Here is a 66,496-nt window from a genome sequence, read left to right on the forward strand (position 1 = left end):
GTATCACAAGGTCAAAATGTAGTGGCAATATATCTCACAAGGTTAACACACAAATACAAAATGTACCACAAGGTCAAAATGTAGTGACAATATGTCTCACAAGGTAAACACACACAGTCAAGATGTACCAGATGTGGTACATGTTGCAGATCTAGGATGTATAATAACGTCAACACTCATTAACAAACTATACTGAATTCAACATACAAAGACAAAATGTACAACGACGTCAACGCACAAGGGCAAACACATTACAAGATTTACACACAGAGACAAAATACCAGAATGTCAGCTAACTACATTGATACGTCATGTCAACGAACAATGATACATTGTAAATCAACCTTTCTATTTAAAAACAATGTACTCATTAATATAAGTAAAAGAAGGTATAATATGACACTACTTACATCTCCTTTAAGCGGTTCCATCACTTGTATTATCAAATAATGCAACTTTGTTCAGAAACATCTACTGACAAAACTAAGTGTAATAATCAGAAACTAGGCCTATTTCATGTTTTAATTCAAAATTATGTCTACATCAATAACATAAATATAGAAAAAGATGAAAACACCACCAGAATGCCTTAGCGACTTGGCATAAAATAGGTTTTCTTGTAAAATCTCAAAGCTATCATTCCTAGTATGGCTGAACTTTTGGGGAGGAGGATTCTGTCTTTGTCAAATAAAAAACAGAATTATTGTAAATTCCTTGTAAGTTGTAAATTACTGTCGGTCAGAATCCACAAAGAGTCGATCGCAAGGAATGTCTAGAAGAAACGAAGCCTGAACCAAGCTTGTTTTTTGCACTAATTAGAAAATTCTCCATCATACCCATCGTTTGCCTCCTATTAACTATCCAATCCGTGTATTCTATAAGGGGCTTCAGAACACTCGATCATCTAATTCCCGATCAATTCACATCTCATTTCAGCTTTGATTTGGCTTATAACTTAATCATGATAGGAGCTTCGATAGATTTTCATTTTCTTAAGGATGTAAACTGCGTTTGATGAATTATACTGAAGTACCCTCAGAGCTTGATCCTCATAATTATGATCTTGGTAAAACCATAAACAACAAAACAAAGTAAGAGAGAATACTTTACCGAGAACTGAAAACTAATCTGCTTAGGGAATGCTCGGCCCCTTGTGTCATATACAAATAAGGTTTCATCTATTTAGGAGATTAGTTTGTTTTCAAAAAGTGACTAGAGGATTTGAGATGTCATAAAGAGTTTATTTCCATTCCTGACTGAAATAGAGGGATATTAACAAATAATGGTTTGATCGCTGATAGGAGAGATCCTGACCAGGGGATTATCGTGTGTTCTCGCTCATGTTTTATAAAGTAATAGAACACATTTTTTCACAGTGATTCAAATCATTAACGATATAATTACATACTATCTAATTATAATTTTTATGTTTGGCAAATGCAAGATTACTTATTTAGTGAAAAAAAAATACGAAAACTTCAAATTGAATACCCGGAATCACTTTCGCAGAAATTAAAGGAAATATGAGACAAAATGCGAAAAGCCGATTAGAAAAAGAAATGATAACCGTTTTATAAAAGCATCACTGTAAAATTATATTTCATATTTAATGAGTTTTGATGTAATTTGGATTGTTTTAAAACATTCATTGTTCATTCATGAAGCATAAACCTTCCTTAGTGCAGGGTAATAAATGTGCAATATACATGGTTAATTCGGTAATGGCATTGAAGTGCAGTTACAGACGTGACTAACATAGCTATAGCGATATGAAAATGGCAGATCTTCGCCTCCTCCACAAGAGAGCTCCAATCCGTCTGAAGAGTCTTTCCAGGCATAAGAAATGGGTTATTAACTTGAGATGCAACACGAAGAAAAAGCAAACTGTCAATTCGAATTTTTATCGCCTTACATACAAAATAATTCAATTAGGCTTTATCAGATAATGCCATCAAAAGACAAACGATCAATGTTCCGCACAGCTTGTGAAGCTACATGAAAGAGCGCAGGCAATAAGGAATAAGTTCCGTAAATAACCATTACAACGACTAAAGAACTTCAATTATGCAGGATAGTATTTTTATTGCATAGTGCTTTATCTTAATGCTCCATTTGAAAATACGATCTTTTGTTCAAGAAATATATAACATGGCATTTTCTTTTATTTTAAAATATATTTCTAATGAATATGATAATATGATACAAAAATCCCTTTTGATTAGAATAGAGTGTTGCTAGTCTACAATGTATAAAATAATTCTCCCATTTTGGCAATTTTCTATTTCGAAGGCTTGCTTCAAATAACGATTGCGTTTGTACATTTCTCTGAGCTTTCTAAAATAATCATTTTAGCGGTGCTTCGATTAATGATGATCTTATTAAAGCGGTTATCAAATATAGCCGATATATTATTTAGGTGATTATCTTTATTTTGCGGCGATCTCATACATCGATAATCTCATAAAACGGTTTCTTATTTTTTCATATTCACATTGGTGAAAGCCGGTGTATTTTCAAGATAAGTTTGACAGCAAGAAATTTAAGGCTTATTTTCAAGACCGACCTAATTTCGAATCAGACTTACATGTATTATTGAGATTTCATGGATCTTGTTCAATCATTACCATCTTATTTAAACGATAAACTTACTTCAGCTATAATCATATTTCATTGATGACCATATTTAGCGATAATCGTATTAAAGCATTCACTTATGTCAACGATGATCACATGAAAGCGATATTCTTCTTCAAACAACGATTATATTTAAGCGATGATCTTCTTTTAACGGTGATCAAATAAAGCAGTGATCCTATCTTCATTCGTGATCACATTAGATTTTATAACATTTTGTTGTGATCTTCCATTTTTACAACTTCCGTATCTTAAAACCTTCTGTTAAAATTTTATTGCACTAACATCTCTGTTTTACATGTCGAATATATGAGATACTGTAACAGTGTCAGCATTATATCATGTCATCGTGCCAACTTTTAGCAGTATATAAAATGTGCATGAGCTCAATTATTTGCATTTATATTATTCCAATACAGTTTCACAATTTTATATGATGTCTGTACTTTTATTTAACGTCTGTATTCAGGAAGCATATATTCTAGTGTACAATAGGGTTTACTCCTCATTCTCAACCCTCAAAACTTATCCCGTATTTGTAATCAAATTTAAAAATCAATACAAAAACTAAACTCGATTACAATTACAAATACATGGAGGTGCGAAGACTCAATTAATCATTTTATATTTAATTAGTTATATTAATCAGGGAATTGATCACCTTAATCCGAGCAATGTAATTACGTCATGTGTTAAGGATTTAAATCCATTTTACTTTATTGTAATTATTTCTATCTTATTTGATAAAGAGTTGATGTTGTAGTACGGATGTGTACAGTAGGATACATGGTATAGCAAGAAGATAATTAAAACTGAAAGAACAAGTGATGTCTTTTTTGATTAAACTGTAGTTACAAAATGTTGAAATGAAACATGTGTATCCATGTCTGTTCAAGACATCATTGACCTAGCATGTGCTGTAAGACCTTTCCTCGCATTAAAGAAATACTTTCAAAGAGTATCATTATAGTAAAATAGGAAAAGTCTTCAAATACGTCTCCACACTATATGTCCATTCAAATCGGGTATTTCATGATGGAATTCAACATAACAATTACCACTGGGTCCAGATAGTGAAGCTTCATTAAACATCTTCAGTGATAACAACAACAAACTCATATCTGATGGGTTATTTTATAGTCTTAACTTATTATTTTAAATATAGACAACCATTATCTCGATAACACAATGAAAAAATAAAGTCAAGAAATATTGATGTTGCCATGGCTTTGACAAAGTCATTCTCATATGAATATATGAATATGCTTGTGAAGTGAAAAAGCCATAATCCGTAACAATGAATTACATAAAACAATACGCCATGACAACATATAACAAAGGTCAAACAACAATGTCAAACTACGTGACAACTTATCATTAAGGTGAAAAAAATACTTATAATGTAGATGCAAATATATATTTAAAAAAAAGGAAAATAAAAAGCAAGAAACGTCATTATCCAAGTCAACATTTTTTATTATCGCTTTATAGTTTGTATCGTATACTTTTGTTGTGATAAACCATTCTGGCAGCTTTTGAGAATAGGCAATATAGCAAAACACAGAATAACGTAATACAACTACATACAGGGAAATGCTAATTATGTTTCTGACTGGATATCTTGAATCATTTTTACCACTAAAAAATCATTATATTTAGCTAACATCCGGCCAACAAAACAATTGCTTTCAGAAATGGGATAGTAAATACATAAACAATTCCAATTCACATTATGAAAAATTATTCTTTCTTTACATCAAAATAATTTAGTTTTACACGTGAGCGAATCCGTAACCATAGTAATTACAAAAGCTGCACGTCTATTTGTTAAGCTCTATAATTGAGTCTCGGTTGGTAGATGAGTTTTCGTATTGTTTGACGAACCAAAAACCTTATGACGAATGTGCAATATAATTATTATGTGGTCATTTTAACAGGAATTAAACGTTATTGAAGAATCACGATTATATCATAACGTCACTGCAATATTGTTTTGTAATCTCTTGGAACAATAGTATTACATTTGTATTGCTTACAAATAATCGATAACTCCCAAATATCATGATTATTAATACTTCTTTATGTTTGATGTATATACATTTCCCAACGACGCAAATTTCGATAGTCAGTGGTAATTGCATTATTATGCTTGCAGACAAAACTTGAACCTAACTAGTATAGATGCCATCCAATGAGTTGATTTTAATTGTTTTGCTTTACACCCCAACAACTGTAATCATTTAAGGATATTCCTTGTTTTGACGGTGGAAAATCGGGGTACCCGGAGAAGAAATAACAAGTATATGGGTTAGTATCCTACTATTTTATTTATTTTTAAGGATTTTACGTACATGTTAAGCATTATCTTTTCAACGAAGGTTTTTTATATTACATATTCCACAAATACTGCAGGTATAATGTCCTAAAATTTCAACAATTTAGCAACCCCTACACTGAACAATACATTCTTGGAAGTTTTATCTGATTTGATTTTATTATTTGAATCTGATATCCATATAATATTTTGTTCATATCAACAGTCAGATAATACAGAAAATTAGTAGAAATAGTGATGGAGTATCGCTTTTTCGAAAAATTCTTTATGATATATTATTGGTACGAATCATAGTTCACGTAAGGTGAATAGACATAACATAATTATTATTGTAATAAAACGCCTTAAAAGGCCTTATAAATTATCAGTAAACACGATATCTATAACGTTTTCAACTTTAGCATGTTTTATTGTCACGAATGTTCCGACAACAGGATTGAATATCGAGCTGCCTGGTTGAGCTGATTTATAAACACCATTCCCTTTTTTTACATACTTCATCTATACGTTTATTTAACTTTTAATGTTAAAAATGTGTGCACGCGTTGTTAAGCTTATGGTTAAATTGGGAGTTAGTTTATGGCACATTAAAGATGTGAATAATTTAATAGTGAAAGTCCGGTTAAAAAAATATGATTTTAATTATTATAACAGGCACTTGACAATAGCATTTGAATTATAATTAACTCACCAGATTTTTAAATAAGTTTCTCTTGATTGCCTTATACATTCAAAATGAATATTTATGTGACTTAATCGATTAGGTCGCTGATTTGTTGTAAAAGTGATGTCTCGTTAGCTATAACTGCATTTTTGTAGTTATTCACAATTGGTGTGTGTGTTTGTTTCGCATGGTATGCAGTTAGATGATATATGCGATGAGTCTCATAAAATATAGCCATAAATTATATTATGAATGTGTCGATACCCAAAAGAGTCAATTCATGTCCAGTTATTGTAACTGTGTTTTATAAATCATTTATAAATGCCTCATTTACTCGTCAGTTCATTGGAAAATTATTTTCCTATTGCAATGTAGATTTAAGAAAGGTTTCGTTGAAGTTAAATTGTAGACGTGTGTTCGTTATGCTTAATTGAGTCCACAAAACCAAAACCATGCGTTACAAATTAACAGATAAACACCCTGGTCAAATCTGGTTTCTTTATATTTAAAGAGCAATTGTAACTGAAACTTTAATATTCTTCCCGAGAAAGTAGCCTGTTCATGTGTATAGAGAAAGTCCACGTATACACAATTTTAAGTATTATACAATCGAGAGTATGATAATATACAATTATAAAACTGAGTCAGCTTGTACGACTAAATTCGTTAGAATGATAAATTCAGAATGAAATAAAACTCTGAGGAAATACATTCAAATAGCATTAAAGTACTGCTTCTGTTACCATATTAGGCGCGATTGTAGTTTAAATGTTCCATAACGTTTAAGCAGGCAAGATATGAATTTTATATCAAATCTTTCAAGTCACATTTGGGATTTATATCTATTTGTAGTGATACTTTCCTCAAGCAACAGACGTGTTTTTAGGTATTCATTCTCTTTACTTTGCACATATTTTACAAATTTTATGTTTGCTGCAAAGGTCGCTTTTCCATAGGTTTCAGGTCATTGCGAAATTTCTTACTTACTACATCAGAAAGATCCCAGGAAATCAGATTATGAATGAATAATAGCCAATATAAGTCTGTCTGTCAGAGCTTTCCGTGGAATTATTCCACAGGCATCGCTATTCTTATTATATCCCAAACCAGCAAGTCGCTACGAATTTCTGCACTTTGTCACTTAGATTAAATTATAGCGGAGAAGGGGATAAATAATTTATCCTCCATCTTTGTTTCATATTTATAATGTTATAATGCTGCTCGCATCATGAATAATTACATTACAGCGTTTAGGATATTATCCGATTAGATAGGGATTTATTGATATGTTTGTGACTCGGATTAGACGTTTCTGCGTGTTATGGTAGAGCACAGACCCTCCATCCGCCGCGCGCGCTCGCCCATTACACCGGCAGACCAACGTTATATTGTATAGTAATCTTATTATAAATATACTTAAAATCAGATTTTCTTTAAAAGCAAGTTGTTCGCGTGTCAAATTTATTTAGTTACAACCACAGAAAAACCATGCGGACCAAAGTGGGTCTTCACAACCCTGCCATCTGGTGAAGGAGATGGTCACGGCGTCCATTAGGGGAACAAATGATGCCTTTGAAAGAGAGCCTAATCTCTTCTCGCGAATTGCTATTGATATTCACGTTAACGAAAATGTACTACACCATAAAAACAAAAAACCCTTCCTGAATGACCATTGTCAAATTGGAAATCCACACTTTTTAAAAGCTCTTGCGGAAAAGATTAATTTGTTCATCAAAACGCATTTTTCAATAAATAATAACACATTTTAGGTGTGCCGTGCACTAAGCTGTAGATCGCCTGATTTAGAGATGTATCCTGTCTGAATATTGATTGTTAAACTACATGATAATGTCCATTGTAACGTCGACCATCCACTAGACGTTTTAACCACTATCCCCAGTAATGTTCTACAGTATCGCTAAGTGAGGAGAGAATTATAATGTCCATCGGAAGATTAATTTTTATCTTAAGGAGAGTATGTCGGTTATCCTAAGTTATGTCCTAACTCACACATAAATCTACATTTAACCATTCATTATGATGTATACGTGCATATGACAAAATCTTATAATAGGAAATGCTCGCTGTTGGATTTAAATTTGAAGTTATATTGCTGGAGTGCAACACATCAAATATAAAACTATATCCTATCATAGTGGTTTGAATTTATGATCAACTACTAAATCGGGTACGGTATCAAAACCTACTTACATAACTAGAACATGATTAGATATTGTGATTTTCAAGTGATTTTTAGGTGGAATACTACCCAAATAAGTAAAGATCGAATTATGATAGTGAACACCAGATTAAAATTCAGTGAAATAATCGTCAACCATCTCCAGGGAATTTATTTCTCATACCTTTACATTAATAAGAGTATTTTCCTAAAATCTCTACAAACGATACCTTGATCACACTTTAGAACGCCCAACATTTAAATAGTGTCTCCAAAAGCGATAAACAGCCATCTGAAACTGTCCAACGTAAGGCGACAGGACTTCTACAATTTGATCTGATTAGTTTAATGTCCTAATGTTTAAGGATGTGTGAGGATCAAATGGTGCGGAACAAAATCAAAGTTCTGGAGAAAAATCAGTGACCATCGGTCAGTGCATGGGAATTGTCCCAAATGGCGTTCGAAAACGCGATCCAGGTGGTAATATATCGGGACATCTTAACCACAAAGGCACCGTGACCGAGTTCTACAAATACACATCAGTTATATTTTATTTAGGCGTTACTCCCCTATTTTGGGCCTTCTCACATTTAGGTTCAACTCAAGAGCATTGTCATTGTTGATTATTATGGACAAGCTTAAGCTTTCAATATCGTATGGTATTGTGTGAAACGTGTTTGTGAATATATTTCAAACAATAAGTACTGTATTAACTTTTACTCTCAAATCTGTTATAAATAATCACTGTACTGTTATTACCTTATTAGCAATATATATATATATATATAGGTGTGTGACGGTTCATAAATATAAAATACTGATAAGACCTACCACTACAAAAGAGCAAGCGTCGCTGCCTCTTAGACGATACCCTCCACACAAATGTAGGTCAAACTATTTTACGGTCACAATCAACATTAGAGTATCATCACAAGGGGACTACATGTAGGTATATTTCCAAATGATAACAGTGTTATGATATCGAATGTAAAGGCTTTCCTGTGCTGTTCGTTGACTTTTATTTCTGGAAACTCACACATCTATATATACTATATTATAAGATTCTTTCATGTGTGGATATGGGGGATAGGGATATGCTACCCGAGGGTCACAAACTGCTGTAAAACCCGAGGCTTACTAGGGTTTTACAACATTTTGTAATTCCAAGGGACATATCATTTCACTGGAGATTTCAAACATACTATCCGTGTTATATTAAAATATTGGCCATGATTTATCATTTGTTTCGATATAAGTAGAACGAATCTTTCTGTCATGAAATATAAATAAAAAAAACTTATTTTATTTCATATAATAGGATAATTGAAATTGATTAAAAACATGTGAACAGAGTGAATGAATCTGCAGGATTGACTTGTAATATTTATAAGACGTGGGACATATGTACTAGATTTGTTTATACAAATCTTTCTAGATATGGCAATATATCAACTTTGATTTATTTTTCATTTTGAGATAAAATTATCAAATATTTGTGTACTTTATCCCTATCAACAGTATGTAAACCGATATTGTGATGTTAAGAGTTATTTGGGTGGCCTCGAGTATGTGAAGACAATTGATTGCATCCACCTTTATGCATATTTTGTCTAAAATGTATTGTATTGCGTTACATATTTTAGATTTATAATGCATGTATATAAAATAAACCTGGTGAGGTATATATTGTAAATAATTTTCCTAGCTATCCTAACTTGTCAAAGTTGCTGTGCATTTACACAACACACAGAACATGGTTAGGGAGGGTGATATCCCCAATTATAGGATTAAGGCGCAGTCTCTTTATATTACACACTAATTTAACCAATTAAATAGGAAAATACTATGGAAGATTATCGAATTAAAGGAAATCACGAAATAAAAATGCGAATGAAAAACTTAACCGTATCACAACCCGTATATGTATAGATCCCTTTGGGCATCTGGCTAGAAAAGTGCAAACGTTATGAGCAGTCTTTTTATTGTTGTTGAGTAATACAATTAGGGACGTAAAATGCACACAGACAAAGTAACACAAAATGGTCTTTACAATTGTATACAATTTATCTTCTATTGCAACTATGTACCAGTTAAAGTAATCATTGAGACTTCGTGGAATAATGACATAACATGGTTATTAGGATATGTTTAAACATCGTATATATCTAGGACGTTACAGAGAGCAACCAACTAAATGATTTTACATAGACCACAGTGTTAAACTTTGTTCAAGTTTTGTACTTTATTATTAAAACAAAGGAATATCAGTTAGCTGTTGTGTTCTATAATTAAAGTCTAGGTTCTCATATAACACTAAATAGAAAAAAAAGTTTGGGTCCTTCTGCTCAAACTCCAACCAGGGTAGCTTTATTGAAATCAGGCGCATTTTGCACTAAAAAATCCTGAAATTCTAATGCTTTTAACTATTCATTATCAAAGTTGATATTTTGAACCTAAATCTCAATATGAATTTCCAAATTCATATCATGGTTATCTAGGAATAATTACCTGTCAGAAAACATTTTTACTTTTGAAATTCATAATTAGCCAGCCAATCAGCGGCCGGGTTAAAATTCTATCCTGGGCTCAATCTTGTATACACAGGGGCCATTTCGAAGGTCTTTTTTTATTTAGTTGGTTGATCCCTACAGTGAACACGTGAAGTGATTAAAAAATCATAGATGGTGCTGAGGCCTATACTAACACCGTGTAATACTAAATTAATATACTGATTAAATATTTTACAATAAACATTGTATAATATATACATGTACTTATAAAGTAGATAAAATGATTTAATACTCAAAATAACTCTTTTACAATGTATTACAAACCCTTATTAATAACTAGAAACTATGAATTGATAAGTAAAATTTTTGCACGCACATAAAAAAGTAAATAACTAGAAAACTTGTATTTGTACGTTAACTTTAATTCTCTACAACATTCATTAATTACAAAAAATATAATCACTGTAATACTGAATAAAACTTCATGATCAAATACTCGAGCTCTAACATCCTACAATATGTAGTTTTTGTACCACCACCGCCACTACTTCCATCGTCATCACTGCCACCACTACCACCACCGCAACTACTACTTTTTTTCCTTGCAAAAAAAAAAATATATTGAAAAATGTCATATTTGTAATACTTTGGTTGATAAAATATTTTCAAACCCGAAATTGAATACAATTGTATTATTACTAGTAAAAAAGCTATCATTTTCTTTGATATTGAAGCAACAATCGGCAAAATTCGACCTATGGTGTCACTTGTGGGTCATAACCCGGACTGGTCATGCTGCGGAGCCGTGCCAAATGGACATGCTACTTCCTGTATACCACATCCCAAGAGACAGATGCACTGCGGCAGAAATAAAAAATGTGTTTTTTGAAAAATGTCTATACTAGTTTTAGGCTCCATGTTTTACTAAGGAGAAATGCCTTTTTCATACCAAAGGTGTTTTGAACTAATTTGATATCTTGTAAGACAGAAATTGCATCCATATACAACATAAGGATATCATTTAACATTCGAATATACGTGTTGGTTCGGCCCCTCCCAGACACGCGATATTGGATATTTTTGACATTTCCCATAAATTTACTTTAGAAATGTGCCAGTATTATGATCAATTATTCAACAATCCATTTCCAAATATTATCTTATAAATGGACATAACTTTGTGGAAACAACGAACGGCTTTCTCGTAGTATCAACATTTATCTTGGAATGGTATTTTGTTATATATAACCTTATAATGTGCGCTGCAATCCAGATATGTTTGAGCGAAATCTGGCTTACATCGCATTGGATGTGAGATAAGGAAAACTGGAAAATAGATTAACTTGAATAACATTCTACAGTATATGTTAAAGACTTTGAGGCAATTTCAGCAAATCTGATAATAAAACAGTATACGTTTTCTTTCTGTTTTGTTGAAAAATACTTCCCATTTGATGTTATTTCATGCGTGGACTCGCTTAAAAAGTGAAACATTTCATAGACATTCCACCAATTAGTTAGATATAAAACAATGTCACTGTGAAATATCACAATGAAGCGCCTTTGTAGTCTGATCTTAAACATCTTTGTTTCGTCTGATTAACAGATGAAATTTAGTTACATGAACATTTTCACCATCGCTCTTCTCTTTCTGACGAATATTTATTATAACAAATTAATTCATAAACTACGGCATCTGATTTAGGCAGGCCATAAACGTGTTTATACGGCCTTGTTAACACCTGGACTCTATTGTTCTTATCTTTATAATTTGAGATAAAAATAAAAGATAAGAATTATTAACTAAGAATTTTCTCTGGAAACATAAGAAATGGTTTTCTTTTTAAAATTTTGATTACCTAAGAATAGCTGAAAATACTTTTATAATTAATTGCCAACAATTTTCACATTTGTTATTATTAGATTTAAGAGATCGTATCCAACATTTTACCATAGTGTCTAGTAAAACAGTCAATAAAAAACAACATTTTAACTGAAAAGGACAACACATAACATATGTGCATTGTTTGAATTCAGCTTTTCATCTTAATGTTTCGCATGTTATAGCTTCGACTCTAGGCCTCTCAAAATTGTTTTCACTTTTTCACTTCGATAATCTGATCATGGTGGTACAGAAGACGAAATGAATGATAATTGTGTGAGGGTAACAGATCTACGTTAGAGCATACCTAAAACAAAGGAGATAACTAACGTCATCATGTGGTCCTCAATTAACTTATAAATCTGCTGCAGCAAGGTCAGGCTTAGTTGAATGATCTACCCAAATACACAATCAGGCCTGCAGCGGCCAACATAGGAAATAATGAAATCCCAATATAGCTGGCTGGCCTAATAGAATCACCTTTAGCCAGATAATATGACAAAGCGGATGAAATGGAATACACAGGTAATAGCTCGGAGTCCAATAACAATTAGGAAAGTGTTTATAATTGGATTGGCGAGTCCGATAGTACACCATGGAGAGTATTACGGCCAGACAAATCAATTTGTAATTATCTTATATTAATGTATTTGGGATAAATTAGATTAAATATGAAGTAAGATTGATATTGTATCTAATTACGCGCCTTTTAGTCCTCTGTCAACAGATCATTGGTGACATCACACCCAAGCCTTCACACACACATCCCGCCATGTGGAGGCACGTGGCTGCACGAGACACGCACTCTTCATATTATTCCATTTACCCGAATTAAGAGAAATAAACTTCCTATTCCGTTCTTATTATGGCAAACGCCATTGTTGTATAATTCAATAATGTTATTATCGTTCAGGTGGTGCTGCCAAAAGATTCAAAGTGACGATGAGGATTCTGAGGATGTCGGTGAAGGATGTTGTGGAGCGGACGTGACGGTGACGTCGCCTGCGTCGGCTCGGCTGCGTCAGTGACAACGGTAATGGTGGTAATATTGGGATTGGTGCCGACGCTAGTGGGGAATGTTAGAGGCGGTGGCAGCGGTGATGATGGTAGTAGTGGGGTGGTATTAGATGCGGTGGCAGCGGTGATGATGGTAGTAGTAGGGTGGTGTTAGAGGCGATGGCAGCGGTGATGATGGTAGTAGTGGGGTGGTGTTAGAGGCGGTGGCAGCGGTGATGATGGTAGTAGTGGGGTGGTGTTAGAGGCGGTGGCAGCGGTGATGATGGTAGTAGTGGGGTGGTGTTAGAGGCGGTGGCAGCGGTGATGATGGTAGTAGTGGGGTGGTGTTAGAGGCGGTGGCAGCGGTGATGATGGTAGTAGTGGGGTGGTGTATGGGGCGGTGGCAGCGATGATGATGGTAGTAGTGGGGTGGTGTTAGGGGCGGTTGCAGCGGTGATGATGGTAGTAGTGGGGTGGTGTTAGGGGCGGTGGCAGCGGTGATGATGGTAGTAGTGGGGTGGTGTTAGAGGCGGTGGCAGCGGTGATGATGGTAGTAGTGGGGTGGTGTTAGGGGCGGTGGCAGCGGTGATGATGGTAGTAGTGGGGTGGTGTTAGAGGCGGTGGCAGCGGTGATGATGGTAGTAGTGGGGTGGTGTTAGAGGCGATGGCAGCGTTGATGATGGTAGTAGTGGGGTGGTGTTAGAGACGGTGGCAACAGTGGCGTGGTGACGGTGGTAGTTGTGGCGATGACGGTGGTGGTGGTAGTGGCGTGGTGAAGGACGTAGAAGTGGTGGTAATGGAAGTATTGACGGCGGTGGTGACGACGATAGTAGTTATGGTGATGACGATGGTTGTGGTGGTAGCAGCAATGGCGGTGGTGACGATGGTATTTGTGGTGGTGATGACGGTGGTGGTGGTAGTGACGTGGTTACGGCGGTAGTAGTGGCGGTGGTTGTAGTAGCGACGGTGGTGGTAATAGTGGCGGTGGTGGTAGTAGTGGCGGTGGTGTTAGAAGTGGCGGTGGTGGTAATATTGGCGGTGGTGGTAGTAGTGGTGGTGGTGATGATGGTGATGGTGATAGTTGCTTGGTGACGGTGGTAGTAGTGGCATTGGTGGTAGTAGTGGCGTTGGTGGTAGTACTGGTGATGGTGGTGGTGGTGGTGGTGGTGGTGGTGGTGGTGGTGGTGGTGGTAGTGGCGGTGATGACGATGATGGTGGTAGTTGCTTGGTAACGGTGGTAGTAGTTGCGTTGGTGGTAGTGCTGGTGGTGGTGGTAGTAGTGGCGGTGGTGGTAGTAGTGGCGGTTGTGGTAGTAGTGGCGTTGGTGGTAGTACTGGTGGTGGCAGTTGTAGTGGCGGTGATGACGGTGATGGTGGTAGTTGCTTGGTGACGGTGGTAGTAGTGGCGTTGGTGGTAACAGTGGCGGTGGTGACGGTAGTGATAGTAGCAGTGCGATGGTGACGATGTTACTTTTGGTGGTGAAAGTGGCGGTGGTTTGTACAATGTAATTGTGGCGATACTGATTTCTTTATCGGTGGCAGCAGCGTTTGCGGATGCAATAGTGGGGGACGAGATCCAAGATAGTTTCTTATCAGCCATGTTGTTTCTTAATCGTCTACAAAATGCAACTTAGAGAAACATGCAGCTGAGAGGAGCCAATAATTTTCAATACTTGAAAACTGATTGGTCCCAAATAGCAATATGCATACTGTGATTCAACAATGGAAAATGCAGATGGAACAATCCATTAAGTAGAAAATGATCGTCAAAATCCAACCCGGCCGCCTTTCGGTCAACCTGTTTTATAAACAACCGCAATGTGCAATATGACAGGCAAATTATATTTGAAATAAAAACTAGTGAAATAGCACACGAACTCATAACTGTATATGACTGCGTACTGTAAACAGATATAAATTATTATACATGCTGTTTGATAATTTCTGTATAGATGGTCCTAAGTGGTATGTGGTGTAAATCACTAGATGAACATAAGCTATTCACTTCATCAATGAATTTTCTTTTTTAAATCCGAAAGACCCACAAGTCACCCCTTACATATGTTTTGGCATTATATGTCCCATCATTGGTGATAAGGCCCAAGGTACGGATGACTGTTACTGATACTTGAATTAAATTAAATGTCATCATGAAGATATTTCAGGTGTTCATATACAATATACCAATGTTTATCAGTCTGGTAATCGGTATTTTTGTCATCGCTTTAACACATATCTATAATTATAAATCCCTGCCACTGGCTACAGCAATTGTCGTTAATTGTGTCTTGGTTCTGTATACAACCGTCATCTACTACTGTTATCAGTTCATTCACTAGCATATGATAAACTAGATTATTTTGACGCATTCGTATTTTAAGGCTTATTTGTAATAAATTAACGCAATCGTGAATAGTACAATTAATGCAAATATATATAAGTAAAATTCCTGATCGAAAAAAATTAAATTAAAATATCTATACTGATATTAAGTATGTTAATTGAAAGTAAAATAAACAAAAATATAACAATGCTCGCAAAAATTTGATTTCTATGGTGAAAATAGTGAAGCAGGTAGCATGTAAAAGTCTATTAAAACTCGTAAGAACGTCGACCTACTAAGTCCAAGGCATGTATGCAAATAAACATCCCCGCATGTGAAAAGCATCTTCTCAACGTGGTAAGGTCCACAAGAAGAATTATACCAGCTATAAAATCGATATGAATTAATTCCCAGCATCTCATTTAGAAAAATAATTCTAATAAGACAAAGGAACAAATGTTAACTCGCCTCATGGACTATCGGCAGACCCACAAGACGGCGCTGGTACACCTACCTAGAATGAAAATAGCTATGTAATCATTCCATTTGGTTTACAAAAAATAATGCACATAAAAATAATGTGATGTCTATCCTAATATAGTATCGGTGGTAAAACACCTCCCTAGATAGTTAACACCGCGGCAAACAAGCCGGCCATAGCATCATTAACGTGCTTCCGATTGCCCCTATAATGGGAGTGATTGTTCATGGGGATGGGGTCCCGTAATCCTCCGAAGATCACTGACAAAGCAGTATCGGATTACTAAAGATGTTGAGCTAATAGGCTCCCCTACTCCTATACAAATTAGCGAGCCGTAATGTAATTTACCATCTTTACATTTAATAAATTAATATGTACACCGTTTGGTAGCTGGAGACACCAAGGGAATTCTCCGGTAAAGCAAGATGGGCGATTTTATCATGAGATGTTTAGCTGTACCGTGATGCGGAATCAGAAAGTCATTAAAATGATGTGACTTGAGTATTAGATTAGGGACAATGGATAGATTTACAAACAGACAAATCCTTAATAATCTATATCTTTCATTACTTGGGTATAATGGGAAATAAGTCAGAATCTATTTAAGGTGAGCCGTGCTTGGGATCACTTGGCATCCCCTAACAAGATGCCGATGAATGTGATCCACGCCATAGTCAGTTAACCCACCCGGGAGTAACATCAGGCTTTCCCGTAGTCGTATGACGGAGCTCACACCGAGTCACTAATCTCGGACATTTTTTTAGTCAAATTAGACAAAATTTCTATACAAATCAAAGTTAAGACGTTTGAATACGTTCGTGAGGTCTTGTATGCGAAATTGTAGATTTAAGTTCGGAAATAACCTGGCGAAATCCTAATTCCAGGTATAAGAGGATTAACTTTTAATGTATTATAGTGTGATAGTAATACTGGGATCACACAACATTACAAATAGAAAAACCTAGCTTATCACCTGTGTCTCCATATATCCAGATACAGAAAAATTCATCTACATTTAATGATTTTATCACGAATACACATTTGGCTAAATTATTATTTTTAAGTAATATTTTATTTGCTATTCGGTATTGTTTTAGTGACATGATGACCTAATATTTTCCCAATTTTCCATTTAGACTCCCAATAAAATGCTGGCCATAGCAAAAGACAACGTAAATTTGGTTTTGTGATAGCTAATGATATATCTGTGTTTGGGTCAACCGTTTCAATAACCAATCTTTTATTAACATTGTTTTCGTCATATCCAAACACAATAAAAGATACACTTTATAATTGTCCATATTGATGAAGACTTAATCAAACCTCTATATCCATTACAAATTATACCTTTATCAAAATATTGACAACACCATTACATTGCATACAGATTTCTCATTAGACTAGTTACCATGTCATTAGAACCAGATGTTTCATATCTGTAAGCGTCATCTGCTTTATCAATATCAACCAGCAGAACGATTTTCTATAGTCTGAAGAAAACCTACAAATAACCATCAACATCATCATCATCATCATCATCATCTTTATTTACGCATTTATCAGTATAGATAAATATCTTCTTCTTTTTCACTGTCATTCATCTGTCTTCATTTAAAGCCTTAGGTATTGTACAAAACACTTTAATTAATAGTGATTCGTCCGCTTTCTTTTTGTTTTCCTTTGTATGCACCACCCTGTATCGTGTTCTAAGATGACATTCTAAGACGTTTCTTCTCTCGAGTTGTTCCTCATTTTCTCTGTCATCAGCATGTCCTTTGTCGATGTTGCATCTTCTGGAGGTCCGCGAACCTACCTTAGCTTCGTTCGATATGTGATGACAGATTTACTCCTAAAATAATTTGGTACAAACCATATCTTTTTGAGACCGGAATGTGGTTATTGTCTTACTGATTGCATTGCATATTTGTTTGTTTCCAAATCGTCAATGCAGTCATATCAGTGCTTACACAATATGTCACATTTTTTCATTGTATTGCGGGACTAATATAATAAGCTGGCCTAATATGGACGATGACATCATATGACACGCGAGGTGATTACTAACTTATTAGACGTTAATGATGTAGAGTTGTGGGCCTACATTTGACATTTGTTTAAAGGAGTAGAAAATAAATTCGTGAGATAATCTTATTCTAAAAATCTACTTGGCATGATTTTCAACACATGTTCCTTCGTTTTATGATCAGACAATGATTTAATGTTGGAGTGGCCTTTCAATCTCTCTCCTCTACATTACGTTAGCGCTAGGCAATTCTGTTTTTAATTTTATAAGCGTTCCTCGGCGACAGTTATTACTATATACCTAGCATATACGGGTCATAGAGAGAAGGGAATCGTCGGTAATTCCCACACATCGGTACGACCGTTTCACATACTTAGTGCCTCAGTACATCCATCTTCATTTTGACCAAACTTTGACTCTGAAGAACGACTCAATTCAACTATCGCTAAGTAATCCATCATTTAGGCCCAGACGTCATCAGGTATATTCCCAAGATTTTTCTTTTCAATAATTTAGAGAAAAAACAATCTACAATAATTTCATTACCGCTGATAATATATCTTATTTCTCAGAGCGATTGAAATGTTGGCATGGTAAACGTGAACAGATCAGGGATCTGCTACTATACACTCGGCCCAGACGTTAGTGTGGTAAGGTCACAGTGGGAATCCATTCAAACCTATAGATAATTACTTTAACTTGCTACCATCAAACTTTTTATCTACACGAATTTAAATATTAGATGTTATAATTAGAGCATTTAGTAAATATCTGTTATTTTGAGTAAAGCTTTTTCATTGCCAAAAAAACTTTTTTTTAATTTTTCAATGCTATTTGACTGAGGTATGTTTTCCTGAATTGAATTTTCCTGATTACATTTTTGTACACTTTAATTTCTTTGACTAAGAATACCTTTTATCGAACACAATATTTTACGTAAACTAAGTATAGTCCCATGAAATATTAAAAATTGCTTCTTAATTTACAGTAAGCGACCCAATCTGTATCTAGAAACTCAATTAGTATTTTACATTAAATGGAAACCTTTATCGTATCTTCCAGTCGGTACAGAGATTTCACCTTGTTGACTTTAGTTTCCCATTGCTAGGTGGTAACATCCCTGTTTCCATACGCGACTACACGTCAAAATTGATTTAAACACTTCATGGCAAATCTCGACTACTGGCCGAGGAATTAACAACATAAAATGCAGATATTGTTCCCCCTTTTGTCAAAATGATCTCAATCAAAACAGATTTTTCAGTTCAAGGCCTTCACACATAAGCAAATAAGTCAGTCTGCATTATGAAATTTCATAATAGTTTCAATAATTAGATTTCGTTATTAAAAGATAGTTGATATGTGAGTATGATGTTATGTATACCTTCATCTGATTATGATGTATGACATTCATCCTTCTAAGATGTAAGACTAAAATATCAGCATTTTCAACCTACGTTCATGGTCAGAAGAGTCGTTAATTATGGCGGTGTCAAGACAAACGTTTATGACCAGCATTCATTGTATAAAATCTAATTGTCCTTTCTAAAAAGCCATAATTGTTTCCCCGAAACTCAATACTTTCTGAAATATTAGCCAATGCAGTATACTTGAAAGGTCTTGGATGGCTCGAGTTCTCACATTGCAGCCTTACCATTAGTGTATACTACAATACAATATTGGCCCTTTAATCACAAAATGTGTCGACTTTAACTACTTCTGTTCCGGAGAAAGTGAATTATCCTACGTACAAATTTGCTATAATTGTACTTAAGCCGAAAGCAAGTGTTAATCTTAACAGGTTATAGAATGGCGAGCAATTACTCATTGCCCGTCCTCCGTGGTACTAACATGGGCCTGTCGGGCTGAGTACAGAGGCTCCTGTGATAACATTACTGCGCTGGTCTAAGTCGCAAATCCCACGTCCTAATATGACGCAGTTTGCTATTCCTTGACATAATCTTTCAAAGAAGACATGTTTCCTAAGAATAATTGGGATTTATTGAATGAATAATGTACCAGTGGCTTCATATAAAGATCAATTGGTACTTGGCATATCAATATCAAATAATAATCCTCACATTTTCAATATTTCGGTTACCATGCCAACTTGTAAAACCTTCTTCATCCAATGTCGCAAAAAGTGGCATTGGTTATTGCTTCATCGTCAATGGGTGTTATATCGAATAACATTATTGAAGTTTTAATTTTATGAAATTAATTTTATTCAGAAGAAAAGACAATTAATGTCGTTCTTTTGAAATCATAGAAACACTCCTAAGCCATTCCTTAACAAATGTTTTCCAAACAATAATGACAGAAAATGCTCTTTATATCCAAATGGTAAAATAGTTGGAATTCAGTTAAAGTTGACCATTTTGGTCTTTATACAGAGGTGGTCGCAAAGGCAGATTTCACTGAATATGGTAATGTTTAAATAAAAGATGTGGATCCAATGGAAATGTAGTCAATCAAACGAAGTCCATTTTTCTTGCATTTAAATAAATTTTCGCAGATTAATTAGCTAATTTCAAAGCAACGAATAAAAGCGACGTCCTCATTGGACAAGACTACTTATTACGTCAAAAATCAGGCAGTTTGCGTGATGACATGATATTTTCCCTTTATTTTCAAATTGTTGCCTTATTAGATTTCACTTAAAAAACGTAATACTATGTTATCATTCGTCTTAGTTGATTTCTAACTCGATATAGATAGTGTGATTAGCCTTACATAGACCTAATTATACGTTTGAAATCAAACGACAACACACGGGTATGGTTTTTAATTCTTACATCAAATATTGTGATCGGAAGAAACATGACTACCGGTCGTGTTATATAACTCAATTTTACCTTTAGAACTTGAAAATTAGTACACAGAGAAACTTCACAGGATATTCGCCTCTTGTACTCTCACTCCAACAAGCACGTGTTCTGCTGATTACAACATGTCGGAAGGAAATAGCACAAGTCTTTTCTCAAATGCTTCACGACTGTTTGATCTTATCATCACACAGGTTTTATGAATCGTAAAGACACAAATTACATTAGAAGAAATTGAACGGTGATAATTCTACCGATAATGACACAGGCGCACAGTAAACCGAGTGTCGTAAAATAATTAGAGGACCCATGAAATTTCGTGACAACGCAAACCTAGTCACTAGCACAGCAAATTAGTCAATTAAAATATGGTTTTATTGCATAACGCATGCATATGGGTTAATTACACATAGAAGTACGCGCTACATAGCTTTCATTTTAACACTCGTTTGAATTACGTACCTTGAAAATGTGATAAATTCTAATTTGGATATACCGCACTCAGGAAAATGTTCCTAAACACGCACAAACCAATCGAATAAAGCACATAACAGAAAATACACAACACCATTTTACATCAGTAAAACGCTTACAATAAGACGTTCTCTCGACGCTTAATAAAACACATGACAGGTCTGCACTGGATTAATGAACTTTATAGTGCTTCCATGATTGTATCGTTAAAGTAACGAGAAATCAACTCCACCATCTCTATATGACATTTGATATCCTAAGTTCATAAAGCAAAATAAAGATTATTTTCTTTTCTTAAATTAACTTTAGAAAGGTTTGACCATAGATAAACTAGACGCGTGTTAAGTTCATTAGGTGTCGTCTGCTCAGATGAAGGCGCTCCCATTCTCATGTCGCCCTGCTGATCACAGGGAGGGATAAGAAGGACCGACAGACCAGTCGGTTTGACAAGAACACCGGCTTTGTTCTCTGATATCACTGCGGTAACAAGACCAGCTTCCGTATTAGCTTCTCTATTTGCCAATTGTGGCATTGTACAATGACGGTAATTGGATGATAAAATTACATAGATCATATTCAATAAGGAGTCCCGCATCACGGAAGGTGTGAGATCTGAAGACACTGTGCTCTCATTACCCTGTCGTGTCATGGGATTTCTTATAGTGGACACTAGCTGCGATGTCATGATAATAGCTACAGTATTAATGCTTGATCACAACATTGCTTCTAAAATCAACGTTCAACGTCCTAAAGGTCAACTATGACGGTCAAGAAGAAGAAGAAAGAGGAGGAGGAGAAAGAAGAGGAGGAGAAAGAGAGGAGGAGGATGAGATCGAGGAGGAAGAAGAAGAGGAGGAGGGAGAGAACGAAGAGGAGGGGAGGAAGGACGACGACGACGACGACAACGAGGAGGATGACGACGGGATGGGGGAGGAATAGGAGAACGAGGAGGACAAGGACGATGCCGAGGGAGGGGGAGAACGAGGAGGACGAGGGAGAAGGAGGATGATGAGGGAGAAGGGGGAGGAGAACGAGGAGGACAAGGGAGAAGGAGAAGGACGAGGTAGACGTAAAAGAACGAGGGAGGAGGAGGAGGAGGACGACGACAACGATGAGGAAGATGGAGATGAGGGAAGAGGAGGAGGACGAGGGAGAAGGACGTCGACGAGAAGGACGACAATGAGGAGGAGGAGCGCACATTCTGTGTTACAAAAGAACATTTGATAGAAGTTCTTTGATTCATATTAATTATATTAAAGATGTTCCACCGCCGACAGAGCATGAATGATATTCATCATTTGAACAATAATTGGTGTTTAATCATGTATATATATATGTCTAATTAACACAAAAAATAATATAAGATAATTTATTTTTGCCTTTGTTGCATGGGCAACCAGTACTTCATTCCATATAGGATATAGTGCCAGATTTTTTTCGGGATGCAATTAATTGTTTTTTTATATTTTTAACTTAAAATAAAATAAGAAGTTCAAACATTTCAATGGTAGTTATGGTGTAAAGTTAGTAACCTTTTTAACTGAAGAAAAATACTGAGAACCAGTTGCTCCTAAAGAATAAGCGCTCTCTGCCTCTCCGTTCACACTAGTCCGCACCAGACTGAGTCTGCTCCTCTTTTTGATAGTGAAAAAATACGATTTGTCAGCGGTGGAGCATCTTTAACTCAAAGATAATGCCAGACTAACAATATCATGTCATACTCATACCAGTGAGGGTATGTTATGTGATATTCTCCACTTTCAGTCCCCATGGTCGAGATTAACCGACATGTCGAGTTTGGATCATTCAAAGTATGATATGTTGAAGAATACATAATTAAAGTTATATGTGCAATGACTGGGCGAAATTTAGTAAGTTATTGAAAAACATAATGTTTGCTGGATTTAGCTGTGAAAATCATTCAAATGGTCAGAAAAACCATACATGATGCCTTTTAAACGTTAGTTACAACACAGAAATAGTGTACTGTTATATTCTTGGTTTTTTTATGCATGATACAGTTTAGATGGAAACAGCACGGCAAAAATCACTTTTAAATCCCAATAACACTGCATGGATGTAAAATGAAATTGGAGACCACAACTTTATGATCTTATCGTGTGTACACATTTCACAGCACTGTAAATGTAAATATGATAATTTTGGCAGCTGATACGTCAAAAATTATTTTCAGCTCTTATTTGTTCTTGTGAAATTAAAACCTATGTATTATATTATAAGTATTGCGATTCTCAAAATGTTGGTATTTTTGGTGGCGAATTAAATATGAAAAGGCTTTTATGATGTTTTAGTATTAAAATTCCGGTACATATATAAATTTTAAGGATGTATCCTACAGACACTGCAATAACTGTTTGTGTCGGTGGATATCAAGAATGTTATTTGTTTTTGTAGCAAGTATTCATATTGAAAATGTTTTGAAGCTTTAGACATGCTATCTTCGAAATTTCCTAAAATGTAAAATAAATTTTTTTAAACAAAATAGTAAAAAAAACATTTGAATGCTAGTTTTAACAATGCATTTCTTATCAAATTTACCAATTTCAATAAATTGATTTACTCTAAACACTACTAAACCAATATGATCGTCGCGATTTATTGTTTATTTAGCCATCACAAGAAAAACGGACATATTGGAACAGTCAAGAAAACCTATGTTTGCTGTTTACAAGAAAATAAGAAACATCCCTCTTCCTATTGATCTCCAGTTAAAAGTATATGATTCCCTTGTTTTACCAATATTGATGTACTCAGTAGAAGTATGGGGTCACGAAAATATTACAGCTATAGAAAAGCTTCATTTACAGTTTTGTAAACGTATACTCGGCGTTAGGAAAAGTACGTGTAATTACATGGTATATGGTGAATTAGGGAGATTCCCTCACTATATAGAGGTTAAAAACAGAATTATTATGTTCTGGCATAAATTGATTACTACTGATAATCTTTCAAGTAATATATATAAGTTGATGTTAAACTTGCAAACAAATAATATCATGGAATTCAAATGGATGCAAAATGTTAAAAATATTTTTGAAGAAACTGGTTTGAATTATATATGGGACTTCCAGAATGTATGTACATATAATAGAGAATATTTGAAATCTATCGTAAAACAAAGATTACAAGATCAATTTGTACAAAAATGGTTTAATGATATAGAGAATTCATCAAGAGGTCGTACTTATTCTATTTTTAAAAGCAATTTTGAATTTGAAAAGTATCTTGTGAAACTAAAGCCAATAGATAGACAAATCATCATAAAATTCAGAACCTCGAACATGCACTTACCTATAGAAACTGGAAGATGGACTGGGACCCCTGAAGTAAATAGAACTTGTAATCTATGTTTTACTGATATTGGAAACGAATATCATTATTTGTTTCAATGCAGTAATGAAATGGTGAAACGTTTACGAGAAATGTATATACCAAGTTACTATTATAGAAACCATAGTGTTATCAAAATGAAAGGCCTATTTACTATATGTAACATTACTGTTCTGACAAATATATGTAAGTTTTTGAAGAAAATTGAAAAACTATTGATTGAGCATGTACATCACTAATACATATTGTAATGCACTGTTGCGCTATGGGCACAATATACTTGTATGTTTATATTATGTATAGTGACCTCCTGTTACATACTTGTATGTCTGAGAGTGAAATAAAATCTGAAATCTGGCAGCTATGTAGCGTTAAACTCGTGAATGAAATCGCAGAATATACACCACCATTATTACAAGAGGGATTCATTCCGGGATTCAATAGAACGTTGACTAAAGAGTTAAAACATCTTGTCTCATTTTTATACTATATCACGTTATAGACTCTTGACTCAGGATAAGAAAAACTGATAACCGAAAATTGTCTTTAGCGATATGATGTCAACGATATTTTTGATTAAGATTATTGACACTTGTTTTTTGTAGTCGCTAGTTTCTTTTAATTCCGGACTAGTGTGAACGGAGAGGCAGAGAGCGCTTATTCTTTAGGAGCAACTGGTTCTCTTTCATTTATATTGTATTGCCATTACTGACATTATATATGACTTGGATTGATTAATAATCATTTGTATATTTTATTGTATACTTTTGAATGGTTGAAATACGTAGAAAACAATGAATACTATATATGTAACATAAGAGTGTGTATTGCGCTGACACAATCGTGTTTTACTTTCTCGCCGTTTGTGCATTCCCTTATAATATACTGCAACTACTACCTATACCAATATCCAATGGATTTGTATATTGTCTTATTTTTCTGTTGATTAAGTCTTTACCTTTTACCTTCATTAATACATTTATTATCAATTTGACTCCTTAATCAAATGGACACAAATTAATGATCCATGAGATGGATATTTTGACATTTAGATTTTAAATATCAACTTATTTGTGTATTCAACAGTTTAAAATTATAATGAATGAAGATTATTAGTGTCAATGAGTAAGTATTACACATGATTAGATAGCATCGATATTATAGCAATGTATTGGTGATAATATGACTAAATGGCAGTGATGGACCGCTCCTGAGGGGTTCCGTGTACTCCCTTACACCCTTCGATTCGTATCGGTTATTTACACGTCATTCTTGCGCCACAGTACCATGCCCACTGTCAGTTGTATTCCAGGTTATGGCAGGCCTAAGTGTCAACCAACACCCTGGTTACGGAATCATTCCCACGAGCAGCAGCCAATTTGATTTAAATCAATAAACTTGATCCTAAGGATGTCCGACATTTGTGTTCTCAAAAAGAAACATTGCACATGGGAATACAAGAGTTTATGGAATTTTTTTATTTTGTTTTTCAGGTGGTTAAGCTTTTAGACGTCGTCTAAATATTTAATTATCTAGATTTGTATGTATCACTCTATATACGTTTCGTAATGTTGAGCAAGCCACACATGAAAAAAAATCTTTGTAAAAAATTATAATCCTCTACATACTTGTCTTTGATATTTTGTTGAAATTTATATTAACAAAATTATTGAAACGAAAATTAAACCTGTTGTTTCATTTCAGACATCCGTTACTCAAATATATAGGTCAAATTTCTCACCGATGCTAATGTGATAATCATACTTTCTTCGTCTATTACATTAGCTACCCAGCAGTATAAAATACAGCACCACCTGTGTCTGTGGTAACTGAGTTTGTATCTGGGTAACCGTATACACAATTGGAGGTAACCATGTAAACTGTATTGAGTGCAGATGTCCTTGTCTTTATCGACAATCCATTCAGACATATTGAAGGTTCTGACTCTATTTTTCTATCTCGATTTAGACTCATCTGACCAGTGCTCGAACACCTATTTTATTTTTCGCTTCTCATTTCTCAAATCAGTCGATTCTTTTGTTCATGGTGCATGATAATTTTGGTGTGTGTTGACACCAATTAGAAAAGTTCGTTTACCAGTTCCTGTAATTTGAATATGAGCAGACGACGTCTGACGGCAGATCACAAAATTTACGATCGCCAAAATAAACATCATCGCATGGTAAGTTAGAAATATTCTAAAAATATTTAATTGTGTTAAAATAATAGCAAAACTTCTCTTCTTAACGAAAAATAGCACTTGCAACATGTTTTTGCCATGAATAACAAAAAATGTGATTTTCTCCATTTTGCTTCACTTCCCGCTCCGTTAAAACGATTGTTAATCCATGATTTCCGGTGTATTACCACGAAATAGTTTGCTTTCTATTTTGTCGAATGTGAACTGGTTATGGATTTAAAAAATAATTCTGTTGCTGTTTTAAGAAATAGAGATCTAAACAGACCAGAATACTTGTCAGAAATACAATTTTTGTTTTTTATAGAGGTATTCTAGAACTGGTCCCTTCTTACGCAATGTCCGCCATTTTGACAGAGGTCTTTGACTCGCTGTCGTAAACAAACTAAAACGTGAACGTAATTTTAATTTTGTTGAAAATTTTCACCATAAGTCTGTCCTTAGTTAAAATAACACAAACTTCAATCGTGGCTTACTATTTTAATTTTAACAACAAAAATCCGTATTTTTGTTCGAGCACTAGTCAGGGGAGTCTAGGGTAAAGAAAAAGCTATACAAGATCTTTGCACGCTCTCAACAATCGTATTAGTCGCGGTAACAGCGTCATTGAATTCTTGCCTGTATTGCCGACATATTATTATTAGAAATAAAAACACAGGGTAAAAGAAAAAGAATCAGTCGCCCACAAGACACGAGAATCTCAACCCTCGGGATAAGATTATTAAAATGTCAAACACTCAGCACAACCTCGTGTTTGACAACTTAGGAATCTTACCCCTCTGATTGAAAATCTCAACCCAAACCAAAAATACAATATTTAAGTTATGTTTTTCTTCGCTTATTTCTGTAACATCTTCGCCGAAATACTATATTTAAGCTATGTTCTTTTTGCACGAATCATAACATATTTGGAAAGCATTCTTGTTTAAGCCGTCTAGCCAGATTATTTTGGGTAAGAAATAACACAACATAATGTCGGAGAAATAACTATTTAATTATATTTTGAGGTGAAAGATTCTTCAATTTCTGTCTAAATCAAGATGCACCAGTACTGTATCCCAGCCTTGTATTACAGCCTTGTAAGAGAATTATTGCAAATTGGAGAGAAAAGTTGTTTATAGAACCCTTCACAGAAATGAATTTTCGAAATACTAAAGTACCGGTATTTATACCGTGTACTACTTTATCATTATTCATAGAACCAAACTATTTCACTACGACGTACATAAAACAAGAGCTTAAATCTGTTATAATTGAAGTTTTTTTTCTTCTCAAATAAAAGTTATCAAATAGATATTCTATCACTCCATGGCATTAAAAAATACTTTGATTTCTATAGTAAAAACCGCACGAAAATTTAAGCAAAGGACAATAATTCTTGTCCTGCGATGTGTGTGTCGATAACGATTATTTAGCATTTATTGTTACTGTGACGATGTAGATGGCAGAGGAAAACTTTCCTATTAGGAAAGTGATAAAAGTCACGGAAATGCCCATGGTGTACTTGAAAATGAAATTTGATTATTATTTCCCTGCGAGATATTTGCAAGGTAATCACAGTGTATGTTGTTAGCTCATCATCGGGTTCCGAACTCTTACGATCTCTACACCCCTTGACTATCTCATAGTAAAATTAAAGGCAGCTCAGCGAAAAACATTTGGCCAATCACAGGCCAGCAAAGATTTCGTTTGAAGCGATGCCCAACATCAAAGTCATACAATCGACCACAGTCACCGTTAAACAGCTCTTTTGATGTACATCAAAGGATTAAATTACCTGTTCTGTCCTGTTGCCCCCAGATTTACTATGAGATAGTCCAAGGGTGTACACAGGCGAAATGTCTTCAGGTAAATTTAGGTCAATTTCAGGTAAATTTCATGTGAATTTTTTCAGGTAAAATTTACCTGAAAAGAGCAAAAAAGTCATTTTAGGTCAAAATCTTGGCCTGAAATTGACCTGAAATTCATATAAAATTGACCTGAAATTGACCTGAATTTAGGTGAAGAATTTGACCTGAATTCACATCAAGATTTTTTCAGGTCGAGTCAAATCCGTTATATTCGACAGAAATGATTTTTCACTTCTGTACACACATAAAATGCTAGCTAAGAGAGTGAAATCTACTTAACACGATAAAATTGGCTATTTAGGTAGTTTAAAACAGTTAAAAGTAAAGGTCAGTTAAACTCAAATACCAAAACTTTATGGATATGGAAGACATCCGCCATTGTCAACCTAATACAGACAATTTGACCTGAAAAAATCTTGACCTGAAATTGACATGTAAAAAATCTTCATGTATAATTGACCTCAATTTCAGGTGAATTTCATGTGAATTTCAGGTCAGTTTTAGGTCAAGATTTTTCATGTCAAATTGCCTGTGTAGAGGTCGTAGTTGATCGGAGCCCGTCGAGTATCGAGGATGGTTGTTAAATATGTAACTAGAGTTGCTGGTTTTGCTAATATCAAACAGGTAAATACATTGTATATTAATTTCATTGCTGTATCACTAACACATGTGGACCTGAGATTGACTATGGCGGATGGTGAAGTTTAAGTGTAAGAAAGGTTTGTGTTTCTTCGATTATTTTGTCCTCCATATCCATAAAGTTTTGGTATTTGAGTTTAACTGACCATTTTCGTTAACCTGTTTTAAACGGACGCTACCTAAATAATCATTTTTAGAGTAGATTTCACTCTCTTAGCTAGCATTTTATGTGCAAGCAAAAGTGAAAAAAATCATATCATCTGTCGGATAGTACGGATTTGACTTGACCTGGAATACTGTATTTAAGCCATCGCCTTCGTCTAATTCTGTAACAACCTCGCCGCTCGCTTTTGCACGAATCACTGACATACATGTTTTTGGGAAGCATTCCTGACAAAACGTTTTAGCTGTCTGCCCTTATTATTTTGGGTAAGAAATAACACAACATAAAGCTTATGAAATAATTATTTGTGCATGTTCGTGATTCAAATTGATCAAAGTCACTATTGTGAGTAGGTAATTAAACTTACAATGTTGGTGTTAAATAAAACATCGTCATCATGGTATCCGAATGTGGAACTAACGAAATTATCTATTGATTAACTAAGCAATGCTGACCTTAGGTCATTCTCTTCCAAAAGTAAAATACGAATCATTCCGAAATGTCGACACAGTATTTAAAAAAATAGGATTTGAATACAATTTGGTTACAGCGAAAGGCTTCTTTGTTCCTTTTTCTTCTTGTTACATAAAAGTTTTATACCGATTTCCTTTACTATTCAGAGATGTCTTACAAGTAGAGTTCTATAACTATAACATGAAAACGGCGAACATTGGTATTCTTTAAGACAGCTACTTATTGTAAGTGTATAAATGCTCCTTTTGAAGAACTTGGTTTTCGATGTTTTAATTACACAGCCAACCAATAAAGCTGGATTGTCCAAAATTTAAAAAAAAAAATTAAAAAAATCCTATAGCATAGAAACAACGGTATATTTCATAATTAGTCATTGTACGTGTATTAAATACACATTGACTGTGCATCGTATGCCGCATCAACGGGCGGACCAAATGTATTTTGATAAATATTTCTCTCTTATCGTAAAAATCATTTCTGGAATTAAAATGTACAAGATTGTTCTCGTGTATTTTATTTAAAAAAAAAACCCGTTAATCTTAAATCTTAATCTTAAAGTTAAAGATTTATCATTTGAGAGAAGAGGGGGATATGTACGTTTGAGCGTAGTGTATTCATTGCCATATACTTAGTAACATTGTATTCATTGATATATCACCTGCTCCTATTGACGAGGTCATTCTTCGGTTAACACTGCTTTGATCCATAATATCAATTGTGTCTGGTTCTGGCAGGTTATTTGGGTCGACTTCAAATGTTGGTCTGATTAAACAGGGCGCGTTTACTGCTGTCTAATGGTAGTGGACATTTTAACTATCGTCAGCCAATTAGAAAACACATAAAGTAATTTTCTTACAACCATTTCACGTCAATGATTTACCCATTTTTGGTCTATAAAAAATCATTCAGCGTTGTATACTTGGATGAAGTAAGTTTATCAAATGATAGATATTTCTTCAATGACCTATCCACTTAATGTGCACTTATGTAAATTGAATATATAACATAATGTTTGGTAAATTTAGCCCATTGCCTTCTGCCTTAAATCTAAAATATGAAATCTCTAGAACGTTTGTTTTGTTTTAAATTCTTCAAAGAAAAATGGCGAATACTCTGTGTTCGAAGCCTGCTCCTTCGTTTAAGACGATAGATTAAACTGTAACTGCAAACGTTTAGTTAAAATTAATATTTTGAATGGAGAATTACTTTTTGTTAAAAAAACGTGTTTAATTGCGCGGACCACAGTATATGTTGTGTGTAAGGGGATCTAATTCTGGATACACAGGTAGCCGACAGAATCATATAATTAAAATATAAAATGTCCAGGTGTACCATCATATATATCTTCCTTGACGCTGATATTCCTTATTTTTTTCAAAACTGTAACCCTGTGTCCAATTTCGCACCATCCCAACCTTCGTTTAACAATGTAACGTCGTTATAAAGGTGCGATTCGAAACTTGATTTCACACAACATCCGTCTTTAATTTAATCAAAACAGTAAATGGCATTTTCTGCATTGTTCTCTGTCACACTTAATACAATAACACCCATCATAAAGTTGAAAAATCAAATTGAAGGAGTATAAACTCTCAGTAACATCACTTGCAATACGTGTGCGATAAAAATATGAACCAATGGCTGGGCTTTTCAAGAACAATTAGATTTCCATAATACGAATTAACATGTCAATGAAAATATCATAAGTTGTCACTTCAGAGGAGTGCGGCTCTGATATGAGGAGAAGAACCCACCTTATTGTCAGGCTTATAGCGTCTTAGAGCCGTGTGGATGCCCTCCATTATGTTTCTTTTATCTAATTTAAAAGTTGAATGCAAGATAAACTAATATTGAAATTTTATTATGTACGAAAAAGTCTTAGTTTATTGATAATTTTAAGTTACATTTCTGGGATTGGATGTGGGGTGCCAGCGCCTATGGCACGATATCCAGCTAAATTGAGACATAAATTTAAACTATTACACGCCAAGCCAACATAAAATGACCTAAGAAACATTTTATGAACGGATTTTGACGCCTTCCGAGTGCAATGGAAACATTGAGGCGCAAAGGAAACATGTCTCGGGATAGGCCACGTTTTGTTAAATGCATTATACCGCTCTAGCTAATCAACTTAACGAAACATTTATTACCGAAACCTAAACACTAGTAGCACATACGGAGGCACGCCTCTCGGGGTGGTGTACCTAATGCTGAGGCGGTGATCCACAAGACCCAGTCTGTCCGACTTACACCACCAACCCCCTTCCTGTATCACTTCGTCACCCGGCAAAGCGCTACCCCATGTCGTCATGGCGACACCACGCGCAAGAGAGCGCCTCCTAACGGTGCTAATGTGGAGAGAGGTCTTCTGTGCGATGGTTATTATTTCTCATTAATACTGGTGATGACAAGATTTGTAATACCGTAATGGATTCCAAATCATTTATTTTGTGCGTAATCAACTGACGATGGTTGTGTGTATCAGCGGTTATAACAGTTAGTGCCCACTAATAGACAATACCGTCCAAATGCTCCATTTTTATTGCGTTACAAACCATCCCATTGTCCAGGGCTTCGCTCTTTTATTTGTCACACTTTCCCCAATTTTTCGATTAACTCATCTTAATATTTTTCTAATTCGTCGCAAATACTCTGTGATATTGGGAGATAAAATGCAAGATCATGTTTTAGTAATGTAAAATAACGACAATTGATTCTATAACCTTTGGATTGCATAATTAACATTACCATTGAAGCCAGGTCAAACTGGAGGTGAAACCGTGGAAATACGTGAATACAGTAGGCATAGTGGGAGTCAATGTCCTTTATGAATCTTGAATAATACTTTTTTATTTGATAAGGAGCTGACTATTACAGTATAACAAATTCCAACATAATTAACATAATTTAAACTTAAAGGCGGTTCCTAAAATTGTTTTAAATAGAGTTTTACTTTGAATCAAAATTTGCATATCATGATCTCGATATTCGTCATTCACCATATGACATTCATTAGTCACGATTGAATTTTACTACAGTATAATCTTGCGCAATTGACGAACGTTGATGAGAGCAAAATGCCATGTACAGAAGATACATCCCAACAATCCAGAAACATTCAAGCTGGCGAGGAGAGTTCCTTGACATTATAGTTTAAAACTATAAAAAAGAACAAATGGAAACAATGAAGCTATATTAGTGTTAGCTCGATTATGACACCTGCGTGTCTAATCCTAATATCATCTGCTCGTCATTTACATGAATAATCTCAGAGTTTAAATGCATTTCAAGTGCTCTATTATCGCACTCAAAAGTGTCACAAATAAAACCGATAGAAAAGGCGGCCTTGACCAGCGATAATTCCCCGATATCGCTAATCTAATTAACACTAACGTATATATGGGTTCTGCTCCAAGATGTGTTCGTCATTTCGTTTGTTTATACGGAATTAACGCCAATTCGGAGATTTCATTGAATAAACAAATCAATAACGCTTTGTAAATGTTAAATTAACTATCTTAATTTTCTTGATGGGCAATTACTGAGTGTAAGGGCTGACTTATAAATGTATTGATAGTATGAGATTGCACCTGAGGAGGCACTCGTTGAAGTTTAATTCAAAACACATTGGCTTAATTCAATAATAGTCAACACTACTCGCTTAAAATCTGACGTTGTGAAGAGATAAAGTGAGAGATACCTCCTTTAAGTTGCATTGTAAATTGGGTGCGGTATTATTCGGATACTTCTAAGTTAGTTTCCATCCATGTATAAACTGCGGCGACCAAATAGTTACAAATGGATGCCTGCGTATTTGCGTTAATTTTTCATTTTCAGCTAACATTTGTTTTATTCAAAACCAGGAATATATGATTCCTAGATTTCGGCTCTCTTATAGGCCGACATATGCTTTTGGGGAGCTAAATCAACAAGTTACATGTCAATGTTTAAATATCAAATGTTTAAGTTACATATCGTTACAGTGAAATTAGCAGCAATACAACTTTAAACTAAATATAACTAATTAGCAGTTAATTGCCTAATAAGTTACCTTCACATTTGATTTAAACGTAAAGCTCATATATAGGTCATGAGTCATTACTTTAATTTCCGCGAACAAAAATAATATATTTACGGAGCAAAAAATACGCAAATACTCAGGAAGTTGCAGATTCAAATGCACGCGGGTGTAGTGCTTGATGCTGAGGACTAACTGACTTTTAGGACGTGAAATCGAAGTAAACCTGTGTAAACCTATTACGGTCATTGTATGGATTTGTATCGGTCTATTAGAGCCGGGCTTTCTAGTTCCTACCCCTATTATTTTTTAAACACAATTACTTATCAATCAGTGTTTACAAGATAACCTTTTAACACTACTTTTTAATGCAGCAATTATTGGATAATCGTCACATGGATGTTAATATATTTACTAGCTCACCAACTGAATCGGGAGTAGGCATGAATAAAATCGTTTTCATTGAACTGCGGATTTTTCAGAGGTCACTACCGTTCTAAAAACACTTCACCTTATTTTACTTCGATACTTTTCTTATATTTTTTTTCAATTATTTTCATCTATTTTCGTGTTATTGTATCTTTTGTCCTTGTTTTGTCAAACATGATTCACTTAGATTCCCACTTATCTTCATTTAGAGGATTTTCTTTTAATCGTTATTACCGATACTGATTTTACTTTAATTATTTCGTTACTAACCTCTTTTCGTCGTTCGATGAGATATTATTCTTTATTATTTTTGAGGGATATGAAAGGATAAAATACATGTTTGGCGACTTCCTTGTAAATATACTGTGAACCACTTCATTTACGCGATATATTTATTTTCGCGTAATTCCGACAATTTTTGAACTCGAATCCAAACGTTTCACGAATGATTATATACATTAACATACAGTATTACATGTAGTCTCTGATTTGCGACCATTAAGTTCTGGAACCATCACCAACCTTTCAAAGTCGACATTATCTGCAATTCGCGTCTATCATATTAATGGATTCCTGTGCGACACATTTCAGGACATGGTTACACATTTCTGTCCTCTCCCACACGTCCACAGATCCCCTCCCCCGGGAGCACTGAGAGCGTTATCCATCACAGGTATCTATTCAGCCAGACTAATGTTGCTATTTGTGACCAGTATGGTACGTGAGTACCAAATCTACACCGACTCTAATATAACAGAATGAAGATTCTTGTTTGGCATTGTCCTCCCATTAAATCAGTGTAAGATGTCTTTTGGTCTGAGACTAGGTAGAATAATATCGAATTTTTTGTGTTATATGCCTACATGCGGTTTGTTCGTCAAGATTTATTCGTTATGAAATAGGTTGATAATATCATGTCTCTCATTCGGCAGACATTAACAGTTATATTTCTTCTATGAACCATGACTGTTATAGTTGACGACATCTTGACAAAATTCCCGGTAGAAATAGGCCCAAGTTTACATCATATAAAACTAGTATGCAGTGTATTGTCACCTCAATCTCAGAGGTATTGAGCGGGGAATTCTTATCAAACACCTTTTACCAAAATAGTTTAAGTCGTTAGCAGAATCAGATTTAATAAGAAAACCAGAGTTCCTTTTCAGAGGATACACACGTGCGAATGGCTTCCACTTACACTCAATGTTAGGGAACGAACCTTGATGGTTTTGTACATATTTATCAGGCCGCTGTCGGTCATCGTAGTTCATTTGATTTCATCTTGAAAATAGTTATGCAACAAGCCATGAAGGTTACCTCAAAACACAGAAATGGAGCAACGGGAAGAACTCAAAGTTTTTAAAGTGAATATACGTTGTAAATAAGGGTGTTATTAATCGGACGATTGTAAAATGGAGGCCCATTAGTATCTGAAAGACAAACTTGTTAGTTATTCCTAAAATCTCCATAAGTTATCATTCCTTAGACTCAAGTAGTCCTTCCAAATTCTAAATATCTTTCTTTTTGCCATCACATTTAATCCCATGTGGTTAGCGCCCTTTTCCTTTTTTTTAACACGTATTCCACTTCTGGCCCAAGTTTCGTAAACAGTCCCCTACAAAGGTTAACGGAAATCCTACAGTTAAAGTAGTTTCCTTAACTGATGCCAAAGCAATCCGGTACTCTAAGTCATGGTGAAAAAGTTATATATATTGTGTATGTAAAACTGGTCTTTTTTTATCTTTCTTTTTTTATAATGGTATGCTACAATACATTTGTATGAGGAATTTTAATTTGTTAGATTTAAGAATGTCCATGTCAGAATTTCATTTTTCGGCATATGTAAACGAATTTAGGATGAGGGGAGATAAGTCTTATGGAGTTTTTCTTTTCCCAAATAATTACCGCAGTAAGACTTTGTATTAGATAAAGTCATTTTAGCATCTCCCGCATCACCTAACAATAACAGGAATTGTGTTTAAACGTTAAGTAGAGTTGCCCGTATTAGGCGTCCAGAACCAAGATGAGCTGTAGTGTGACTGGTTAGCTTCCGCTATCTGTTGGTGTTCTAGACGGAACAGTAGCGATACAATCGGTAGTAGGTTCAATATGTAGTTCACTTATGTTAAAGTAATTCTACCCAGTCTGACACCACTTAGTGCCCTGCTAAACATTTACGTGCGATTTACTAATCACATAGTTTATGATGAAGCAATGTTAAATTTACTCGCTGACAAGTTGACCAAGTAGATTTTTTTAATCTATTTACACACATGATAGTAGAATAGAAACCGGTATGTTTTTTCGGCCTTGTTCTAAATAATTTGTTTATCATTGTTTAAATCCTAAATGAGATGAATGCCAGATGACAATGTTTGCGACATGACATTTTCTACTTTTTTAAACTGTATTTCTCTCGACTTTTGGTTTGTTGTTAATGTAAAATCAGTAATGTTTATTGTAAAGTCAAGCTAAGGTTAGATTTCCGATCTCTAGTTAACATTTAGGTCAAATGAATTTTTAAATTAGTTGTATATACATGAAATTGGACATTGAATTTATAGATCCTGTGAAACATAATTATGTATGCATAACATAAAGATATATGCATCATATGAAGAAGTTCGAAGATGGATTTCACCTAGCTTTTCTTGTGTTTCTATGTACCTGAAGATGGCCAAGAGGCCGAAAATTTAAGAGACATTTACACTGTTTGAACTATATTTATATGATTTGCTTCATAATTTTTTCATAAAGAAGCCTAAAACGTATGAAAATGTTTAACAATTCAAACATATAACCAAACCTTCTCAAAAAGAAGTATCAAGGGAAGCAACTCCTATAAATCCTTCCTACATGTAGACAGTTTCACAAACCAATTTGTTCACATCAAGCTTAAAAGTTCATTGTTTGGAAAATAACATAGTTTTAAATATCAAGGATCATGACAAATCTAGATGTTTGGTAAAGCTTCACATTTTATCAATCATTTTTATAATGAGACAAACAAAAATATTTTATGCATGTTACAAATATTTTATTACCATGATCTAGATAATTCTTGTAGATCTAATAAATACAAAAGATTATCAATATGATTAGTTGTTTATGGTACATGTCAATCAAATATAAATATGTTTCTGGTATAAACCAGTCTTTAAATTAGCACTTTTCATACAGAATTTAAAGATGCTCCATCGCTGACAGCGCATAAATAATATTCATTATGTGAATAATAATTGGTTTTTAATCGTGTATATATATTTCTGATTAACACAAAAATTAATACTTTGTTTTGCCTTAAGTACATGCGCAATCAGTACTTCATTCCATATAGGATGTAGTGCCAAGGAATTTTTTCGGGATGCAATTAATTATTTTCATATTTTCAACTTGAAGAAAAAATTAGAAGCTCAAACTTTTCCATGGTGGTAATGGTGTAAAGTAAGTAACTTTTGTAACTGAAGAAAAATACAAAATCGCCTGCTCTTGTTTTTGACAGTGAAAAAAGACCATTTGTCGGCGGTGGAGCATCTTTAAAATATAGTGATAATACCTCAATATCATATTCAGCAATTTTCAACCTTTCAGTATGTGTACCGCAGTAAAGCAAAATTTCATTACTTTATTGCAATCATACACAGCATATTTACTGCCATTCTTGATACTCCAGAGGTTACTATCACTGACGTTATATCCACCCCTGGACTATATCATAGTAAAACTGAAGGCAGTTTTATTATATACATAAATACATGCATATGTGCAAAAAACTGCATATTGGTGTTATTTATCAAATTTGTCATATACTTTTTTCATTTTTCTTGTTTTGTTTTAATTAGAATATTCAATAAAATCACCGATAAAATCTTTTGAAATTAAGAAAGCATAAGTAAGCCTATCATTTCTTACAGGATAAAAGTCTTTGAAAATAAGACAAACCCGAGAAAAGACCGGTCCTGAAAATAAGCCTCGGATTTAATTTCGTACCAAAAAGAATAAAAGCCGTAGCTTATTATTGAGATTTTAGGATATGTGGAAAACAGAATAGGATATAATAACTGAACTTTTACTAGTAAGACACTATTAAGTTAATACCACAGGTGGAAGTGCAGTAGTTAAAGGTTAGAATTCGGGCTGGTTACCTACACTTATCTTCTATGTACAAACTGTGGATATGTGATCGAGGTATGAAGTCCAAGCCCAATTGCTATATACAAATCAGATAAGGAGTCAGGTTTTTAATGGAAAATCTCCACAAATCCTCTGATTGAAGACTTAATGTTGAACATCTATTCTCTTTTGAAGAGCTCATCATCTGCAAGATGCAACACTCAAATAAAAGTATACTTATAAGGAAAATTCCATTGAGTATTTATTTTAGCACATTTTCCGACAAGGAAGTGAAATGTATTTCTAATAATTTCAGTGCCAGAGAATTGTCACACTTCCAACCTTCTAACCATAGCATTCTGTGCAGTTTCTCAGTATTCCCATCATAAGAAGTCTTGTATTTTCACATTGCGCCGCACTGCGTTAGAGAATCCTTCTTTAAAATGAAACCAAACGTCCGTACTTAACACATTCCTCTTTTTCTTCTTTTCCTCTGCATCACCTAAAACAAAGTACACTTTTATGTCAATGTACATAGCTTTGATAAAACCATTGGTATTTTTTGAACAAGAGGTATATATTTAAGTAGTGTCTTTCATGACTTAAAACAGTTTCATGAGTTTCCATTTATTAAATATTCCATTTCCCCCTATATTTTTTAGTGTTTTGCTAATTATTCTATTTATATTTTTACCTGTTTTTTTTTATATGTACAGAAATTATACAATAAAGATTCAACTAGTAAAATATTTTACATTTTAAATTGTACCAATAGCTTTCAACATATTAAAACTTCTTAAAAGTTTTCTTCAATATTTCTTTATTTAAATAGAAGATTTTTTTAATGTACCTGATTGCTTTGGTTTGGCCTCTGGTGTTTTCTTCTTTATAATCCTTCCAAAGAAATCTCTCACCACCTGAAAAATATGAGTTATCACAACACTTTCACTTAAATTGCATACTGTACCTAAAGCTAAAGGTCCATGTCCAGATAAGCATATTGCCTTGTTGTCATTTAGTATGTGAAACACACATTAACATCTCCAGAACCAGAATCAGAGCTTGGTGTATTTTACTATATATAAACTTCAAACAGTATAAATGTCTCTCTCACAAATTTTCGGCCTCTTGGCCATCTTCAGGTACACAGAAACACAAGAAAAGCTAGGTGAAATCCATCTTGAACCTTTTAATATAATATTTTGATATGGTGTATTTTAATTTACACTCACCACTTCCTCCGGTACCACAGACACAGACTTAGGATCTAGTCTACGTTTGTGATTGGGTATAAATTCTTCGTCTGTTTCCAGATCTTTCGATGATGATTGTGACTTTGGTGCTCCCCTTGAAAGATATAAGACAAAGCTCAGAAAACCAGTGTGATATACATACTTCTTAAGGTAGCTTCATGCTTTTGGGAAAACCCATGTCATATTTTTGTAACAAGTCTTGTTTTCTTGCATTTTTCATGCAGATTTCAAATCTGTTAAGAAAAATGGGTGTTCTAAAACCACTTTTTGAGATATTTGAGCTTGAAATATACCATCCACACAAATTTGTTTGCCAAAAATAGAAAAAATTATGTTTTCTGTAATATCAGGGAGAATTTATTCTCAATCCTGTTGATTATTTGTCCTAAATTTCTAACGATAGAACAATATACAAAACTATTGTATTTTTACAAATGCTTACTAATTTTCGTTATTTCCCAGATCTGTTTCTTTACGTAATTAGGCCCCAAAAAAAATATATGTCTGTTTAGGGTTACCCGATCAACCCTTATTTTGTTCTTCCACTTTTCTACGAAAAATTTTTAAAAAGTCAGGATTTTGATCTCAGACTCTAGTTCCGGCCATCATTTTAGAGTGAAAAACACTGGAAAAAAAAAAAAAAAATCCTCCCGACCCATCGACCCTATTTTTTTTGCCAATGTAACCCTAAACAAACATTTTTTTTGTTTTTGGCCTTATCATGTTTTGCCATATTTTTGCCCCTAAAATTCAATGAATAGGCAAAAAAGAAAATGAAAACCCATGTCAATTTCACAATATTTATATAAGATATACCCAAGGTAATATATTTTCAAATATCATATAAATACATGGGCTCCTCAATCAAATTTCATCAAGTGCTAAGATTGGTCATATCCAACTATTTTTTGAAAATAATACCACAAAAAAAACCCATTCCACATCAGTTCATATACATGTTTTTTGTGATAAAATGTCTTTTTATTTTTCATCAATTTCTGTCTGAACGGGTCGCCTCTTAACTTATATTGCGATGAATGTTACTTCCAGTGTTTAAATATCCATTCCCATTTACGACAGGGACCGCAAAAACCTCAAAGATATCATCTAATTTTCATTTCAATGCTTTTATTAGATTTATTTAATGTTTTTGAAAATTTGATATTATATGTAGACAATTTTCACATATTGAAAAAATATCCAAGTGGAATGTCGTAGTGTATTGTTAACCATTGTGGAATTCAAAACAACCTCCGCAACTTCTAGTCTAGCCTAGATTACAACCAAAAATCCGTTGATAATATTATATATCTAGGACATAAACATACATAAGATATATATATGTGCCACTGATGCCGCCTTAATAATTTCTTACAACAATTCAGTTCCAACTTCCATAAACAAGAGGCCCAGAGGGCCTGTATCGCTCACCTGGTTTGTAATGCCAAGTAATATTCTGAATACAGGTTCATTGTTTCTTTTCTGAAGGAATTATAATATTAACCTCTAAATCCCCTATTGGGCCCCAACCCCCTCCTGCCCCCGGGGGGTCAGAACCAAAATTTACACAAGTTCTGTTTCCCCTTCCCTCAAGGATGTTTATGGCTAAATTTGGTCACAATCCAAGCAAAACTCTATGACTAGTAGCGATTTAAAGGATTTGCCTCTATTTCCTCTATTGGGCCCAACCCCTCCAGCCCCCGGGGGGCCAGAGCCAAAATTTATATACGTTCTGTTCCTCTTCCCCAAAGGATGTTTGTTGCCAAATTTGGTTACAATCCATGTAGAACTCTATGACTAGTAGCGATTTAAAGGATTTACCTCTATTTCCCCTATTGGGCCCCGCCCCTCCTGCCCTCGGGGGGTCCAGAGCCAAAATTCATACAAGTTCTGTTCCCCTTCCCCTAAGGATTTTCGTGGCCAAATTTGGTTACATTCCATTCAGAACTCTATGACTAGTAGCGATTTAAAGGATTTAACTCTATTTCCCCTATTGGGCCCCGCCCTTCCTGCCCCCGGGGGACCAGAGCCAAAATTTATACAAGTTCTGTTCCCCTTCCCCCAAGGATGTTTGTGGCCAAATTTGGTTACATTCCATTCAGAACTCTATGACTAGTAGTGATTTAAAGGATTTACCTCTATTTCCCCTATTGGGCCCCGCCTCTCCTGCGCCCGGGGGACCAGAGCCAAAATTCATAAAAGTTCTGTTCCTCTTCTCCCAAGGATGTTTATGGCTAAATTTGGTCACAATCCAAGCAAAACTCTATGACTAGTAGCGATTTAAAGGATTTGCCTCTATTTCCTCTATTGGGCCCAACCCCTCCAGCCCCCGGGGGGCCAGAGCCAAAATTTATATACGTTCTGTTCCTCTTCCCCAAAGGATGTTTGTGGCCAAATTTGGTTACAATCCATGTAGAACTCTATGACTAGTGGCGATTTAAAGGATTTAACTCTATTTCCCCTATTGGGCCCCGCCCTTCCTGCCCCCGGGAGACCAGAGCCAAAATTTATAAAAGTTCTGTTCCCCTTCCCCCAAGGATATTTGTGGCCAAATTTGGTTACATTCCATTCAGAACTCTATGACTAGTAGCGATTTAAAGAATTTACCTCTATTTCCCCTATTGGGTCCCGCCCCTCCTGCCCCCGAGGGACCAGAGCCAAAATTTATACAAGTTCTGTTCCCCTTCCCCCAAGGATGTTTGTGGCCAAATTTGGTTACATTCCATGCAGAACTCTATGACAAGTAGCTATTTAAAGGATTTACCTCTAATTCCCCTATTGTGCCCCGCCCCTCCTGCCCCCGGGTGGTCAGACCCAAATTTATACAAGTTCTGTTCCCCCTCCCCGAAGGATGTTTGTGGCCAAATTTGGTTACAATCCATGCAGAACTCTAGGACAAGTAGCGATTTATAGGATTTACCTCTATTTCCCATATTGGGCCCCGCCCCTCCTGCCCCCAGGGGGTCAGAGCCAAAATTTATACAAGTTCTGTTCCCCCTCCCCCAAGGATGTTTGTGGCCAAATTTGGTTACAATCCATGCAGAACTCTATGACTAGTAGCGATTTAAAGGAAATGTTGACGGACGGACGGACGGACGGACGGACGGACGGACGGACAGACGACGGACAACGGACGCCGCGCCATGACATAAGCTCACCGGCCCTTCGGGCCAGGTGAGCTAAAAATGTATCTGTCAGAGTAATAATATAATAAGTACAAGTTTGCGGATAAAATCTACACATTTAAGACTAAATAATTACATTCAAGGGCAAGTAAGTTATTTAATGTACCTTCTTCAACATAAAGATAATCAAAATGATAAACTAATTAACAAATAGCATTTGTGTGAAATTTTAAATTGAAAAAAATGTATGGTATATTTTTAATTAATTTGTAACGTGTAAACACTGTGTTCAAAACTGAAATTAACAAATGATCTAAATTCTGTGTTCAAAACTGAAATTAACAAATGATCTAAATTCAAACTACCAATGAATTCTTAGATCAATAGGATAAAGAGGAACAACTCCAGCATGCTATTCTGTATTCATTGTTATTTGCTCACATAATAAATGTGGAGTGTAAATATAAAGATACAGTAATAGTACATCATGTCTCAGGGTCATGAAACAGACTCAAGTCCAAAACTGTCTTAAATTAAGACTTAGCCAATCAAAGATGACATAACAAAAAGTTACATCATTACTGATTGGCTGAAGTCAAAGATTCTTTCATGATCCTGGGGCCATGACACATTTATCAACAGGTATAACGTTGAGGCCCAGTATTGAATATGTCTGAATATGTCTCTGTACTCTGGTATGGTAGCTTTTTTCGGCTTACTGGTATCTAGTTTCTAATTTATTAATAGATGTACTACTGTTGCTTACCAAGCTATATACTTTACCATCTAGCTTATTCCCATCAACCAAGATATATAGTTTTACATCTACATGTAGCTTCGCCCCTTCCCATTTTACTGCACTTGTTTGTAACAAGTGAACAGTCGGGAAAGGATGGCTAAAGTCGGTAAAAATGGTGTGAATATATCCAGTATAATTTCTTATGAAATGGAAAAATAAAAATCTCTCGTCAAAATCTGTCTGCGTACGAAGAAATTAATTTAAAGTATGGGAATTCTTAAACGTCCTCCCGGCACACTATGTCCGTGGTTACATTTCCACACAGCCTCGCTTTCAATGCTATCAACTTTTCTTTACTTTAATGGTCTTAACTGGGAAACTAAGCAGAACTTGACAATCGTATTAATATGTGAGAACTTTTGGAAGGCCAATGAATGCATTTAGACTGGTTTTCTTTGCCCGACTATTCACTTTAACCTTCTAGATTTGTCCCTTCCTATTTCTAAGTGATTATACATTTACTTCTTTTTCTAACCAATATATATATTTTACCTTCTAGCTTCGCCCCTTCCCATTTCACTGTACTTCTGTTTTCTAACCAATATATAAACTTTACCTTCTAGCTTCGCCCCTTCCCATTTTACTGTACTTCTGTTTTCTAAACAATATATGTACTTTATCTTTGAGCTTCGCCCCTTCCCATTTCACTGTACTTCTGTTTTCTAACCAATATATAAACCTTATCTTCTAGCTTCGCCCATTCCCATTTCACTTTAGTTGTTTTCTAACCAATATATATACTTTACCTTCTAGCTTCGACCCTTCCCATTTCACTTTAGTTGTTTTCTAACCAATATATATACTTTACCTTCTAGCTTCGACCCTTCCCATTTCACTGTACTTCTGTTTCTAACCGATATATATACTTTACCTTCGAGCTTCGCCCCTTCCCATTTCACTGTACTTCTGTTTCTAACCAATATATAAACTTTATCTTCTAGCTTCGCCCCTTCCCATTTCACTGTACTTCTGTTTCTAACCAATATATAAACTTTATCTTCTAGCTTCGCCCCTTCCCATTTCACTGTACTTCTGTTTCTAACCAATATATAAACTTTACCTTCTAGCTTCGCCCCTTCCCATTTCACTGTACTTCTGTTTCTAACCAATATATATACTTTACCTTCGAGCTTCGCCCCTTCCCATTTCACTGTACTTCTGTTTCTAACCAATATATAAACTTTATCTTCTAGCTTCGCCCCTTCCCATTTCACTGTAGTTCTGTTTCTAACCAATATATAAACTTTACCTTCTAGCTTCGCCCCTTCCCATTTCACTGTACTTCTGTTTCTAACCAATATATATACTTTACCTTCTTGCTTCGACCCTTCCCATTTCACTGTACTTCTGTTTCTAACCAATATATAAACTTTACCTTCTAGCTTCACCCCTTCCCATTTCACTGTACTTCTGTTTCTAACCAATATATAAACTTTACCTTCGAGCTTCACCCCTTCCCATTTCATTGTACTTCTGTTTCTAACCAATATACAAACTTTACCTTCTAGCTTCACCCCTTCCCATTTCACTGTACTTCTGTTTCTAACCAATATATATACTTAATACTTTACCTTCGAGCTTCGCCCCTTCCCATTTCACTGCGCCTCATTTTTTCCATTACAATCTGAAACCAAATTAATTGATTATAATAAAACTTACAATTCATTTCATGCAATATTTAGATCAATCAAATTTACATCTGTTTATTTAATTTTGAATCTGACAGTGATAACTTGACAAGTTTTGGGAAATCAATGATTGCCCTCCTTCAATGAAATCACAGTAAAATTTAATTCAACTCATAAAAGCATTAAGAAATTATAGAACTTTTTAAGCCAAATTTCTTGAATTTTTACTTGAACTCTGTTTGATAGGGTTGCATTTCAGTCTCTAAAAGTAAAGATGTAAATTCAATACTGTATTGATTATCTCCCTTTACTCTCAAAACTGGAAACAGACTTGAATGTATTCATTTGTTACTGATAAAATACTGTCTTTTGTATGAGATACATCATCTGAGCAGTACAACTAATCATTGTCAATAAGGTGAGATAATATATAGTGGTGAATACAATACATCATGTATTCACTTTTTTGTTTTACTGGATTTCTAAACAACAGTGAAATATTCAGAAATTCATTGATGTACGTAAGAACAATAGTTCAAAGAATTATAGGCATTGATCAACCGAGAAATTGTACTGTCCACAAATATAAAGAGCTACACTGTAATGAAATTCATCAAATGTCACTGAGCTAAATGTTCAATGTCCCTAGACCTACCTCTCTTGCGATGAGCTGTTTGGCAGCGTAGGTCAACTGTCTCTGTTGCTTCATACCCAAAAACTTGACCACCTCGTCTACTCGCCTGAGGACACACAGATGTCAATCTCATGTTGCTAATAATCCATCAATAATCTAATGTCATGTCAAATATTTCATGTGATTAATTTTCAACAATTGTCTTTCTAGTACAACCTGTTGCAAACAACCGATTTTTTGCTTCAATATCAAAGAATCATACAAGTGTATATTTCATTATGTTGTATCTGTTTAATTAAACCAGAACTAGTATAGTGACTCAGTATATTGTTTGTGGTAAGAGTATTACTGAGAAAATGAATACAAAGAATGGCCTGCAGGTATGTCAATAAACCAAAGCCTAGTATCCCATATTGAGGTTTATATTATCTGCAATTGAAGATGTTGATTTTTACAAACATTTGTTAGTTCATCCTCATACTCCTTATACTCACGGGTCGAGGGAGTAGATGTACTGGCCGTCGGGCGACTTTTCCTGTAGGTAGGTCATATTATAGGCAATCATGATTCTGATAAGCTGGGCCAGCTCGTCTTTCTCCCTGGTGCTGTACAGCTGGGTGTTTATCTGAACATTAAATATATCTTGGGTCTCAATAACAATGTAGAATTCAGCATGCAAGTTAAGTAAAGGGAATGTACTTTTCTACCCCTACTAGCTCAAAAAGATACTGCATTTATTACATATGATCCATTTTACACAGAAAAAGGTTGCAAAAATATGATTTAAGGTAGTATAATGATAAGGCAAAAGGGGAGATAATTACATGGTCTAGGGGTGGAGCGATACCAAATTTTGTAAAGGAAAGTAACTTACAGGCTAAAATGTAGGCACAAAACTGTTTTTTTCAATGGGAGTAACTTCCAGACATTAGTGTGGCATAATGATAACTTATGTGCTACAGTGTAGACAAAATGAAAAACATAAGGGGAGGTAACTTTCAGGTACTGGTTGCAATTATCTCTCTGGAGGTAATTTACAGTTCGAAGTGTAAACACAATGATACCCATAAAGAGGAGGTAACTTAAAGGCTGAATGAAAAGAGAAAATATTATCCAGGATTAGGGGGAAATCATGCATTTTATCAAGGAAGTAAGAAAACTAACTGGCCGTAGTGTAGGCATAATGATATCCATCAGGGGAGGTAACACCTCAAGGACAGTCTTTTCCTGATCAAGATACTTCCTCACAGATGGGATCATATCAGACATCATGGACGATACCAGGTTCTGAGATTTACTTAATTTTACAGAAGCCTGTAACATGACAAATATAAACAAATTAACACTATAAACTACTTGATTTCTACATCAGGTTATACTGCTTTTATCTTAAGCTTTTCATTGTCCTCTTTATACTCTTTAGTGACACCATATAACCAATACTGTAATCAGTTGAGGATGTTCATTTACTTGCAAATGAAATCTTATTCACACTTAAGTTTGGTTTGGAAGAAGCTAAACAAAAGACAAGTACCCAAGTTAAACCAGGTGGCTGCTATACTTTTCTAAATCAATGATTTATTTATTTATATATTTAGTTATAAAAGTACAGTATGCATTATACATAACCTAGTAATGTTTATCAAATTCTTACCTCGTACTGACTATGAGGGTATTGAATCCTTGGAGCTTGATTGGAGGCGAACAGCATATGGAATGTGACCGTGACATAGGGGATATAGGGTAACAGGCAGTAGTCCTGCTTGTGGGCAATGTACTGATTAGCTTTGTCCACAAAACATAGCCAGTCCATGGCAAAGTTCAGCTGTAACATCAACATTAACATCAGATAGATTGTTTATGTTTCCACCAAAGGAACAAAATGTATCTAGAATAATAGAATAAAGGATTTACATAGATTTGTGAATCTGATCTGGTCCATACTTACACCCTCCATTTTAGGATCCTTATATTTACACTCCAGGTAGTTCTCAAACAGTCCCTGTATGACTTTCTCATACTCCCCACTAGAATAGGTAGCTTGTAGCACATTGTGAAACCTACAACAAGTAGCCAGATAAACTTTCTATACTGAACATATACTGTAGTAAATATTAGAATAGAATAAAGCCATATACAGGACCTAAACTGCAGTTTACAAGAACTGAATAAGCCTATACTGAAACTACATTGCAGTAACCATGATAATTTTATATGTGAAGTGAATATGGGTATTACTGAAGCCAGCAACTGTTTATTTAACTATAGTATGACTACATTAAAACTACACAACATTCTCAATACATGGTAAGCATCTTTTTACATAGTACTTATATAATGTACCATACCTAGCAGTCGAAGATGTGTTGTTGGTTTTCCATTCTTCATTCCGAAGATCATTTATGTTCAAATAACGATTTCTGAAAGAGATTGTCAAACAGTTCAATATAAGTTTTTATTTTTATAAAATTATTATAACACAGAAATGGAACTTTCATTAGAGAGGAATCTGCATGGCCTGACCCTATATCTCCTTCTTATGATATCACATAAAGTTTTCTATAAATTCCTGACACACTAAAACAAGAGGCCCAGAGGGCCTGTATCGCTCACCTGGTTTGTAATGCCAAGTAATGTTCTGAATACAGGTTCATTGTTTCTTTTCTTAAGGAATTTTAATATTAACCTCTAAATCCCCTATTGGGCCCCACCCCTCCTGCGCCCAGGGGGTCAGAGCCAAAATTTATACAAGTTCTGTTCCCCTTACCCCAAGGATGTTTGTGGCAAAATTTGGTTACATACCATTCAGAACCCCATGACTAGTAGCGATTTAAAGGATTTACCTCTATTTCCCCTATTGGGCCCCACCCCTCCTGCCCCCGGGGGGTCAGAGCCAAAATTTATACAAGTGCTGTTCCCCCTCCCCCAAGGATGTTTGTGGCCAAATTTGGTCACAATCCATGGAGAACTCTATGACTAGTAGCGATTTAAAGGATTTACCTCAATTTCCCCTATTGGGCCCCGCCCCTCCTGCCCCCGGGGGATCAGAGCCAAAATTTATACAAGTTCTGTTCCCCTTCCCCTACGGATGTTTGTGGCCAAATTTGGTTACATTCCATTCAGAACTCTATGACTAGTAGCGATTTAATGGATTTACCTCTATTTCCCCTATTGGGCCCCGCCCCTCCTGCCCCCAGGGGATCATAGCCAAAATTTATACAAGTTCTGTTCCCCTTACCCCAAGGATGTTTGTGGCAAAATTTGGTTACATACCATTCAGAACCCCATGACTAGTAGCGATTTAAAGGATTTACCTCTATTTCCCCTATTGGGCCCCACCCCTCCTGCCCCCGGGGGGTCAGAGCCAAAATTTATACAAGTGCTGTTCCCCCTCCCCCAAGGATGTTTGTGGCCAAATTTGGTCACAATCCATGGAGAACTCTATGACTAGTAGCGATTTAATGGATTTACCTCTATTTCCCCTATTGGGCCCCGCCCCTCCTGCCCCCAGGGGATCAGAGCCAAAATTTATACAAGTTCTGTTCCCCCTCCCCCAAGGATGTTTGTGGCCAAATTTGGTTACAATCCATGCGGAACTCTATGACTAGTAGCGATTTAAAGGAAATGTTGACGGACAGACGGACGATGACGGACGACGACGGACGACGGACGACGGACGCCGCGCCATGACATAAGCTCACCGGCCCTTCGGGCCAGGTGAGCTAAAAACACTAAGTAAAATACAAAGCAACCAACCTTTTGGGCCTGGGAAGCGAGAAGATATCGTTCCAGACAGAAAATAAACTTCTTTGAGAGTCCTTTTGTCCCACATTCATGGTTTGGATTAGTCGTACTGACAACTCCTGACTTTGGCGTTGGACAAACTGAAGCACAGGTAGATTCAAAAACATTTATGTTAATAACAAATAACACAGAAAACTCTTTTCATAAAAGGAAATAGTTTTCCTACAAAATTTTGGATCAAGATTCTATCAAACACAATGAATATAATATAATACACTTATGATATTTTCATCAATCTTTGAAAAACAGTTGACTTGACTAATTCAAAACTAAAAAAACAAGCTACATGTCAAATATTCTTTGCATGTAATAAGTTATCTGGACTTGCAGGTTGGTATCAATTGTGATGTCTCTATTTTTTATAGCAAAAATGACATTGTTTCTGTTTAAAATCATACGAAGTTGTACTTGAGGTCATAATGAAGCAATATCTACCTATAGGGGCAGATAACTCTCTAATATTCAAATACTGATTAACAGGATATTGAAAAAGTTAGTTTTAATAGATATGGTTTTAGTAGTAATCTCAAGTGTCATCTTAATTATTATTGGCTCAGCTTTTCATGCAAAAAATACATAAAATTTAATGTCATTTTATTATTATAAATATTACAAAATGTGTAAAATCCGGCACAACATAACATTATATTTTTAGCATTATTCTCAATTTTTTTTATCAAGTCATACAGAAAACGGAATGACATTCTTTATAAACCCCGAAGATATTGATGACAATGTCTATAACTTAATAGAGATGTAATAATTGCACATTCATCTTTGTAGTTTTACACAGTTTTACAATAAAACAAATTCGGTTGTAGCACATTGATACCATAGACAGTAACTTAACTTTTATTTGGCCAACTTGGTGTATGACATCATAATACTCCACATTCAATTCTATGAGCCTATGTAAAAATAACCTCAAACTTCTATCCAATGAAAATGAGTGTAACAAATACAATCAAAGTATATACCTGTAATGTATTGAGACAGGACCTAATATCATTATCGGTCTTCTCACACAGAGCTAGTAGACTATTCATATCAGCCTTCAGACTCTCTCTCTTTGTCACCTGTAACAGATTTGTAACATTCAAAACCATTCCAACGAACATTTTTTATTAACAGAGACCAAAATGTTATCAAACTTTTGTTTCAATATTGTCTCAGGCAACATACCTCAAACAATCTACTGGCAAGCTTGGCTGGTTCTGTCTGTGGAAACGTAATCACCATCGCATTCTGTCGGAGTTGTCGTAAGGAAGGAACATATCTACAAAACAGTTACATATATTACTGATTGGCCAAGATATGAAGATAAATATTTGAATATATGTAGAAGTCTGGAGTAAAATATCAAACAACACTACAGATAAAATTAGCATTATGCTGAATTTGTAATTGTTTTAATGAACATGATTTTATTCACAAGATCATCACTACATTAAACTTATTCAGCACAAGCCCATCTTTGATGCTCCTGTTAAATTTATCACTGGACTGGTATGTCATAGCACAACTGAAGGCTCTGTGTGAGACAACAGATGAGACAGGTAGTTTGGTCCTTCGAAATTCATCAAAAGAATTGAAAAACAGTACACTGTATGGCTTCGAAGATGAGTGTTGCTCTCTAATCTTCAAACGAGGTCTATGCAGGACTGTAATTGGCCAGTTTTTTCTCTCCTGAACTGCCTTCAGTTTGACCATGACATAGCCCAGGGGTGGATATAACGACTGTGATATTAATTCCTGGAATATTGAGGATGGCAAAGGCGTATTGTTTCTTACATTGTAAATTTTTACTGCAAATAACAATGACTGTTGAAATGCAATCTTTCAAGTTTGGTGTGATAGAATGGAAAGTTGACAATACATGTCAGTATAAAAAACTCACTGGTCATTACATATACAGATGATAGGGCGTAGCAACACTCCAGTTTCCTTCTTCTTACTATTTCCTTCGTCTGTTTTCTTTATCAAACTAAGCAACATGTTGATGGCTGGCTGATAACATATTAAAATCTGAGTTACTACATAAAAAACTCCCTTTAAAGCACTTTTCAAGCTGTATAAAACAAAGTACTAAATACATGACTTTTATTGTTAAGTCATTTATAGCAAAACATTAGGAATCAATATAGCAATAGCATTTTGCAGTAGAGGCCTACAAATGGTGCTATAAAAGCTTGCTGAAATCTGATAAACTACAAAAGTTACAGTGTGAGACAAGTTTACAGTCAATGCCAACATTATTATTTATAATATATATTTCTAGTATTATAAATCCTGTTTTAACTTCATTTATGACACATGTCTTGTATGATTTCACACTTTTAAGTGATAATGATCAGTATATAAAAAGGATGTTAACCTAGAAACATAACTCCCCCTAAAACCAAATGAAATCTGGGTGAAACAGGATGGACACAGAGTCACTCTACTCCCATCTCCCTCCCGTCAAATTTCATAGTAAGGGTTAACAATAGCATACCTGTGGAGCTCCATCAATCTCGTCTATAACAAGACAGTTGGGTCGAGGGTCAGCTTCCAGAACAGACTTCATTTGAGTTGCTGCCTCAATCTTTGTTTTGAACACATCAGCACTACGGTCATCACTGTAAAACAGTACATATCACCTCAGACACTTTAACCAAACAGCTTCATCTGAAAGAATCACCTAAATTTAAATTTCTTCATCATGAAAAGCCTGATATGTTTCTAAATAATCATTTAAATCACTGTAAATATTGATCTCTCTCATTTAAATGACTAGAATACTGATTATCTTAAGCTTATACATAATCAATGAAAGCCATTAAAAGATGTCATATCTGTAATATTACTCGTTACCTGGCATTGATCTCCACCATGTTATAACCAGCATGTCGAGCCAGAACGTGAGCCAGAGTTGTCTTCCCTAGTCCAGGCGGACCATTCAGTAGAGCAATCTACAATCATCCATGTATAACTTAAAGATGCTCCACAGCTGACAGAGCATAAATAATGTGCATCATTTGAACAATAATTGGTGTTTAATCGTGTATATATATGCCTAATTACACAAAAAATAATATAAAATAATTTATTTCGCCTTTGGTGCATGCGCAATCAGTACTTCATTCCATATAGGATATAGTGTCACAGAATTTTTTCGGGATGCAATTAATTATTTATCATATTTTTAACTTGAAGTAAAATTAGGAGCTCAAACTTTTCAATGGTGGTAATGGTGTAAAGTAAGTAACTTTTGTAACTGAAAAAAAATACTAAATCGTCTGCTCCTGTTTTTTATAGTGATAAAATACCATTTGTCAGTAGTGGAGCATCTTTAAATAATATAGCGCAGTCTTATCAAATAACACCATTTACATTTTTCTACAACAGTTTCAAGACCAATTTCAATATTTCTCAATTCATATGAGCTAAAAGGTTTTAATAATTAATATGTATCTTTATATCATAGTATATATTTGACCCTTTATAATACCAATTAGCTTTACACCTTTACCAGATTAACACATAAATGCCTTCTTGAACTTTCAATTAAATATTCAGTCTCATGTGTTGAAATTGCAGTAGATGAATATATCAAGTATATCCTTTCCAATTTTAAGTAAACTGTTTGATATGAACTATTAAAATTTGAAACTTCTTCATACTTTCTGCATTGGTCTGTTGAATTTATCCAGTTCTTCCTCCAGCACATCTGCGCCAAACTTTTTCTTCTTGAAGTCTTTGTCATTGGCTTTTTTCTTCTTGTTTTTCTCACTGGCTTTATTGGTGATCTCTTTGTTGAATACAACGTGATCCCACAGTTTAAGCCAGTGTAGGAGTGTTCTGTTGATGAGCTAAAACAAAACTTATTTATCATAACACCCTTATAAATCATTATACATGTAGTTCCATTGTTGAGCTTAAATATCCTAAAATGGATAATTGATGAAAATATTACATTTTCTTCTCTAAAATTTAAACTTTGAAGATGCTATTTCTATTAATATTACAATGCATGAAAGGTTATGACATTACAATTAGGCTTCCTGACCGTGGTACCAATGTAATAAACATGAGTTTTCCAGATCTATTACCATGGACAGGTCTATATACAATAAGATACAAGAACATATACTGTGAATATTTTTACAAGTACCCAATTTTGAAATATGAAGAGATAAATCTTTTGCGGTGTTGTTATTTTTGTGATAGATATACTTTCAGATTTTTAACAACATGTTCGAAACCTAGAGTATGGAGGATTTTTTTCCGATCAAGCTACCTTAATGTTTTTAGTTGAAAATTCCTCCTTACATAAATCAGAGAGGGAAAATGCTATTGTGAAGCACCTTACCTCCTCACTCAGCAAATCTGTGTACTGCCTCGGAGCGTATTTCTCTACCCAGAGTAGACCTTTAGAGTTGGAATCATCATCAATAATCTCATCTTCATCATTGACTCTATCTTCAGCTTCTTCATCACTTTCATCTCCATTTAGTTTATCTTTAGCAAAGTTACTGTTGAGCAGAAAATGTAACTTAATTAGGACTTGGTGACATACAATCAATTTGAAATGTTAATTCAACAACAAAAAATTTCTACCAACAACAACCTGTTCTTTTTAACTGATATGACTACAATACCAATAAAAATTACTTCCAAATAAATTGGTATTCTAAAATCAGATAAATCTGAATAAATTCCTGTGTATACAGCATGTGTGGTGATTGGGATACAGTAGAAAATTGTCCAATGCCATTTAAACTTCAACAGAAGATAACACTCATGACTGTTAAAGGCAAGGCCTTAGAGGGTGCAGTCAGATGTTTTAATAACCATTAACTAAGTATGACTTTAACATTTTCCCACTTAATAATTTCTAATAATTTGATATCAAAAAGCTTTTGGTACCTGTTAATTTCTTGTGTCAGTCTCTCCGCTTCCTCCATTAATTTCTGTTGTCTCTACAAACCAAACTTTCAGTAATGAACAAGGTGTGAAGTCATTTATAGCAAATTATCTTCACTGGAATGGATACTTGTGACAACAAAATTTTAGTTTGTGAAAAAACGAGTCATCAAAGTACAATGAGATTGTAAAAAAACTTTTAACAGTTTAAGTCCAAATTTCATCATTTTCAGTCAAAACCATGAAATTGTTAACTGTAAAAATAGGCGTCTTTACTATATTGATTTAAATTTTAGCTCTACCAAAGACCAGGGAATGAAAACCTCAAATATTCATTAATAGGATACCTACCAGCTAACGACTTAACAGATCTGCTTTCACTTTCCACAATGCTAAATTGTACATATAAAACTATAATATTCTGTTACCTCTGTTTCTATTTGTTCCCTCAATTCCTCCAGAGGCACTGACAATAACTGTGTTTTCTTCACAAGCTTTCCGACATTGCTAAACTACAACAGAAAACATCCAACAAAATTTAATAAAAAGGACTTACATTACGTTCTAGAAACGTAATTGTGCCAAGAATTTCACTATATATGTCCAATTTAAACCTGTTATTATTTTAGCGTATCATCAGGGCAAGAACTTTATTTTTTAAAACCACTGGTCACTTGGGCTAGTCACCAAAAAACTTACTAGCCCAATAGTAAATTCCACTAGCCCAATCGGGCCAGTTCATGGGAAAACAACTAATTAACTCAAATTAAAAGGCTTTCAAAATATAAAGACCTTTGTTTATTTATACTTTTAAGAATCAATTTTATGATGTGCTGACATCACGAAAGTTGAAATAAAGGCCGGACATTCACACCGGCAAGGACTGTGAGAAAGCCAGATCTTGCCTACACCGGACATTATGTGAATTTTAAAAGAAAACATAACTTTCTGCTATTAGTATCCAGGTAGCTGATTTCATGATTATTTTATGCTGTTTAAATTCTACATTGCTGTGGGGTTAAAAAAACGATTTTGTTAAATCAAATGAGCATGCCATTTCTACTGACTTCCAGTGCTCAATAATTGCCGGACAGTCGGTCCGGATCGGATTTTAAAATAGGCGGTCTAAATCAAATTTTTCCGGACATGTCCGTCGGTTCGACCAATTTCACTATGTCTGTATGTCAAGTACCTAATAGTCTATTTTTCATGTTGGAAAACGGTACCTCTAATCAGGCAAATTCTTTTTTCACAGTTATAGTTCACATTTTGATTAATACTCTTTTGCTTATGTTTTTTTCTCTTCAGCTTTTCTTTTATCATCGTCTGCTTTTATTTTGCTGAGGCTTTGAATGCTACTTCCATTACAACATAGTGCATATCATTTCTCTGCCTGTCAAAGTGTTGTATTGCAGCGTGTATGTTACAAACCCGAGATGGATCAAGATTTGCCATTTGCTTGATACTCAGGCTTTAGCGTATATTTTCCATGCTTTCGGAACTGTTGGGTTTTTAATATCTGATAGGTATTACAGAAAGTTGTTGGATATGTAAAGTGGACAATTAAATTTCTATCTAAACTGAATAAATACGGATAAAAAAGAACTTGATCAGTCATGCAGACTTTTTTGGACTTGTGACAATGCGTTTTATACTAGCCCGACATTATATGCAAGATTAGCATTTTTGAAAAAAACAAAAAACAAGTCAGTCTTATCGTAATTTCAAAGCATTAGTCTGTCTGCAAAATCTGCTAGCCCCAGACTATCAGGTTATATATATAATTACTGTTGAGTTCGAGCCTTGATCATTGTCAGGATATTGTGTACGCATCCTACCTCAATATCTTGTTCTATTTCATCCTTAATCTTTATATAAACTCTCTCTCCTTCATAACCTGTTGTTCCTATAAAATCGCCAGACGGTATCCTTCTGAACACTCGCTTTCTCTCAAAATCATAGTCTGAAAATATAAACATTTGTAACACATAAAGATGTTTATTTCATATCAACACTAAACAGTTTCATATTAAATGTAATAGGTTCTCTTAATTTCTATACAATGATTATGAATACACTTCAAATGAAAGATCTTTACCTGTGTTTCAATGAACATGTCAGGAAAAATATGATTTGCTTACATTTCAGTTATAAAGAGTAGACAGCAAAAGTAATTATATGGGAATTTTAAAGAACTTCTTTCTTAATGGTTGAAAAAAATTGTTGGCAAGTACAACAAGAGGCCCAGAGGGCCTGTATCGCTCACCTGTTTTTTTTTGTTTTTTTTTGTAATTATCACAAAGACTCTTACAATTAGAAAAATTAGTAAAATTGACTCCATAATTTGTTTAATTTTGAAACACAACCATATAATGATACTATAGATACCATACAAATATGCTATCCAATACAAAGGTTCAGAGAGGAAGTAATTTATATGAAAATAGTAGCCTAATTGACCTTTTTGGTCCCGTATCTAAGGCCCCAGGGAGTCAGCCCTATACTTTGCCATACCGTTTAATTTTAAATCCCCATCCTATAAGGATGTTACTATTGCATTATGAGTGCTCTTCCATGCTGAGTTGCAGAGAAGAAGTCGTTCATATGATAACAGCAAAAATTGCTCCCTTTCGACCCCGCCCCTCAGCCACCGAGGGATCAGTCCCATCATTTGTACAATTTTGAATCCCCACCCTATAAGGATGCTACCATTGCATTATGAGTGTTCTCCCATGCTTAGTTGCAGAGAAGAAGTCGTTTAAATGGAAATAGCCAAATTAATCCCTTTTGACCCCGCCCCTCAGCCCACGGTGGGTAAGTCCTATCATTTGTACAATTTTGAATCCTTACCCTATAAGGACGTTACCATTGCATTATGAGCGTAATGCCATGTTTAGTTGCAGAGAAAAAGTTGTTTATACGGAAATAGTCATATTGACCCCTTTTGACCCCGCCCCTCAGGCCCCGGGGGGTCAGCCCCATCATTTGTACAATTTTGAATCCCAACCCTATAAGGATGTTACAATTGCATTATGGATGCTATTCCATGCTTAGTTTCAGAGAAGAAGTCGTTTATATGGAAGTAGCCAAATTGACCCCTTTTGACCCCGCCCCTCAGGCCCCCGGGGGGGGGTCAGCCCCATCATTTGTACAATTTTGAATCCCCACCCTATAAGGATGCTACAATTGCATTATGGATGCTATTCCATGCTTAGTTTCAGAGAAGAAGTCGTTTATAAGGAAATAGCCAAATTGACACCTTTTGACCCCGCCCCTCAGGCCCCCGGGGGGTCAGCCCCATCATTTGTACAATTTTGAATCATCACCCTATAAGGATGCTACCATTGCATTTTGGGTGCTATCCCATGCTTAGTTTAAGAGAAGAAGTCGTTTAAATGGAAATAGCCAAATTGACCCCTTTTGGCCCCGCCCCTCAGGCCCCTGGGGGGGTCAGCCCCATCATTTGTACAATTTTCAGTTAGTAGCCCATAAGAATGCTACCAGTCAAATTTTGTTGAAATCCGACCAGCGTTTATGGAGAAGAAGTCGATTGTTGACGGACGGACGGACGGATGGACGCCACGGTATGGCATAAGCTCACCTTGGTCCTTCGGACCAGGTGAGCTAAAAATGTAATTGAATTAGCAGAAACACATATTCCCTAAAGGTTTATAACTTAATAAGCCTATTCACATACATGTTTGGTGTACAAGATACCTGATATTTATTATGGCTTCATATTTCAATTTAATAATATGCACGTGTATATATAGATATAAAACTGGCATTGTCAAGTGTAAGATCTTTTAATTCTAAAAGTTCTAAAATATCATAAAACACATGATAAAATAAACCTTACAATTGATGAGAAATGCTTCTGTTAATTTGTTTATGATCATGGGAGTACCTTGTGTTATGTTCCTTTGATTGCTGCCTTTGTCTACATTTTTCTTTGTTCGCATGGCTAGGATTTTCTCCTCAGCTGAAGGAGATCCTGGAGGAGTTACACCATTCCCGTTTTCCTTTCTTGTTTCTTTTTCTGCACTATTTAATCTCTGTCTTTTCTTTGCTGGCACATCTAAATCAGACGATATCTTAACTTTTAGTAATTAATTTGAGGTCTCCACTGAACCATTTACTAGTTACTTATCATTACTTTGATAGGACATCAATTGTAGAGCTGTATACACTATAAATAACATATTGTGATATACCAGAGTTATTTCCCATTGTTTACACTCTGACAATATGTACCGGTACGTATACTGACGGAGTGTAAATAAGGGAAGTAGCTCTGATAGTTCAGAATGTGAATATCAAGAAAATGAAATATGTGAAAAGTTGTGAAAAAATAGATGATGACACCTTGACAAGATAGATCACATTTATCTAAATGCAGAACTGTATTTCAATTATTGATTTAAAATTCATTACAACTTAAAAATAAGTGTGTGTCTTATAAAAGTATGAAACAAACAATTTGAAGTTGCAAATAAAACTTCTTATAGCTCTACATACTAATAATTTTCATTTCTATTCATTATAGTGGACATATTGAAATTAAGTCATTTTAATTAAAGTGTTTTAGAACAAATATGTCATCGGACAAATGTGAGCCCATTTTCACATAAATTTCTTGCATAAAGACATTCCTTATTTTTTTTCACATACAAATACAGAAGTTAAGAGAAAATCTTTACCAAAGGAACTATCTATATTAAATTTCTGTAATGCTTTCCCATGGGAAATTAAGTGAAGGAATTGTGTGGGTGTACTTTTTTATACATTTTTTTCTGACTACCATTTACCTAAACTTGGTAAACTCATGTCATACATGTCTTCCTCATCATCAGATAATGGAAGGAAATCGTCTTGGGTTCGTCCCCTTTTCTCTGGCCTAGAAAGGCTTGATATGGGGGTCTTCGAGGGACTATGTAGCAGGGATCCATTGATCGGAGCGGCAGGACTTTCCAAGGGCGTAAGGTTAATACTGTCATCCAAATTATCTTTTGTTGATTTAGATTTAGGCGTTTCAAAGCAAAGCGTTCTTTTTGACTTCTGTGGGCTATAACTAGGAGCTGTAATTAAAATATAAAAGTGTGAAATAAAGTTATCAAAATTAAAGACGAGAAATTTATGTCTTTAAAATGGCGAGTGCAAGAATTATTGACCTGTTCTTTTGGTATTTCTCTTCTACAGAGTAGTTTTTTTTACCATTACTTTTTTTGTTATTCAGGGAAAATAAAAAAAATCTTATAATTTTGTAAGACAAATGAGTTATCAACTATACATTGTCAAGCTCAAGAGATGACGCTGGTTTTAAATTCGGTCACCAAGATCGATTTGCATTTTTGAACAGTTTTTAGTATCCAAATTGTAGTAAAGATATGATCGTGCATTATTTGATATATTCTAAAATTCATTACCATAACCGAGAGAGAAAAACAGAAAGAAATGTTCAAGTTGTTGTGATACTGCGTTTTACACACTTTGAGTTCATGAGTTTAGTCAGAAACATATATACTGTACATATGTATATGTATATAGATCTAGTATATCTTTCTGGTACACACAAATTTACTTGCCTTCAAAATCATCCATAGCATCCAGTTCGTCGGCATAGTCGAGGTCAAAATCGTCTTCCATGGTGGACATTTATTGGTGTAACGTACGTTTTTACTGCGGTTATGTTTCGATCAGCCTCTGTCAGCTGTTTTGTTGACTTTTTCCGGCCGCCATGTTGTCTTTCCCGCGCTAGTCCTTATCAATTAAACGCTTTGTACGGCTTTCAAATAAAACGTTTTGATGACACAGACGAATGTAATTTTTACCGTATTTATCCATGAAATCGTTCGTACACGTGAAAATATGAATAGGTAATGATAAGATGCAAATAGATTTTACAAAAAAATATTTTCCATTTATACAGTTCGAGAGTCTCATTTAAAATCAGAATAAATATATATATTTATTATTATTATAAATAAAAAAATAATGGATTAAAAAGTAAAACAAGTTTTAGATCAACCATAATTCAAAATCAAAGTAATAAAACAAATGTTAATTAACGCTTCATGTTTTTGTTAAGAAAATTCGTGAATCAAATGCAAAAGATTAAATAACAATCAGCAAGCACTTAAAACTATGACCACCAGTAAGTATAATTACCCTTTATATCATCATCCTATATTTCAGGGGTTACTATCACTGTCGTGATACCATCCCTAGAGTATGTTATAGTAAAACTGAAGGCTCTATGTGATGACAGCAGATGAGCAGTTTGGTCTTTTGGTGTACATGTATATCAAGAACGGTACATTGTGTGTGATATGACTTGAAGTTGGGCGTCGGTCTCTGTAAATCTTCAACGGAATTAATTAGTCTCTATCTGTGGGCATATGCTATTGGTTTTTTTCATCATGAATTGCCTTCAGTTTCACTATGATATAATAGTCCAGGGGTGGATAAAGCGACAGTGATAGTAACCCCTGGACTATCGAGGATGCTTCCTTCGCAGCACAATATTTAGAAGTCATCAAAGTTATCAACGCCTCTAATTTTGTTCAGAATACAAGTAGTTATTTTAGGGTTGTTTATTCAGTGTCAAATGTTAACGTTTTCCGTTTTAATAAGTATGGCGTTAGACTAATTCATAAAAATTGTGATAAGATATACATATATAATGTTAACCAAGGAAAAGTCGTAGACTCTCTACGTTTTCATTCATTTTCTCTTGCTATATAAATGCATTTGAAAAGACAGAAGAAATATTCATTTTTGTTGTATGTCTTTTTTATAATACATCGGTATAAATTACAATTTATGACGACAGTTTATCATAGTATCGTAATTATGATTTTATTTTCTTGTTTATTCTAATTAGTACGTTGTATTATTTTTTTTCTCTTGGTTTTTTTTATTAGTTTTCAGCATAATGATACAATACAACACAGTACAAAAACAACGAGTACAGTACATACAATGGACAATTCTTATTGGTACATTGGAATTAAGATACTTGTAGTTATGACAGGAATAAGTAAAGATTACTTTTAGTTTAATATCAACTATTCATGTCAATGTATCAGGAAAATACAAGATAATTAATTACCATAACTTTAATTTGGTGTAATATCAACCATCTATGACAATGTATCAAGAAAATACATTGTATTATTTATTTGTAAATATCTCACAACAATGTACCTGGGCTAGCATACCGCCGGAGCTGCCATACAGCCGACTTTTTGTTATCCTCTAAGGAAGCGACCGTTTTAGGATGAATGCTCAAATCAGCTAAATATAATTCGCGCAGCTGAGCCATACACATCGCATGTACATAATATGTAGGTATCATTCAAACTATTAAAAACAAGTCCAAACTATTAAAAACAAATCCAAACTATTAAAAACAAATCCAAACTATTAAAAACAAGTCCAAACTATTAAAAACAAATCCAAACTATTAAAAACAAGTCCAAACTATTAAAAACAAATCCAAACTATTAAAAACAAATCCAAACTATTAAAAACAAATCCAAACTATTAAAAACAAACCCAAAAACTATTAAAAACAAATCCAAACTATTAAAAACAAATCCAAACTATTAAAAACAAATCCAAACTATTAAAAACAAATCCAAACTATTAAAAACAAATCCAAACTATTAAAAACAAATCCAAACTATTAAAAACAAATCCAAACTATTAAAAACAAATCCAAACTATTAAAAAAAAACTATTAAAAACAAACTATAAAAACAAATCCAAACTATTAAAAACAAATCCAAACTATTAAAAACAAATCCAAACTATTAAAAACAAATCCAAACTATTAAAAACAAGTCCAAACTATTAAAAACAAATCCAAACTATTAAAAACAAATCCAAACTATTAAAAACAAATCCAAACTATTAAAAACAAGTCCAAACTATTAAAAACAAACCCATGATCATATACTATACTATTCAAACTTTTGATCAACTGGAATCGAGTTTATTGTACACTGTATAGATTAGTTTAGGTATACTACGGTACCAAAATTATTACATCAGCATATGTTTTGGAAATTCCATGGTAAGTGAAGCTGAGACGGTAACGATAGAGAGGTGTTTAGTCTGATAATCCAGGTAAGTATATCACACGTTCATTGCTTATCCAAGACTAAACATACGTTTTATTTTCTCTTGCTGGATGATCAAAGCCAGTGAAGTACCATCACAATCCAATCCAATAACAGTCAGCCATACGGACAACGAACACCATTTATTGTATTTGCATACAAATTATACCTATAGGCTTATACGATGTACTATCGATATAAAGGTGTAAATTTTATGAATGAAAGGCGTGAGAATGCGAAAATTGATAAATATCAGGTTTAGTGGTATACAAAGCACATCGATCGATCGAATATGGCTTTTACTGTAAATGTCTTCTGCGCGGTTCACTGCTTTTCTATTTTAAGCCTACCGTATCGACCTAGAATGAAATACAATAGCAATATTATGTACAACGTATACATACCTCCAGCAAGTACTTGGTGTGTTCTTGGTAGATGCAATGTGTCACGTATAGACAGTTTTAAAGTGAACAGTCGGGCAAGGATGGCTAAAGTCGGTAAAAATGGTGTGAATGTATCCAGTATAATTTCTTATGAAATGGAAAAATAAAATCTCTCGTCAAAATCTGTCTGCGTACGAAGAAATTGATTTAAAGTTTGGGAATTCTAAAACGTCCTCCCGGCTCACTATGTCCGTGGTTACATTTCCACGCAGCCTCGCTTTCAATGCTTTCAACTTTTCTTTACTTTAATGGTCAGAACTGGGAAACTAAACAGAACTTGGCCGTCGTATTAATATGTGAGAACTTTTGGAAGGCCAATGAACGCATTTAGACTGGTTTACTTTGCCCGACTATTCACTTTAAGTAACCTCACCAATTTTTTTTCCTTCTAGAAACATCCTACATTTGCAACAGATATACTCTAGAGGTTCAAACTGTCTATATGTCTTTATAAAAATGTTCCTTCTTTCTCTTTTCATATATAATGGAGCGTTTCGTTTCAGAAATAAAAAACAAATTATTCGTTGACTTCAAAAAACGAGAAATTTTCGAAATGAAGAATGCAGTAGAAATATTACTAAACAATTTAGCTGAAAGTTTGAAAAAGACTCATCCATTCTTTGAAGTTGCACAAATAGTTGCATGTGGAAGTATGGAGGAAGGAACTCGCAACTGGAAGTGTACGGACGATGGTCATTACGTGGTAGAGTTCGACTATTTAGCAAAACTGAAATATCCTTCAAAATTTACTTTGGATGACAGTTGTCCTGGCTTCATGTATGTGTATGATGATCACCAACAGATGGACAAATATGGTAACCGATACCAATATGCAGGAAAACTAGGTGCTTTAAATCGAGGAAAATTAGCATTTGGCTTCAATTATGACCTGTTGAAATCCGTAAAAGAATTATGTAAGTGCTACAGATTTGACACCGCCATTAATGTGGTTAAAACAAAAACCTGCTGCAAGATATATTCCCACGGATCTTTATATAAAATGATAGAGTACTCTGATGAATGCAAATGTTGCAAGGTACACCAACAGACCGGAGTCCTGAAGCTAGCCACAGGAACTACGATTGGTTCACCATACTTTCATGGTTGTAGTCTCGTTTTTGAGTGGACGAGCAAAACGAATGCATTGACTCCCCGTGTTGGAGGTCGAGATGAAAAGCCAGTAATCGTTTTGATAGATTTTGTTCCAGCCATTGAATTAAAGAAGAGAAAGCCAGAGCAGGAGAATGAAACTATACCCTATATCGTTTTTGATAGCACCGAAAGTAATGATGATTTGGACCACCATTGCTTTTTGGTGGGTAAAGGATGCAACAAGAACACACACGGAATGTGCTGGAAGATTTCGAATTGTCTCCGCGAAATACAAATTCTGAAAGAGACCCATATTTTTCATCGCTATGCCTATATGATTTTGAAATTTATTAACGAATGTCTATTCTCCAGTTTTCCATCCACCACGGGAGTACCAACAACCTATAAGCTAAAAACAGCGGTACTACGTCACTGTTTGGTGTGTACAGGACCGCCACTCTACGTCATGGCATGTGTTCAAGACATCCTTCAATTCCTATCGAATAGCTATTCCAAACAAACTTTGTGTAACGTCACGAACGGCCTTAATCTTTTACTTGCGGAACGCATCGACAAATTTCCTCCACAACATGTTGTTATGCACAAGAATCGGTGCAAACTTATTGGAAACTGTTTCAAAAGCACTGCCGACTTCCTTCACCAAACAAACATCTTTGGGGCAACTTGTACTTTCCAAAAATGTTCAGAAGCATTCAGATTGTTAGGTAAAACGTACGAGGAGGCTTGGAATTCCACTGAGGTGGAAATAGTATTCACAGTTGACAGAAAACGTATAGCAAACGCCCTTCTTCTGTTTATGAAAGGTGAAGATATTCACGAGAAACTTAAGTCAGCTATATGCAGCAATAGGCCAGCCGGAGACCATTGGACGAAATCCTTACACCCTATTCAGTATAGTGAAGTTAGAGATATGTATAATTTTCATCATATGCACTGTCCCGAGCCTATCGGAAGGGAGGTCACTTCGAAGGAACGTCTCTTAGTAAACTGTAAGAAAAACAGTGGCTATTATAACTGGGATAGCGGGTGGCGGCTCGAATGGTACCAATGTATGAAGCAGAACAAGTTTGCACAGGAAGCGTTGGACTCTGTGTATACGACAGAAATACTGTTTGTGCCATCAACATTGTGTAGGTCTTCACAAAAACACAGCGACATCGATAAATGAGTATTTTTTATCGACTTCATGAAATGTTCCTGGATGTTGATTCGCGTAAAGTGCCGTTCAGGAAATATTGTCTCCATGCATCACAATAGGAAGTGTGTAGTCTTCTGTACTCTCTTTACAATATTTATGACGGGCTTAATAATAGGACTCATTTTCATATTATATGTCCGAAACCAATGAAGTGAAACCATACACTCAAAATAAGGAATTCAAGACATTAGATAATCAAATGAGCTTTTCATTTCCATAGTACGGTAAATATGGTGAAAGTCAACTAAGTTTGAAGATTTGTTTCAAAATGCGTTGGGTTTACATCATATTTAACGCACTTTGAAACATCTCTTTAACGTCTGTTGTTTTCCAAAGTGGGTTGTAACACCCAATAGATAATACAATGTATTATTTTGCGTCTGTTATTCATTCGGACAATCTAATTTCTAGTTCCTGTTTCCACTCGGATGATGCTGTCAACGGAGCAAATAACGTTTACTTCTTCGGATCATTTGAATACTTTACTTTTACTTACTTGTAATCATCATTATATCCTTTGAGTCAATATTACCATTCATTATCATATCGATATCATGTTTTTTGTTTGTGGTGATGTTTGAAATAACATTGATGTTTTCCACAAATCACATAACCGCCATTGGAAAGGACCCATTGCCACCAAACGGTCGTACAAAGGACTTTAGACACACCAGAGTGATACATGTATATTTTGATAAATGTGAATTTGATGGAATACACAAGATGTAGTGGACAGTGATTTCTGAGGATGACTGTTAAGATAGTTACACAGAGTGTAGTGGAGACAGTGATTTCTGAGGGTGACTGTACAGATACTTACACAGAGTGTAGTGAAGACAGTGATTTCTGAGGGTGACTGTAAAGCTACTTACACAGAGTGTAGTGGAGACAGTGATTTCTGAGGGTGAA

At 34.8% G+C, this 66,496-nt stretch overlaps 2 protein-coding genes across 2 annotated transcripts; one reads left to right on the plus strand and one right to left on the minus strand.

Moving 5' to 3' along the window:
- Positions 1–38,675: 38,675 nt before the first annotated feature.
- On the minus strand, positions 38,676–60,584 carry LOC138323336 (chromosome transmission fidelity protein 18 homolog). Its single transcript, XM_069267878.1, has 24 exons — positions 60,296–60,584; positions 59,519–59,788; positions 58,618–58,788; positions 56,549–56,673; positions 55,139–55,222; positions 54,714–54,766; positions 54,157–54,319; positions 53,468–53,656; positions 52,659–52,756; positions 52,300–52,423; positions 51,703–51,812; positions 50,988–51,081; positions 50,783–50,881; positions 49,758–49,885; positions 48,350–48,421; positions 47,950–48,061; positions 47,656–47,826; positions 47,166–47,315; positions 46,496–46,626; positions 46,023–46,107; positions 45,311–45,363; positions 39,795–39,909; positions 39,413–39,479; positions 38,676–39,064 (listed from the first exon to the last, which is right to left on the minus strand). Exons 1-24 carry the CDS (start codon positions 60,363–60,365, stop codon positions 38,946–38,948), a joined length of 2,853 nt encoding a protein of 950 aa, XP_069123979.1. The 5' UTR covers positions 60,366–60,584; the 3' UTR covers positions 38,676–38,945.
- A 3,172-nt stretch (positions 60,585–63,756) lies between these two features.
- LOC138323337 (uncharacterized) lies at positions 63,757–66,471 on the plus strand. The gene has a single exon (XM_069267879.1). The coding sequence runs from the start codon at positions 63,761–63,763 to the stop codon at positions 65,555–65,557; it is 1,797 nt and encodes a 598-aa protein (XP_069123980.1). The 5' UTR covers positions 63,757–63,760; the 3' UTR covers positions 65,558–66,471.
- Positions 66,472–66,496: the final 25 nt, after the last annotated feature.

The sequence above is a fragment of the Argopecten irradians genome, chromosome 5, assembly GCF_041381155.1.
Source record: "Argopecten irradians isolate NY chromosome 5, Ai_NY, whole genome shotgun sequence".
NCBI classification, from domain to species: Eukaryota; Metazoa; Mollusca; class Bivalvia; order Pectinida; family Pectinidae; genus Argopecten; species Argopecten irradians.

What these genes read in the sequence shown, in the direction of transcription:
- LOC138323336 (XM_069267878.1), bottom strand. Translation starts at nt 60,365, where the DNA reads ATGTCCACCATGGAAGACGATTTTGACCTCGACTATGCCGACGAACTG. An exon ending in CTGACACAAGAAATTAACAG is followed by an intron (nt 54,320 to 54,713) that starts GTACCAAAAGCT and finishes TCTGCTCAACAG; the next exon opens with TAACTTTGCTAAAGATAAAC. An exon ending in GGAAGGGGCGAAGCTCGAAG is followed by an intron (nt 39,910 to 45,310) that starts GTAAAGTATTAA and finishes ATATCTTTCAAG; the next exon opens with GGGAGCACCAAAGTCACAAT.
- LOC138323337 (XM_069267879.1), top strand. Translation starts at nt 63,761, where the DNA reads ATGGAGCGTTTCGTTTCAGAAATAAAAAACAAATTATTCGTTGACTTC.